Source organism: Mercenaria mercenaria, chromosome 5, assembly GCF_021730395.1.
Source record: "Mercenaria mercenaria strain notata chromosome 5, MADL_Memer_1, whole genome shotgun sequence".
NCBI classification, from domain to species: Eukaryota; Metazoa; Mollusca; class Bivalvia; order Venerida; family Veneridae; genus Mercenaria; species Mercenaria mercenaria.
The window spans coordinates 37,993,125-38,065,213 of NC_069365.1; the positions used below are offsets into that span (position 1 = coordinate 37,993,125).

The window sequence follows — 72,089 nt, forward strand, 5'->3', positions numbered from 1 at the left end:
ACTAACTAGTCAATTCTTCCCCACCCCATCGTCAATTTTCCTGGCTAGTCAATTAATTCCCCTGTTAGTAAATTGGAACTGGTTATTCTTGGTTATTCTTAACAAGCCTGTTTTTTTTCCGATAGTCGGTTTTCATTTAAATTTCATATAAAATAAGAAATATGTTTCATATTTTGTGTAAATTAAAGCAATGTTTTTAAATGAACTATTTTTTAATTTCTGTTATTTTTTTTTAATTGATGGTCTTTTCCCTGTTTCAATTTCTTCTAAGGTAAGGAAATTGCTGCTGTTCAGTTCTTTTCACACTTAGCCAGTACTTGACCAGTAAGGTGGGGGAAGAAAATTGACCGGTCAATTTCTTCCCCCCTAGCCAGTACTTGCTCTGTTAGGTAGGGGAAGAAATTGACCGGTCAGTTCTTTCCCCCCTAGCCAGTACTTGACCTGTCGGGTAGGGAGAAGAAATAATTGACTAGCATATACTTGACCTATTAGGTGGGGGAAGAAACTGACCAGTCAGTTCTCTCCCCCCCCCCCAGCATATACTTGACATGTCGGGTGGGGAGAAGTTCTTTCCCCCTAGCCAGTACTTGCTCTGTTAGGTGGGGGAAAAATTGACTGGTCAGTTCTTTCCCCCTAGCCAGTACTTGACCTGTCAGGTGGGGGAAGAAATGGACCAGTCACTTCTTTCCCCCCTAGCATATACTTGACCTGTCAGGTGGGGGAAGAAATTGACCGGTCAGTTCTTTCTCCCCTAGCCAGTACTTGACCTGTCAGGTGGGGGAAGAAATTGACCGGTCAGTTCGTTCTTTCCCCCCTAGCCTATACTTGCTCTATAAGGTGGGGTGAAGAAATTGACCAGTCAGTTCTTTCCCCCCTAGCCAGTACTTGCTCTGTTAGGTGGGGGAAGAAATTGAACGGTCAGTTCTTTCCCCCCTAGCCAGTACTTGACCTGTCGGGTAGGGAGAAGAAATAATTGACTGGTCGGTTTTGATCCCCCCTAGCATATACTTGACCTATTAGGTGGGGGAAGAAACTGACCAGTCAGTTCTTCGCCCCCCCCCCCAGCATATACTTGACATGTCGGGTGGGGAGAAGAAATTGACCGGTCAGTTCTTTCCCCCCCTAGCCAGTACTTGCTCTGTCAGGTGGGGGAAAAAATTGAGTAGTCTTCCCTAGAGTACTTGACTGTCGGTGGAGATGACCGTCTTCTCCCCTAGCCAGTACTTGACCTGTCAGGTGGGGGAAGAAATTGACCGTCATTCTTTTCCACAGTACTCCTGTAGTGGGAGAATGACGTCATTTGTTCTTCCCCTAGCCTGTACTTGCTCTGTTAGGTGGGGTGAAGAAATTGACCAGTCAGTTCTTTCCCCCTAGCCAGTACTTGCTCTGTTAGGTTGTGGGAAGAAATTGACCAGTCAGTCCTTTCCCCCCCTAGCCTGTACTTGCTCTGTTAGGTGGGGGGAAATTGACCGGTCAGTTCTTTCCCCCCTAGCCAGTACTTGACCTGTCGGGTGGGGAGAAGAAATTGACCGGTCAGTTCTTTACCCCCTAGCCAGTACTTGACATGTCAGGTGGAGGGAAGAAATTGATCGGTCAGTTCTTTACCCCCCAGTCAGTACTTGACCTATCAGGAGGGGGAAGAAATTGGCCGGTCAATTCTTTCCCCCCTAACCAGTACTTGACCTGTCAATTTCTTCCCCCACCTGACAGTTCAAGTATATGCTAGGATGGAAAGGACTTACCGGTCAATTTCTCCCCCCACCTGACAGGTCAAGTATATGCTAGGGGGGAAATAACTGACCGGCAAATTTCATCCCCCACCTAAAAGGTCAAGTATATGCTAGGGGGGAAGAACTGACTGGGAAAGAACTGACCGGTCAATTTCTTCTCCCCGCCAGACAGGTCAAGTACTGGCTGGGGAGGAGGGGAAAGAACAGACTGGTCAATGTCTTCCCCCACCTGACGGTTCAAGTACTGGCTTGGGGGGAAAGAACTGACTGGTCAATTTCTTCCTCCACCTGAATGGTAAAGTATATGCAAGGGGGAAAGAACTGACCAGTCAATTTCTTCTCCCACTTAACAGATCAGGAAAAAGGTCAAGTCCGTGCTAGAGCGAAAAGAACAGACCGGTCAATTTCTTCCCCGCACCTGACAGATATTAAATAGTAATGGCAATCAAACAAAGTTAAAAAAATTGATTTGACAATAAAAAAACATTGATTAAAGTTACAAAAAAAGAAACATATAGGTTTATTCAAATGAAAAACGATACCTATTTCATCTGAAATAGAAAATGAATAGACACTTGTATCCCTAATAACAATACCAAAAGAAATCAGTACTTGAAGGGAAAACTTGACCAGAGGGAAAGAACTAGTCAGTTTCCTCCCCTATCAGAAAACTAATTCCTAGGGGGCGGGGAGGGGGAACTGACTCTGTGTGTGTGGTGGGGGGGGGGGGGGCAAGAAACTGACTAGTCAGTTTTTTCCCCGGGGGAGAATGGACTAGTCAGTTTTTTCCCGGGGAAAGAACTGACTGGGGGAAAAACTGGGCTGTTACAGGGGTTACTTAGTTTAAATAAACTCGTATAAAGAAAACCTTTCAAAAATCCTGTCTTAAATCATAAGACTCAGAGCCTAGATGTATGTGGCATAATGTAGTGGTTCTTTACCTAGATTGTTCAAATCATGACCCTGGGGTCAATATATGCCACGCCCGGGATTCCTTGTTTTATATTGTCTTATATAGGAAAAATCTTTAAAAAATCTTCTTGTCCTGAACCATAAGGCCCAGATCTTAGATATTTGGTTTTGTATTGTCTGGTAACTAACAAAGTTTGTTCATATCATGACCTTGGTGTCAAAATTGACAGAGCCCCGGAGCCAACAGATTTTACATTGGCTTATATAGGGAATTTTTTTTTAAAATATTCTTTTATAAAACCATAAATCTCACAGCTTAGATGTTTCTGCTCTGATGGTTCTCTACCAAGATTGTTCAAATCATGACCTTGGGGTCAATATGGTCACGTGTGGTCCCTTGTTTTACATAGACGTACTGGTTTTTGAAGGAATGGCAACCAAATTTGGACCACAAGTATAATGCATGATACAGATTTCAATACTCATGTTGAACAGTTTTAATCATGAGCTACTTACTTTCTCATTTTTCTAGATACAATATACAAATTTGACCCACGTGTATAGCTTTTGATACAAATTTCAATACTGATCTTTAAAATCCTTAACCCCGACCTACTTTCATGTTTTTGAAGCAAGCTACAGCAAAGAGATTTTGACACCTTTATACTTTTTATACAGATTTCAATGCTCATCTTGACATCGTGAATAGTCTAACTCGTGACCCTCCTACCTACTTTCTTGTTTTTGAAGTTACAGCATAGAAATTTGGACCACATGTATATTTCTACAGATTTCAATACTAATCTTGAATAGTCTTTATCTTGACCTGCTGACCTGCTTTCTTGATTTTTAAGTTGCAGCAAAGAAATTTGGATCATGTTTAATTTTTGTTACAGATTTCAATACTCACCTTGAATAGTCTTAATCTTCACCTACTGAGTTATTTTCTTATTTTAAAAGGTAAAACGTATTTGAACCACGTGTGTAACTTTGATACAAATTTCAATATTGATCTTTTATATTCTTAACCCTGGCCTATTGACCAACTTCCTTGTTTTTGAATCTACAGCAAAGAGATTTGGAACACCTGTATAATTTTTCATATAGATATCAGTAGTTAATTTGAATAATCTTTACCATGACCTACTCACCTTCATTTTTGTTTTTTAAGCTTTAGCAAAGAAATTTGAGCCACATGTTAAATTTGTCATATATATTTCAATACTTATTTCGAATAACTTGGTTAGAATTACACCAAACTTGATCAGAAGCATCCTGGCATGGTTCTTTATCGAGCTTGTTCAAATGACTTAGCTTTGTCGCATCTATTTAGTAGACACATTTAACTGTTCACACAAACAACTGACCTCAGGTGAGCGATATAAGGCTATCATTGCTGTCTTTAGTTTAAGTTGTTATAGGTTGCTGACTTAAAAATATTTGCCCATCACCGCAGTAGGCTCTGAAAATTTTGTTGTGGAATTGTTTCATAAGAGGAAGCAATTTAGCTGTTTTTCAGAATGAAAGTGGTTCTACTTAGTCACCCGCATTTACCTTAAACATTATCCGTGTAGGTACTTTGGACATTCTTCATTCACAAAAGTGTTAAAAGGTCACCATAAGACATATTTAAAATGTATAAATTGTCGTAAAGCTAGACAAAAAAGAACAACAATTGGAAGAATATGTGGGCCAAAGTTTATCACAGTTGATTCAGGTACATTAATAAAATGAGGAACAGATATGAAAAATAGTTCTATGTAACCTTTTTTACTTCTTCACGAGTTTGACCATAACCGATGTTGTAGAGAAATGTAAGGTAAATGTATATCAATTTCAAACCACATTTTAATGTATTAGGAGATGACTAGAAAAGTAGGGAAAGACATACAGGCAAGCGAGCGGACATAACACTTTTTGGTTTAAGATTCGGATTAAACAACATAAAATAAATATTACGCTTTTACAAAGACTTATTATAACAAACAATTCAAAGAATTAGCTTAATAAGTGAATGCTCCTTATGTTGCTATCATGTATTTACCGTAATTGACATTAAAAATCCTATGGTTATATATAAACTATCTAAATATAAATCCACTTAGGTATATAAATTCGTTTGTTACACCGAGTCTCAACGTAAGCGTTGACCGGTGGCATAATTACGTGCGAGCAGGGCGCTTTTTGCGGTAGTTTTCACCAGTCAAGGTAATGTTTTCCTTCGCAGTTTGTTCATTATTAAAGCTTTGTTATTGGGAACTGCCCGAGATTGACCTACAATGAACACGCTTTTATGGGGATGTATCGAAATTTTCATATCATTTGTAGTTTTTTCTAACATTCAGGAAATATTCACTGAAAAACACGTATTTGCCTACCGCCCCTTTATTTTCTCGTTGTAAATGGATAAATTAGTGTTAAAATGTCTCGTATTTTCGTCATACAGGTATGATATACTCAATTTAACAGATCGGTCACCGTTGTATGGAGTTTCAAAAATACTTAGTCCGGCAAAACCCGGCCGTCGTCGAAAGTTTTGTCTTACGTCCGAGTCGGTGGTTCACAAAAATAAAAATGCGTAAGTACGAGCAGGTGGAATTAATGAAAAACGAGTTTTCAGGATCCGACAGGGGACAAAAGTCATTTTTATCAATATGTAGACTAACATTTAATGTTTCTTCATTGTGCACAGTCACTTTAAAATATTTAGGTTTCATACTTGATGCCTATTCTATGAATTACAATAGGGGCGCAGTAGCTGTACTATGAATTAATTGTAGGCTTTTATGTATACATTATGGCATTAATACATTGTCACACTATGATACGTCATTTTGGTAACGACGCTAACATCTTAAAGCAATATTATTGATAGAGATATCTGAATTAAATTTATCTATGTGTGAATTTCAGTCATTTGCCATGTATCTAAGTAAAACCATCAAACTGAACGTGGCTGTGTCGTCCATACCGGTCGACATGGAAGGCGTATTCGGCACAAGATGTAAAACATGTACATTTTGAATGCAATTATATCTACCCAAGACTGGGGAGGTGGCAGGAGCCCCATCCACTAGGATGTCAAAATTACAGAATTACAGGTTTTTTTTTAATGTCTGATAGACAGCGAACATTCGTACAAGCATGGACACCGCCCACTGGAATCTGACAGTCCAGGGCCCTTCTAGAAAATTGTTCTGGGTATTTAGAGTAGGCCCTAGATGTTCATATATTAGTGACTGTTGGATTCTAAAGACCGTTTTGATGTAAAATAGAATCTTAGTCGGTGTTTTTGAGCATAGGCATTTATCAGTGTTCAAAGTGTCTTTATCGTTTTTAATTGATACAAAATATTCGATCTATAGATCGATGAATATGCCATATACAGTGTTTGAATAATATTTTAAAAGAAAAATGAAACAGTCATGCCCGCAGAGAGCGTACTTGACTATTGTCAGTGCTTGATATAAATTATCTTGACTGAAAAGTTTAAATCGAAACAAAGTCATTTTGATGATTCATTACGTGGTTTCTCTAAGTCGAAGAAGGACCATAATTCTAAATAGCACTGCATGCTGGTGCTGGACACTCAAATTTTTTTTGTACTTGGTAAATGGACCTTAGTATAAGTATTTATGGTAAATTCAATAACATTCTTAGCCAAAAAATGTGACGTTATCATATTAGTGGCGTTCTTTCTAATGAAATAACATTTAATACATGTATGTAAATCAAACTTTGATAACATTATAAACATTAATATAGGTCCCCCTTTTTCGGACACCTTCAATAAAACATAGTTGAAATCATTTTACAACAATAAAAGAAATTTAAATTGCACAAGGAAATAGTAGTCAGGATGGTCGACAAAGTCTGTAAATAAGACTACGTATGTATATACTTAAACTGCACACACTTCTCAGATGTAGGACTTCAGTGTATTTATTTAATTTTGGGTCGTATTATAGTACTTCATTTACTTTTCTCCTAAACGTTGTATTCTTTTCAATCTTAGACTTGGGGCGTCATATTATTTTAGACATCAGAGATCAGATATCAGATTCAATAAAACTGAGTCTTCAAACTAGCGTTGGTGAGAACGTTACTTGATTCTCTGTAAATCTTCGACTGAAGATACTTAGTTTTTTTGTCATTTATTTCAAAATATCTACATTACACTTCTTATACACAAACATTTCATATAATTCTATCCAAAGGAAATAATTAGACGAGCTCTTATAAAAGATTTGAATAAAATGACTGTGCACAATGAAGAAACATTAAATTTTAGTCTATATATTGATAAAAATGACTTTTGTCCACTATCGGATCATGAAAAGTCGTGAAAATACCATTTTCCTTAATTCCACCTGCTCGTACTTACGCATATTTTTTTTTTGTGAACCACCGACTCGGACGTAAGACAAAACCTTCGCCGACGGCCGTGTTTTGCCGGGCTAAGTATTTTTGAAACTCCATACAACGGTGACCGATCTGTTAAATTGAGTATATCATACCTGTATGACGAAAATACGAGACATTTTAACACTAATATATCCATTTACAACGAGAAAATTAAGGGGCGGTAGTCAAATACGTGTTTTTTAGTGAATATTTCCTGAATATTAGAAAAAACTACAAATGATATGAAAATTTCGATACATCCCCATAAAAGCGTGTTCATTGTAGGTCATCCTCGGCCAATTCCCAATAATAAAGCTTTAGTAATGAAAAAACTGCGAAGGAAAACATTAACTTGACTGGTGAAAACCACTGCAAAAAGCGCCCTGCTCGCACGTAATTATGCCACCGGTCAACGCTTACGTTGAGATTCGGTGTTAACTACTGAGGTATTTGAGCCAATTTATTCTTGTGGTATCAGTACTATACATCATAATGATTAAATTAGAACTTTTAGAATTTGACAATGCAATTTATGTCCTCAATGAATTTTAACTAATAGTGATATAGAGATATACATGTATTTTAAGCAGTTAATGCTATTCCAATTATCTCCGGAATAAAAATATTTATTTTTGATTGACACATTTTAACACCAAGCGTAATCACTGACAGGTTAGAATAATAGACACTTTTTTCATTATCATCACAATATAAATAAAAATGCTTGCAATTTTTGCAATTTAAACATCACTCTATTTCAAACAATCCTTTCGGCAATAAAACTTCTGGATAGGGCCAAATATTCATCCAAGATTTAGGCATTAAAGATAATTTCCTTCGAATAAAATTCAACTTGTAAACAAATTCGGACGTTTTCATGTTTTCCATATTGTTTAATGGGTTTGATGGAAAATCATGCATTTTATTCAGGATGTGGTAATGACGAGTTTAGATGCGCGGAAAGAGGCTGTATTAACAGCAGGCTTATATGCGACGGACAGATAGACTGTCCAGATGGATCTGATGAATGGGACTGCTGTGAGTTATTAAACATCTTAAAAAGGATTGAATATACTAAACGAATACATACCTCACATACAGTCTCGAAGGTGTGGGTGTGGGTGTAATAATATGAATTATATTAGATCCGGCTTATTAGCAATATAGAAAAAATGATCAAATTCGTATATTGGAAAATTTTTGTCCGTAAAACTTAAAAAAGCTATTTTAGTGTTTATATTGAGGCAACAATTTGAAAGGCGAAAATGAAATCTAAATATGTCTTGCATTAGATTTGATTGTGTTTTTGCTTTGGAGAAAATACTGAGATGCTTTAAAACTAATTTTGTGTTTTCTTGAAAGCAAGCATTTGCGATACTGACAAGTTTCAATGTGACAACGGGCGGTGTCTACATAAACTTTATGTTTGTAACGGTTACAACTCATGTGGAGATAATTCTGATGAAACGAATTGTCCAGGTTTGTTTATTTACATTAACTTTGTCAGTGAAAAGAACCAACCTACATCAGATACTGTTTACATCTTAGATATACATGAAAATATTAATGTTGAGATAAGCGACGTTTTCCAATGCACATTGCGTAATGATATGGAATTTTTTCCAGATACAAACAGATAAAGCAACTTTCAGACTCCTTCGTATGTATTGTTTTATCAAATTAGAATTTCTAGAAGCTCTAGTTAAAAGACGGACTTCGAATAGAAACACTGTAAAGCAGTAACAGAACAATTACGACTGATGGAATTTGCTGATCATGCTTAGATGTTGCCACCGCTTTGATTAGACGTAATTTTTTTTCACTTTGACACAGCATGTGAGGAAGAGGAGGTTGGGTGTGAATTGATATTCAGAACTTTACGAACAGAATACGGACTTTTTACTTAACCGTAGTAGACAATAACAACTTTTTATTTCATATATTAAACAAATCTTATACTCGGACGACTTCAACTGGCAAATAGTTATTTCAGTAGATGTATTTCCCATATATATCTAACAAAGGTGCTTTCTTTATTCATGGAAACTGAAACTGATAATTCGCAGGCAAAACTATAATTACTCTATTACTTATAGTACCAATGATATAAAGTATTCCGTAAATCACTGTCCGTCATATCTATTGAAATAGATAGAAAATCTATTATCCAATAATGCCACTGGACAGTCTACTGATGCACTTTGAAATGTAAATGTTTTAAATTATACAACCCCTATATATTAATTAAGTTAAAAATCCCGGTTGTTTTACAGCAAGACTTGTCTGTAAAGAATGAGTGTGTTCGTTACAAGGTCACGTAAGTTTAAAAACAATGTCACTACGTCAAATAATAGGGAAATAAGAGACCATATTTTCTTCCAAATGCTATAAAACACTTTGTGAGAATGATTGTCTCTATCAGTGTAGCATAAGTTAGATAACCTAAGGTCTTAGCCTGGGTCGGCAGGTCAATCTGCAGAAAAAAAACTTATTAACTCTTAAGACGCCCCAATTTTATTTGATCGTCATATATTTTTGGCAGAATGTCCGTCTTTATTATGCTATTTCACACACAAAACTGGGACACCTCAGGTTAAACACTATGTCACCAAGTCAAATTATAGAAAAACCTTATTGAAGCTCTAGATGTCTCTATGAAGTCTAAAGAAGAAAATTGGATTATCAGAGTTAAAGAATAGGCCACTAGAATAAATCACTGTAAAAACTTGTTAATATTTGAGGCAACATTTTCTACTGCAGTTTTCCACTTTTTCTATTCTATGAAATCTAGTCGGAGTTCAAAACTGAGGTACCTGAGGTCACAAAAATTGCCAATATTGGAATCATAGAAAGGCCTATTTTAACACAGGCAACATTATCGTCTTCATCTTTATACAAATTAATCAGAAAGTTTGTACCTAGAAGATCATGTTTGAAACTCTACTATGTAGGTCTGTCACTAGTTTTCCTTGAGTTCACCCTGGGGCTAGTTTCCCTAATATTGATAAATTGAAAACATTGACAATCTTCTACTCTGAATCTTGGTGATCCCTACCAAATTCTCTCAAGTGAGATTTTCTCTATATTGCTTTAACAGTAAAAGTTGCCACAATTTTCTTCATAGAAACTGCTGGCTCATTTTGAAATAATTTTACAGAAAAGTTTCTTAGGTGACCATCTATCAAAACTTTCACTCCCGTTGTGGAACTGTGGCGAGCTATCTATAGCAAACATGTCTCTTTAATTTTCGAATAACATATTAAACCAGAAGTTTCGCTGTATCTATACAATACAAACTTATATTAAAACGAGCAAAAATATCTAGCGGAAACAAATATCAGAAATTGCTGGCATGATTCACGAAATATCAAATACATGGCTTAATATTTGTATATGGCAGATACATTGAAATCCTTGCCGGGATTTTCCGTGTGGCAGCTGTAACAAGTCTCTCCGGCCTTGGACTAAATAATATTATTTACTACGGTTCCTTTGGATCACTGATTATTCAGTTTTGCTTTAACTGAGTTCCACGTTAAGCCGGTGCTACGGGGCATAAAATCGTTGCACATTTCATTAGCTTTCATGAACAGACTCGATCAAACCGAGTCTGCTGTTATTTGTTTTTGGTTTTGTTCTGTCCTTTCAAAGGATCCTTTCATAGATCGTATTTACTATCACAACAGCATACTTTAAGTGCCGTGTGGAGGCTGTAAAATCACTTCCCGTACTTGGAATCAGTTAACGTATTTACTGGTCCCTGGGGATCATGGTGTACATTCATTTTTAGTACAATAGATTTCCGCTTTAAGCCGGTGATAGAGGGTGTGAGGTGTGTTGCACATTTCATTGCCTCTCATGAAAAAACTCAATCAAACCGAGTCTGCCATTAAATTGTTTGGTTTTGTTTTATGCTTCCAAAGGATCTTTTCACAGATTTTATTAACTATCACAGCAGCAGTCCGTAAGTGCCATGTGACGGCTATAAAATGTCTCCATGTACTTGCATTCAGTGTTGTTATATTTTCTAGTCTTTTGGAGTCACAGAGTGCGTTCATTTTTAGCAAAATAGATTTCCGCTTTAAGCCGGTGATAAGGGATTGAGCGGTGTTGCTCATTTCTTACCTCTCATAAACTGACTCAATCAATCAAACCGAGTCTGCTATTGTGTTGTTTGGTTTGTTCTATGCTTCGAAAAGATCTTTACACAGATTTGATCTTATTTTGAAATATTTTGACACTAATTAATCAAATCTATCATCAAGAGGCCCATGATGCCCCAAGCTCTTCGCAACACAAAAATATTTCAATGAGGCTAAGGTTTTTAACAAATTAAAAGAAGCTAAAAGGTAAGGGTCACAGATCACCCAAAACACAGCCATAGAGCCATGCATCGCAAAGTAGGCCCACAACTAGACTAGCCACTAGACTGATAATTAAGATATTTCTATGCTTTTTATGCCCACGAAGGGAGGCATATAGTTTTTGAACCGTCTGTCAGTCTGTCATTCTGTCAGTCTGTCGGTCTGTCCGCAATTTTCGTGTCCGGTCCATATCTTTGTTATCGATGGATGGATTTTCAAATAACTTGGCATGAATGTGTATCACAGTAAGACGACGTGTCGCGCGCAAGACCCAGGTCCGTAGCTCAAAGGTCAAGGTCACACTTAGACGTTAAATGTCATTTTTCATGATAGTGCATTCGTGTCCGGTCCATATCTTTGTCATCGATGGATGGATTTTCAAATAACTTGGCATGAATGTGTACCACAGTAAGACGACGTGTCGCGCGCAAGACCCAGGTCCGTAGCTCAAAGGTCAAGATCACACTTTGACGTTAAATGTCATTTTTCATGATAGTGCATTCGTGTCCGGTCCATATCTTTGTCATCGATGGATGGATTTTCAAATAACTTGGCATGAATGTGTACCACAGTAAGACGACGTGTCGCGCGCAAGACCCAGGTCCGTAGCTCAAAGGTCAAGGTCACACTTAGATGTTAAATGTCATATTTGAGCCGTGCCATGGGAAAACCAACATAGTGGGTGTGCGACCAGCATGGATCCAGACCAGCCTGCGCATCTGCGCAGTCTGGTCAGGATCCATGCTGTTCGCTAACAGTTTCTCCAATTCCAATAGGCTTTAAAAGCGAACAGCATGGAGCCTGACCAGACTGCGCGGATGCGCAGGCTGGTCTGGATCCATGCTGGTCGCACACCCACTATGTTGGTTTTCCCATGGCACGGCTCATTTCATGATAGTGCATTGATGGGCGTGTCCGGTCCATATTTTTGTCATTCATGCATGGATTTTAAAATTATTCGGCATGAATGTGTACCACAGTAAGACGACGTGTCGCGAGTAAGACCCAGGTCCGTAGGTCAAAGGTCCTAAACTCTAACATCGGCCATAACTATTCATTCAAAGTGCCATCGGGGGCATGTGTCATCCTATGGAGACAGCTCTTGTTTTCTTTTTTATCTTCATAGAGACAAAAGCCAGTCTATTCTAGAGATTTTCTAAGAGGACTGATGTTAAAATTATAGACTAGCCACTAGACTGATAATTAAGATATTTCTATGATTTTTTTCTTTTTTATATTCATAGAGACAAAAGCCAGTCTATTCTAGAGATTTTCTAAGAGGACTGATGTTAAAATTATCGGATTGTACTAGACTATGATATTGGACATAGGATATAGACTGGCTCAGTTCACTGCATGAAATCATAAAAATGTAAAAAAATATATCATAGTCTAGGAGCTAGTCTAGCCCACAACTAAAGCTGTAACGAAAAAATTAAGAACAAAAGTAGTGCCGTAGATACAAACAAATAGTTCCGTGCCATACATTAATTTAATCGTCAAAATTTAATTATTTTGCAATGAAGGTATTTTCAGCTGTCGAACATCAATTTTAACGTATTTTTCAGTCAGTATGATATACATTTCTGTTGTTTTTGTTCTGACTGCAGTAACATATTTATGCGCGAAAACTAGGCCGCTAAGACATAAATAGATTTATTGGCTTATATATTTACGACTGTTTAAGATTCTGGCTAATGCATTTATGATTATAGTAACATAACATAGCGAGACATGGGAAAGTTGTGAGTTGTAAATATTTGCGAATGAGAAAAATGTGTTCGATTTTATCTGGAACAACTGGTATGTATTAGACCTTCCAGATTTTATGGATGTTTTTCTTTTTGTTTTGTTTTTTAATTGTTCATTCCGTCAGTAGCGTTTAGATACAAATACACCTGTATTCCGTCAAAATGTTGATACAGTAAGAAATGACGGCGCTAGGAACATTACACATTATTCTCAAATCGAAGGTTCATTTTGAACAGCATGAAACACTTTACTATTTATTATTCTCCGCGCCTAATTCATCGATGTGTCACTCAGTTTGCATGCATATATCGGATTGACAGCAGTCGGAATATTGGCGGGTAGGCGCTATGATACCCAGTATAAAAATATGACCAACACCTTTTTTCCTAACGATTAGGCATAGTGTTATGTGTGTGAGACATGATTAAAATCTCCTCAGTCAGTACCTAACCATTCATCTATGTTAAATACATCAAAAAACAACAAAGGTCAAGTATTGAAAGGCAACTTAATAAATGTAAGCTGTTTGGCAAGCCGATTTCATCGTTGATGGTTTTTTTTGTCAATAACGGTGAAGTGTGTAAAAGACGGAGTATCCCCAGTGACGGATAGACGGTATCAAGTTCAGTCAAACGGTCGAAAGTATTCATGAATGCAATTACGGGCTAATACTGTTGGTTATGGTTCTATCTGTCACGCAAAATATCGCAAAGGGCTCTGTCTTAACTTACTTACAGTATTTTAATTCATATGTACACAGAGTATAGCTTACGGATAACAGATCAGAAGCTAATAAATTATATGTTTCGAGAAATAATTGACGAGGACGGTATGTATTAAATAGTCATATTTTTACATGCGGAGAAGGCAGTGGCTAGGTAGCCGGTTCCGTCAATGTCAGTAGCTAATGTTAGGGTATTGGGCCCCTAATAGTAATGTTTAAATATGGCATTTGCTTGGTATATTCTTAAAGTTGACCGTGTTTCGACATGCCATGTCTATACTACCACTTTAGATTCCCTGCAGTTTGTTAACACAGCGCCAGGTTATAGTGATTAGTACAGCCAGTCTACCTAACCCTCTGACCCGTGACATTCCGTGCAAAGCATAGTTGTAAATACATGTACACTACTGAATAATGCACAAATTAAGCCCACTAGAGCTTATGCGTCTTAATATATTATGTTATTATTTAGTTATTAAGTATATATCTTTTTCGCGAATTTTAACTTAAGGATAACATGGGATAATCGCCATATTTATCTTTTAACTGGATGGTAATATTTAAATGAAATTAAGTCACTTTAAAGACATTCAAAATAAAAAACGTTTCACCGAGAGATTTTTCAAATTTTATCATTTTATTGGGAGATACTCTGTATTGAAGTTAACATTGATGCCTATGCGAAATATATAATTTCTTTGATTATAAAAACCTGAACTTGAGCTTCGAGAAAATTTTGCGGTAGAAAGCTGCATTATATGATTCTGATACAAATATCAAAAAGAAATCTAAATTTCCCCGTAGGGAAAAGGAAAAAATATTTTTTTCTAGTTTTCAGCGGAGATAACTCATGAAAAACTAATTTACACTACAGTAAGTTCTTTGATTTTTATGCCCCCGAAGGTGCACATATTAAAATCGCATCGTCCGTCCGTCCGACCGTAACTTTGTAAATTCTTGTCCGGGCTGTAACTCTGCCACCCATGAATGGATTTTGAAATAGCTTGGCATAAATATTTACATTAATGAGACGACGTTTCTTGCATAAGACACAGAACCCTAGCAGGTCAGATTAAGGTCCCAATTAGAATTCAAACGTTTCGTGTCCGGTATATAACTCTGTCATCCTCGAAGGAATTTTGAAACAACTTGGCCTAAATGTTTACCATAATGAGACAATGTGTCACGCACAAGACCCAGACCCCTAGCTCCAAGACCAAGGTCACACTTAGAAGTCAAGTCAAAGGTTAATAGGGTATGTTTCGTGTACGGTTCGTAACTCTGCCATCATCAAGGGATCCCGAAATTACTTGGCATAAATATTCACGATATTCGAGAAAACGTGTCATGCACAAGATCCGAACCCCTAGCTCTAAGGTCTAGGTCACATTTGGAAGTTAAAGGTTAACATGGTCTGTTTATTGTCTGTTCCATAACTCTTCCATCGGTAAATAGATTTTAAAATTACTTTGCATAGACGTTCCCTATATTAAGATGACGTATCAGACGCAAGAACAAGACCCCTGGCTTCAAGGTCAAGGTCACACAAGTTAAAGGTTGACATAGTATGTTTCTTGTCCGGTCAATAAATCTGCCATTCATCAAGGAATGTTAAAATTTATTGTCTCAATTGTTCCATATAATGAGTTGGTGTGTCATGCTCAAGACCCTAGCTTCAAGGTCAAGGTTACCTTTGGAAACTTTTTTTAGTCGAGAGGTAAATTGAAGAAATTGTTTCAAAATCAAGCTAGAATAAGATAATATAAACCACATAAGAAACAAATGTCTGTTATCTTATATTCACGGAAAACATACGCCCTCCCGGGGATCGAACTCACGACCCCGCGATTCGTAGATCTGCGCTGAGCCTCATAACTAAACTATTCTGGCATATTTTGCGTAGATAAGTGTAGCAATCTTGAGCACACTTCGGGGGTGTTTGTCACTAATAGTGACAGCTCTTGCTTGAGGTTCAATTTTAGATACTTAATATGTATTATGATAATTATATATACTTGCTTTGCATGGAGAAAATGAGAAATAACAAGTATCTAGTTACAAATTGACAGTGACATATATAAGGCTAAGGCAATGTGTTTAATGTCTAAATATATTATCAAATTAATATAGTAATATGCACAGTACTTCGTGTATTAAGTGAGCTTAGACCACACTTTGTTTCTACAGTGTAAGATAATTATCATTCTATGTTTATAAAACTATACCGAGAAGAGAGTGACTGAATAAGTTTGCAGATGAAGCTGTGAAAACACATTAAATTGTCCGCCAGCTGTATTATACCAGTATTATCAGAATAAATTGCACCAAGTTCATTTGGAACGAAAATGTAGGTCACTAGGTCGTGGTGGGTCTTTAACACTTCAAGTAATTTCTTGAATACCGATGGTTAAAAATAAATACTATAACCTACTTATTAACGGTTAATGCGAATGCGATAATGTTACACACTGATAGTCACACCAGAACTACATGCAGATATAGACTTGACATAGTGCACTACTGCGGGAAATAAAAAAAAATGGTAGTATTGGACTGAGAATTCATGGCATGACAGTGTTGCAATTTTTTTAACAACATTTACCGTGCCGTTTTTTTTATAAATTTGTATAATTCACGGTATTTCCTCAAGCTCAAGTAGAGACAAATTTTAAAATGATGGCCACTATCCAAAACGCTTGCAGTTAATTCATTTTAACAATAATTTTGATAAAAGAAACATCAAACTATCGGTAAACAATTATAAAACACAAAATAAAACTATCAATATTTTTTTTTTCAAGGGTGCCTCAAGTAAACGGATTTAATGAGACAGAGTTCTTACTCCCAACATTGAAAAATTAAGGTTGAATCCTGCGAGTGTCTGTTTTGAATTTTGCTCACTTCGTCAAAAAAAAAGAAAACCTTGCGGCAAAAGTAAAATCTACCTACATTTCTTCCACAATACCGGAATGTAATCTAAAGAGTGAAGGCAAAATAGAGAACTTTTACTGCATGTAACTCAAGTATATTTAAAGATGTGTAACTCTACCCCTTCTGTTTCATAGGCAATCTCTTTGAACAGTAAGAAATCGCTTATCAAATGATTTTTTTTCTCCACTTTTGTACAATAAAGTAATAATAAGTGTTGAATGAAGTAAAAACTTACTAAAAAGATGGAAAATAAGGAAAAAACATTGATCCCAGTGGGGCTTGAACCTATGCCCCTCTGAAATTGGAGTCAGAGTAGGTTTATGGTAGGAATTGAATACTCTTCAAAAAGGACGTACTCTATTACCGATTTAATACCTGAATTGATAGATGATAAATGCTAATCGTCAAAATCGTGTACAATCTGTGTTGTTGAAAGACAATCGATCCTCCAGCACTTTCAGTCCTTTGATTATAGGATCTAGGAGAAGAGCATCAAGGGGTCTTACACTTAAGTAGTCATCGTAACGTTAAATAGGAAAGCGTAGCAATAACTGTAGAGAGGTCAAACACCAAACATGCACTCTGCTTAACGATTTTAGTATTGGATCCTCTGAATACTTTTTGACACATTTTACAAATATTTGATTAAAATAAGCATTTTGTTTAATTCTTAAAATTTCATAAATAACATCTTCAGTATACCGGGTGGGTATGATCAAGTTTTAAAAGTGTTTTAAGGTTTGTGTTACATTTCTTTGACGATCTGTAGTAAAATTAAGCGAAAGCCTTCCATAGTTTATGATATCGGTAACCCTGTCGTAGTAATATTGTGGTGATATGTAGATTTCTACCATTAAAATTCTTTAACTTTGAGCAGGCTGTTGTATTGCAAATAAGTTGCGAAATATAGAAACCGTATGATGTCGATCGAGGGACGTCTCCATCAAGGTGGGGGAAGCTGACAATTTCCAGATTGAAATCTTCTCTTTTATCATATATTTTAGTTTCATTTTCATATTCACAATTTTTAAATTTGATTTAACTATTTCTTTTCAAAAGAGAGCAGTTCTTACATTTCTGCAATGATTCAGTATAAAAAAGAAGTTCCTATATGAACCCTTCGTATATAAATATGAGATTACCTAATTCACTTTGGCGTGTGTATTCTATGTCAATAGATTCTTGATAAATGTTAACGGTGCAATTTTCCGAATTATGTAAATGCATTCACATCTAGTCATTTCAGACAAGACTTTCAAACATACAGAGGTTTCTAAGTGCTGTCAAGGAAAACTATTTATATTTTTGGGAAAGGCCCATCATGTAATGTTTCTGATCAAGTAAAATTTTCCAATTATTTACTTTGGCTCTCAAGCTGAACAATTTTAGCAAACTTATAAAATACGGCAAGCTATTTTTCCTGAGAATACAAGCTTTAAATAGTCACTGGAAATATTATCTTCAAAGAAACAATTAAAACCTGTTGGCCTTTTTAATTTATCTGTAGTATTCAATTAAGTGGATCTTTTTAATACCACAGTCACACATACGGCGCAGATAGCTACGTCTAGCCACGGATAGAAACGTAGTAATCCGTATCGATCCGTACCTGAGCCGTACGGATTGGTACGGACTGATACGGATTACTACTTTAAAGTACGGCTGAGGTACGGATCGATACGAATTACTACGTTTCTATCCGTGGCTAGACGTAGCTATCCGCGCCGTATGTGTGACTGGGGCATTACGCAGAAAACTACACTATACGGATGTGTAATTATTAACTTACTAAAATACCTACGTAATATTTTGAAATACTTTAAACCACACGTCACCAAATAGTAAATGTTTTACAAAAGCGATACAACACACTTTTTTATTGGAGCTACTATTTCGGAATGAAAACATTTGGATATGCCGGTTTATTTCAGTACATTTCAGTATATCCAACGCTACACTGGCTACAAGGCAAGGTAGACGGCCACTGAATAAGAAATCAGGTTGCCGAATATACTACATATCCTGTACAATAATCATGATAATGCAGTGGGCAGTCGCGAAACCCCACAACCCAACTAAAGTATTGCAGTTTATGGTGACGCTACAAATTATTTTAAAAACCTAAAACTTTCTTTGGCAGAAATCACCTACTTCAAAACTTATAAGAATAACTTTATTCTAAACCACAAATTGTAAACAAATACAATATAATTTTTAAACCAAATGTAGATACTCGATATCAAAATGTAAGAAAATGATCGTCACTTGTGTCTTTGTTTCAGCCGCCTCCTTCCATTTAAAAAAAGGGGAAATTGCACACTGAATAAAATTGCGATAGCGATAGAATGATATAATTATATAAATATATAATGTATTTGGACACAGTAAATTATAGTGATTAAGCGTGATTTTGAATAGACATTGATGATTATTATTAAGTAAATATAATTCAATGTGTTATATCTTATCATTTTGCAGAGAAGGGTAACGACTGTTAATAATAAAATATTAAATACGTAAATGAGTTCCCTTAATAATACAATAATATTCATAAAGATAATAAAAAAAACAACAACAAAAGAAGTGTTCGAATTCAAAGTTATTTGGTGCAAATTTGAAAAAGAAGTAAAAATATTAACATCGGTTCGAAATTTACCCGATTTATATCAGTTATATCATTTTCTATGTAAAACGGCGCAACAGCGGTCCGAAATATATCTACATCTATTTCTCTGCTGTTTTTTTTTTTAATTCTTTTATTTAATATGTTCTTATTAATTTTGCCTTTTTGATATTTATAGATAATTTTCATTCCATACATACATATCCTGTAATGATACCTTGCATAATTTTTCTAATTGTCCCCTGTGTAGGCTTTTGGAATATTTCTTATATTTCAGATCGTGGATTTTGTTCTGAAGACGAATTTTCTTGTAGGAATGGCAAGTGTATTCTTTTAGAGGACCGATGCAATGATCGACAAGAGTGCAATGATGGAATTGATGAAACGGAATGTTGTAAGTTGAAAACAATATACTTAAATTGAACAGAATTATGACTATTGCAATTGAAAATGATAACAAAATGCATACCAAAGTCATTCATTTGGGAATGTTTTCCTGTTATAATTGTCTTGTCACAAAGGAGAAAATATCTCCAGAAACAACGTAAATGGTATATTAAAAAGAAAAATTGACATTGTTGCTGATAATTGAAAATAAAAGACAGAAAACAGCGTGAAAATATTTGAAGCTTAAAATAGAGATAATATTTCATACATGCATAGGTACCGATAGTCTCCGATCTAAATTCAGGTGAGTCGTTAGTACTAAGGTTAAATACGTTTTTCGAAGAAATGGTCGTATTGTTTTGGGGAAATATTTGGAGCATAAACTTAAAACTGTCTTTAAACTGTCTTTTCCAGAACATATACTTTTGCAAGTACTCATGGTAATATATATTATAAGAATACAGTTTCCCTATTCATAACAAAAAGAAATACCTACTTTTCAATCTACTGTTTAAGCGATCGGATGTAATGACGGACAGTTTAGCTGTGCCAGTGGGCGATGCATTTCAAAAAGTCTTGTTTGTGACGGCACAAAATCCTGCGGAGATTTTTCAGATGAACTTTCATGTCCAGGTATTTCCGTTTAAACTTTAACACACCTACAATACGAGCGCTATCCAAAACTGTTTGAATATGTAACTATTTGACTTTTTCGTTCGTCACCTTTTATGAACAGAGAAATAAGTCCCGGTTGTCCTACACTTCGTTTCAAATCCGTAGCTGTACCATACATCTAGAAATCTTGACATTACTTTGAACATTTTGTACAAATATTAGTTTGACATGTGCAATGCCGGAAAATATTATGGGTGTAAAAGGCACAAAAGTACTACTTATTATGTCCAAATGATAAAACACAGTTCCAGATTATCTTCTTTATTTTTCTTCAGTGGAAAACCACACAGTTTAAAATCAACAATCAACAGTTTTCACACGGATATCCGTAGAGTATAACAATTAGAAAAACAAAAATAATTAAGTATCAAAATATTTCTAGTATTCTAGTGAAAAACCACAATCTTCTACTTTAAAATCCAAATTTTTCTCTTAGAAACCTGCTCAATATGAATTAAAACATACGAAAACTCATCAGTTATCGACACAAGATGAGATTAATACTGTCTTGAAAATATATTCGCTCTCAACATATAATAAATGACCAATTTAAATTACCCTTATTGTGACTGTAATTGACAGTATACACCAATCAAATTCAAGTTAAAATCCTACATGAAAAAGTACAATAAGACATTTTAGAAACATTCAAATGGAACTAGATTTTTCTTGACTAATTAACTGAGTGTAAAACAAATCTGTGAGAAACTAGGGCAATTATAACATGTGTTATAACATACAACTTGAAGTTCTGCCCATTGTTTTCTCGTTAAGGGCAAACCCATTATTTTATCTGGAGACAAAACGCCGCTTTTCATGGAATTACACGCTTATGTATCACTGAAGGTTCCATATGCACCGCCGTATGAACACATCTGTGGATGTCTCTAAATTGTTTTTTGTACTTTTAGCATGTGTAAATGTTCTGCTCAACCCGGGGCTAGAGGGCGTGGACGGTAGCATGCATTTTCACTGCCGTCCATGAACAGGCTCAATCAAACCGAACCTGCAACATTTTCGTTTTTGTCGTTTTGAGTGACCTGTGGAGTTTCCACTTTTTCTATTTTACCTAGTAATATTAAAAAAGGAATACGACATTTCTAAATACAAATAAACAATGTATTTATTAACATACAGGACAGGGTAACATACCGATAGATAATAAACAGAATAGCGAAGGAAATAAACATTGAAAGCTAGGCAAAGCGGGACAGAAAAATGTACAGGTATAGCTCGTCCCGTTCCATGTGTTAACCAAACTTCGGAAATTACTGACTTGGCCTTTCCATGGAAGTGAATAGCACTAAAATGCCATTACTTGTAGTCCTTAGGCTAGTTTTAACAACTGTATTTGACATTTAACTGCTTTTATTTATTAAAGCTAGGCTATATATCGAACTTAGATTACTTTTAAGGATGGTACAACAGATATGTTCAATAATTCAAAATTTGTAGATGTGTAACCACAACAAATGAAATGAAGAATGCTTTCGTTTATCATCTATTTTAGTGCTATTATCGAATAAGCAAACTAGACATTATAATGTAATAATTTATTATTTTATTATTATTTATTTTTCCTTACTTACATAATCTTTTTAACACGTTGGATAAATGTCGACTGAAAATTAGCCTAAAGTCTGTAATGATAGAATGTAGAAATTTAACTTTCTAGTAACATATTTTATCAAAACAACCCGAAGTAAAAGAAATATTTGAATCAAATGATATTGCATGAAATTTACCTGGGTAAGATTTCACCTTATTAATCAAAGGTGGACGGATAGCTCAGTGGTTTGCATACTGGCCTTCCAATCCTGAGGTCGGGGGTTCGATCCCGGCAGCTTCTCGGGAATTTTCAGAAACGCTTTTCAGTGTTTCCCACCCAACTAGAGGTGTACTGGTCTGGAACCCAGGCAATCCTTACGTGTATCAGTGCTATACACTGGGCACGTTAAAGAACCAGGCTGTCTGTTCGCAACGAGCTAGGCTAGGTTAGCATGACAAGCCTGTATCTGATTTCTGATCTCTCTGTCGTGGGGGCTTTGTCTCACTCTGTCCCTCTGGTCAGATCGCTCTGTGTCTGTACTAGTAGAGGTTGAATTATGCGCCCTGTGTGGCTGCATTTGAACTATGTAAAGCGCCTTTGGACGTGAAATTCATCATGAAAAGGACGCTATATAAATCTGGTATAATAATAATAATAATAATAATAATAAAGGCATGTTACCATTGTTCAGCATAATTATAAAAGTAGTGTGTTTGAACAAAGTGAAAAGGGTAATTAATTAATCAAGATGTTACAAATGACAGGCACTAAGATAAATCCCTCGGCATGCTACTATATAAATTTAGAAGCAGACTATGATGGTCTTTTAACATGATATTGCATCGCTAAATTCAGACCATATTCGATACGGAAATAAATCGGACAGTCACCTGTTACATGTTAAACAGCTGACTGAAACTGAAATTATGCTGTTTGACATTATTGTACACATTATAACATACAGCACTGTTTCAAGGATATTTTCAATATTTAAGAGATATCTTTGAAATATTTTGTTGTTCTGAATCAACACAAGGCAGTTAAATGTAGTTAAGTTTTGTAACCGTTACGGTGGTATTTGTTTTCAAAATATGCAATATATTTATTGAGTACAATTTAACATAGAAAGAAGTCAATTTTCAACCATATTTTGATGCATTTATAAAGAACGCGGTTCTGTCTATCACTGTCATTTACGATCATTCTGCACGTTTGATTAACCGGAAGTAATGACGTAAAGTCATTTATCCATATAAAGTAGAACAAAGCCTGGACCAAGCATAAGGAAATGGATTATATTTTATTTGCCGAATATACTTAGTAAAGATTTAAAATATCAAGATTTCATCGATTCTACATAGTAGACAAACTTTTGATCCAAACGTTTTTTTCAGTTCTAACCTTAACAACCAGTTTCATTTTCTACATAATATCCGACCTAAGTTTATTTTTCAAATAACAGTATTAATTTTAAACTCAAATACTTGTAACTAAACAAACTGCTCTTATTTAGGTACAAATTTTATAGATGCAGACTAATGCATGTTACATGTATATAGATTCGTAACCGATACTGTTCTTAAGCATTGACAAAATTGCACTATTAAATTAACTGTTAGAAATTGTAGGCTTTAATATATTTCATCCATTCGAATAGTTTACGTTGCTTAAAAAAATCAGTTCGTTTTAAGAGGTAAGGCTATTATTCTGAAGGATCAAAATGTAACTATTACGCCACATAGCCCTAGAATAGTTTGTTGAAACTAAAGCATTGTTTTTTGCTTCTTACGTTAGATTCCTAGACATGTAACATGTACTTTTTATAAACTAGATATTGAAAAACGAAGAAATTGTAGACTAGATGAGTATTCCTGTGAGGATGGAACGTGTGTAAATATCTGGAGGAAATGTGATGGCGTAAAAGACTGTCGCAATGGTTTAGACGAAGGATGCTGTAAGGCAAAACATTTCATGTACATCTATGTCCTTTTGTTTACGTTTGATTGCTTTCTTTGTTTGTCTTGTTTATCTTTGTTTTGTTTTGGCCGCAGACTTGCCCCTCATCAATGTGGGTTCGAGCCTCACTGGGGACGTTAAATTCTTTAAGTTAGGAAGTCATCCAGCTGGCTTACGGAAGGTCGGTGGTTCTACCAAGGTGCCCGCTCGTGATGAAATAATGCACGGAGGACCACCTGGGGTCTTCCTCCACCATCAAAGCTGGGAAGTCGTCATATGACCTATAATAGTGTCGGTGCGACGTTACATCAAATAAATTAAAAAATAAATATTGTTTTGTTTTTTTTGAAAAAGGTAGAAAATGCCACATTTGCAGAACGCACATTTTCAATCTAAGTTTGAAGTCACACAGTTCGTTTCCTTATTTTATAGTCAAGTAATAAGTGCCGCCCCCATACATTATCTTGGACAGGAGCATATACCTGATTATCGACCTTCTGCGGCCAGCAAAATATCTTTTTCAAATGTCAGAACTCAAAAAGCTTTGAACTTTAGATCTAAAACGATTAGCCAAACAAAGCTCGAACTTACAAAGGTTAGTGAAAGTGAACCTTAACTACCCGGGTACATGGGACACCGATCCTTTGCGTTGTATTTGTCTAGTATTTTTAATATAACAGGACAAGATGCTTCAAGCGCTAACTTGATTTTTTCCATTTCAAAATATTCTTCCTTTTAGATGATATGGAAAACCTTTTGACCAACCAAAACTGTAACCCTAATTACGCTCAACATCATGATTTGATAAAGTATTGTAAAAATGAAACTCACTCTGTCCCTATGGTCAGATCGCTCTGTGCCTGTACTAGCAGAGGATGAAGTGGCTGCGTTTGCTATATGTAAAGCGTCTTGTAACGTGTTTATCATGAAAAGGGCACTGTATAAATCAGGTAAATAATAATAATAATAATAATTATTATTATTATTATCACTTAGGTCGCGAAATTAATCCTCTACTAGTACAGACACATAGCGATCTGACCAGAGGGACAGAGTGAGATAAAGCCCCCAGCACAGATCGAGAGAACAGATTTAGATACAGGCCTGTCCAGCTAACTTAGCCTAGCTCTTTGCGAATAGACAGTCTGGTTCTTTAACGTGCCCGGTGTATAGCACCGATACACGCGAAGCCGTCTTTCCTGGGAAGAACCAGTACATGCCTCCTAGTTAGGTGGGAGACACTCAAGAACACTGCTATTATTATTTTATTTTATATTATATAGAAAAAGTCTTTGTTTGCGTAAGAAATCTAATTATTACTGTTAAAAGTTAGTTACCTAATCAAATATTTACATGTAGATGTACGCTTCAGTTTAACACAAGAACTTGAACTAATACTAAGAATAGTAATCAGACAATGTGAATAGTCATGTTAATACGGTTGAAATGATTAAAATGATCATATTTATAAAGTATCTAATGAAATTGAATATTAGCATAGTAAAAGAAAACTTCATTATTTGTTACTTTGGCATTTATTTAAATCAAAATGTGTTTATGCTCCTTACGCATATAATCGATGCACTTTTTATACTACACATATTTACAAAACGATCAATTATTGCTATAAAATACACCTAATAACAAAATATAATATTTACAAATACAATTCTTTCCTGTGTTCAGCTGATTATTTATTCTTTATTCTTTTGCGTTTATATGAATTTACACTATTGGTATTTATGCAGATTTTCCTCTTACTATTTTGCATGTTTTATTTTTCGAACTTTTTATCAAATTATACAGCAGCATATTAACTGTTATTATCAAAGATAATCGCAATAGCTTAAAAGCGGCGGAAAACACTTTTCGTCGGAACAAAATTACGTTTGATAGAAAATAAAATTCCATTGGTCTGTAACGTAGAGGATCGGGTATGATGGGTTTTCCGCTTGAGCTGATCTGTCAAGTAGTTTAATACCTGAGACAACAGTGCTACCGTTATCATAAATACTAAATTTTACTATCGTAATGCAGGTTTGGTTTTAAAATACGACAGCAGTTTAAAGACACTTCTGTGAGAAGGTATTTCTAAACTCGTTTTTATGGGGATGTGGTATACTACTTCGTAAGATATTTGGTCATGGCAATTTTCAAGTTTGTATTTAGTAAAGTCATTAAACGTTTTATTAAAAGACGTATGACCCAACTGTTTTGAGACACACCATATGTTTAGTGTTCTGCCCTTTTGGAGAGTTGGACGTTACGCGTTCCCCTTTGATTGTGTCTGACGGTGGAAACCTCTATGATAGGTAGTTCGTAAATCCCACTAGAATTGGGCTATTTTGATTTCTTGTCTTCTGACCTGTTTCATCGAGCCCGTAGGGGTGTTTCCCCTTTGCTCTGTCTTCTGCAAAGGCACTGAGTACGTGCATTTTATGTTCTTAAGGATTGCTTTGATATATATGTTGCCTTTGCTTATGTTAGGGTTTCACCTGGCGGGGATTACTTTTATTTACACTGGCCTGTGACTTTGGAACATGATAGGATAAGAGTAAGGTTAGATGAACCATAAACCGGTTTAAACTCCCCAGTGGTGGTTTTGCCACTGACCGTTCCAAGGCCGTGCCCCACTGTGTTCCTTTATTTGTTTGTTTTATCATTGTGTGTGTGTGTGTGCGTGTGTGTGTGTGTGTGTGTGTGTGTGTCTGTCTGTGTGTGTGTATGTGTGTGTGTGTGTGTGTGTGTGTATGTGTGTGTGTGTGCACGTGTGCGTGTGTTTGTGTGTTTGTGCATCTGCGTACTGGGTTTACGTTTGGGGAGGCTGCGTTGAAGAACGTGGCTTTCCCAGTTGGTTTTTATCCTTGATTTTTGTATTATGTCTTTAGGACAGATTTATTTATAGTTGATAATTACATATTTTACTCATTAGTAATTACTTCTAAAGCTATTGACGAACTGATAAATGAAAATTTGGACCAGACCGTTTAAAATTGTGATATTAATTTGAAGCCTGAATATTCTGTTGTTTTTATTTCGTGGACAATATGATTTAAAGTTGAAAAGCTAAATGTGAAATGATTTTTTATTCGTATTTAATCATAAAATGTAATTTACATGCTAACGAAGTGTGCCGTAAACTATACATTTAAGGTACAGTATTCATCATGTATTATATGTACATCGTTTAAGTGCTATTAAAACAAAACATTAATATAAGTTGACCCGTATTACATGTAACAGTTAATTTCCGTTCCATTAAGTATTCTCTGTACGTAAATTCTGTATTCACTGGTAAGGAGAACCGTGTACTCTTAGCAGCAGCGTCATACTGAAATATCATATAATTGTACGACAAAGGTCGATTGTCATGGTCTAATAACTTACTTCGTGTTCTATTTACAGTGTGTGGTGCTGGCTATTTCCAGTGTAATGATGGGACATGCATTTCGAGCTCATGGACATGTGACGGCGATGATGATTGTAGTGATATGTCAGATGAAGTTCCATGTGAAAGTTTGTTTCTTTTATTCTCTTAGCTGAAGCTTTTTTAGTCAAAACCGCGGAAGTTTAGGTTATGTGACACTTTTCTATTTTTGATGATACTCCTGTTGATAATGTTTGAACAAGCATTGGAATGTATTTCAGTAAAACAAAATACATTCTATAAGCCAGGTGTACGGAGCTTCATCTGGTTGACATAGACACTTACAACGGTTATGGGCAACTGCTTTGAAGTCAGTCAGCTATTACAATTGCTCATATTGATAAGATTGACATTGAAGTTAGTAAAACTTGTAACCCAGAACTATTACCTGCATGACATGTCATTGTCACATAATACTGAATAAAATAGATATGATAAGTGATAAGTTTGTCTAGCAGAAGAAAGTGGATGCTAAATTTATCGCCTTCCTATATAATTAGTACTTTAAAAGAATAACCGTATGCATTTAATTCTTCTAGAGCTTATTTGCTACATGTATTTTAAAACTCGTTTTCATGGACTCTAATTTGTAATAGTGAAATGGCAGATGATCCTTCATACCGTGATACTTCTGCATACAGGCATAAAACACTAAATAACTGATCTTCCTTATTCTGTATTATCAATGAAATTTCAAAGTCGTTGGTTAACAAATATACGTTTGAACACATAACAAGTATACGTTTGAACACATAAAAGCAAAACTAATTTTGTCTTTTAAATGTGTAGAGCTATGTTTGAATCAAAAATGTATTATATATTTCTTGACTAACAAACAAACAAACTTTAATTAGAAAACAAAAAATGAGTTCCGAAATGATCTATTTTGTAATCAGGTCTAAAGTGGACTCAATTATTTCTGTATGTGGCAATTATTTATAACGAAAATGGTATCGCAGACGTAGAAATGTGACTTCATAGAATACAGGAATAGTGTTATGTTTGAGAAAAACTACAAGCTAAATTCCTCTGTTTTCATTAGGAAATACACGGGATTGCTCAGTCACATTATTAAAGGAGTATGACCTCAATTCAAAAAATAAGAAATAAAATAAAAATCAAAAAAGAAATCAAAACTTTCAAAACAGACAGCATTTGTTACTGGATATCGAAACCGATTAACCAGTTTTGCTTAAAAAGATATTTGAATTTCAATTTGATGAGCTTTTGAGTGAGAATATTCGACATATTTCGTCGATAAAACAGTTTTATTTAAGACATAAAAGTTCTTTGAATCCACATTAAGATTTCATTCTGTTGAAATACTAGATTAACAAAGCCTTTCCTAAATTAAATTTAATAAGATGAATATGGATATCGTGTTTCCATTTTGATGACAGACAAGATTCTTATATATTAACGCACATTTGTTTGAACGTTAAACATTTGTTGAGATCTCAATACAGATAACCCCATTTATTTCATGCAAGGAATGCCAGTTGGAAATCAAGGGTAATTAGAACGAGACATTAAGATGAATTGAAACGAATGTGTAAATAATAAATTCAATGATTTTTGACACAGTAGTTAATTAAGCGAAGTTTCATTTTGTTGCCTAACTTTAGTGTATATAATGTACAGAACATGGTGAAACTATTATAATTCTACACGATATGACTCTGTATTCGATATGCCATTAACTCAATGTATTTCAGCAACTTTCATTTCTTATAATTAGTGTTGCGCCATATAAATGTGTAATACTTCTTAAAAACATGATATTTGAAATAAATATAAAACATTTAAGTGAAATATTAGGCGCTCTTTATGAGTAACTTTAAATTATTTCATTAAAAATCTGATTAAATACTTCAATTTTGTATTTTTTTTATATCTATTTATTTAATGTATACTTTTTCATAATATCCAAACGATATTTCTTTCCTTTTTAACTTTCAGTTGAGAGGAAGAACAGCTTATCACGTGAGTATTATTGTTAAACATTCTTAGAAATAAAAAAAATATATCCACAATAGAAAACAGAAATTTCATTAAATGTCTCGAGTTAAAACTATGCAAATCTTTTGTATTTTATTTTAATCTTATATACATATACCTAACAAAAGTATAGAGGTTAAAATAGTACGTATGTAGCTGTACTACCACTAAAACATCTGTTGCAACATAACCCGCAACTGTGACAGGAGCTCTGTATAACCAGTTAGAGATATTTAAAATTATTCTATCAGCATGAATATGCTTTTAAACATTACTATCTAATGAAGCAATATTTTAATAAAAAAGCGCAGCATAATGTGCATTTTAAGTTTATTTTACAGGAAGTAAGAGGGATCAAATCAAATGTATATAACATTTACTAAAGATCCATCTGGCTATAAATTGTTCTTAGCACTTGAATTTTACTTACTGCCTCCTCGAAATTTTCCTGAAACCTCCGAATTATTAAAAGTTCTGCACTCAATAAATATTTCGCATTTACAGATGGCAAATTGGAATCAGAGTTTTTGCTGACCAAAGGGATCCTCGAAAATCAAGGTAATTGTAAATGATGGGATAACCCTAGAACAAGTAAAACTCGTCCATGCTCTTTATGATCAGGACCGGTTTCGCTCTGGAGCAGAGGAAAGTTAGACACTGCAGATATCTTAAATTTATATGTATAATCGTAAGATAGATTTAAGACAAAAACATGTACACTTGCATTTACTTAAAACACCAATTTTGACTTAACCATCGTTTCATTAACGGAGTTGCGTGTGAAGGTTTGCACTGATATCAGGTTTTAGTCTTGTTTGTTTCGGACGTAACGGATAGATATAGTTTTCAAATCTATTTCTGAATACCTATTGAATTAGGATACACGTTAAATTTGATATATCATAGTCTAGAAGAACGCATGCATTTTCTTAATTGTTAGTCAAAGAATTTTACGTTGTAATTTTAACAGTGAATCTATATTTATATGGTTGTTTAAATTTACAGACACGATATTTCAATTCCTCATATCAACAGGAGCACTGATTAAATCAGGTACGATTTAATGTTTATCAAAGTAATCATTTAGAGATAACTATCAATTTAACTGTTACAATTCACTCATATGATTAAGGACACTACAAAACGATTAGATCAGTACAAATCCACATCCACACCTGTTAATCTGTTGCGATTGAACACATTCGTGACTGAGAACGTAATTCTTCAGTTTGGGTTGTTAATATTGACTCAATAAACTGAAGCAAAATGATTTAAGAGCCTTACGGTTAAAGAACCTTTACGGTAAAAATTCCTTTTGGTAAAATAACCTTGATGCAAGCGCTACAAGTGATGTGATTTGAACTTACGGTGACGTATAACGCTTTTATGACATTTGCCATCTTTTTTGTTTTATTTAAAAATAAGAATAAACATATATGGTTTCGTTATTTAGTGGTGTCTCTTAGCAGGGAAAACAATCAAGAACCGTATTAGTCATGGTCTCATCCCTCCGAAGCAATTGTTATCATTTTCAGTATCGTAAAGTTAAAATTATTTCTTTTCAAATGTGTCAAATACATTTAATACAGGAAAGCGGTTCAAAAAGGCTGCGCTTCACATCAATGCCCTAAATCTCTACAATTTAAGCAGTTTGAAATAAATCACTTCATCGTTTCATCACTACAACTTGATGTCTCGAAAAAATGAAAATTGATGGAGGGAGAATATTCAGATGAAGGCATCCTAGAAAAATTTATCTCCCTCTGAATGACTGAATTTTAAAAATAACGCTACTTATTTAAGAATAATTTTTCTTAAAAGAGTTATTTGAATCAAAAATTATAATAAAAAGATCTTGGGTAAAACATTTAAGAATAAATGAGACAACTCTGCTGAAACCTTATTGTAGTTTTAGATGTCTATGTACTTTTCATCTCCTTCGCAGCAGAGCCTTGAATTTGTCAATGATCGGAGATTTGGATATCTAATCAAGACCTCCCCGGAGAAATTTTGATATTTTGTATTGAAATTTATAAACAAACACATGACTTTCTTTAAAAATATATATATAAACCAACAGACTTTTACGCGTTTAAATATGTTTATAAAGCAACTAATGCAAATAGAACAATGTCTGATGACTTACATATATATAGCGGAAAAAAGATTGAAGGAAATACCTTTTTGGTATTTAGTTTGTAGTAAAACTTAAAAATGTCAACCGGTTTCACCATTAACATGAGATCTTTGGGAGAATGTTAATGACGTCGCTTATTTAAATAATAAAATTGTAAAATTGTCGTTTGCATCATTGGAAAAAAATGGAATAATGCATAAATTCCGTAATTGTAGAAATATTGATACAAGTAGTAATTATTATTTAGCATTCAGAGACGGTTGAAATAGTTTGATGAAATATGTATTTTTTTCGACCATATCGTGTTTGAAGGTCTGTAACTAGTTGAATATTGTGTTTGCCATTCAAAATTTGGACGCTATGTAAAGAAAACAACATATTTAAAGGTGACGCATACAGAGTCGTTATAAAAATATATTGCGTACAATATTGATTTTTGCAGGTTTTCGATGAACTGTCACTTTTATACACGCCATATAGTATTACACATCAATTCCAAATGGATATCACCTATCCATTTTATTTAGAAAAGAATGTACATACAATAATTTGTACCAACTGATCGTAGGATTCAAAATACACGCCTATTCAATAGCCAGCATAAATACGGGAGAACCGTTCTCCATCACGAACTAATTTCATGGATATATTTTTTAAGAATAGAGAATGATTTTGACTTGCATGGCCAACATTCGAAAATACAGTATATTATTCTGCAAGACGAACTTATATTTCGCTTGTCTTACATTAATAATATTTCAGAATTAAGTGTCCATATTACTTCTTATAACCTGTGTGCATAGAGAAACGAAGGTTTTTTTTCCGTTGTTTTTGTTGCTGCGTTAACATTCAGTAACATTTCAAATTGAATCATACGGAGATGTTTAAGCTTTAAATAGTGGGTAGGATGCATAAATACAAACAAATTGATTCATGACATAACAAAAGCAATTTATTTGTATTTTCTCTGATGTTTGATGTTAAAAGATCGGTATATCAAGAAATTGAATGAAACGTGTATTGCTAATGTTCTTGTTTTGTCATTTTATGTTTTCAGGAAAACGGGCATGCCCGCCTGGATGGATGTTGAAAGGCCATAAATGCTTTTATTTCAGTAGTGAGAAACTCCCTCACAGAGAAGCTCGTGTATGTATGCATTGCAAAAAGTAGTTGATAGTCTTATTTATAGTAAGAATTCCTCAGATGTCAATTCCTTTCCAGGAATTTACAAATTGATTCACAGCAATTGCAGCCACCATAAGTACTTTGAACGTTTCGATACTTGAAGGACTATTTGTGACTAATTACTTTCTTATTGTTAAGGGCATAGACATTTGCATATCAATCTGCCTGTCGGTTTGTGCGTCCATCTGTTTATTTAGAATTTTCGTTCTAAGAGGGGTCAAAGTCAATGTTACTAAATTTTCCTGTGTACATTCTGGCTATATCAACGTTCTACCGTAGAGAAGATATTATGGTCTCAGTGGTTGGTCTTCCGTCTGTGCATTCGTGTTTCCCTTCTGTTTTTCGCAAGCGTCTAAGTAAAGTGCGTGCCTATATCACATTTGATCTATAATAATTAACGAATTTGTTGTATATGCTGTTTAAACTGTGTCTTTACAATTAGCATATCTAAAGCCTGGTGTATCTGGTAATACCCTGAAATACAGGAAAATATGCCGAGATTTATTTTTAATTTTCATACACATTTGGTGGCTTTTTATCGAGATCGGCTTATTTTTGAGTCCGGCGAACTTTCGAGTACATATAACCGGTAACGGTTTAAAACCCGGCGTATTTTCGAGTATCAAAAAAGTAAATACTACAGATACGGATGTCATATTTTTTTTGTTTTTAGTAGAAACATCGGCATCAGTAAGTACTTTTGACATACCTGTTTTGTTACAATTTCTTAATAAAAATAATCTGATGCTAGCAGATAATTACCCATTAAAAAGTTTTGTCTGGCCTAACAAACAAATACACCTAAGCGGATATTAATAACTCACACAGTAACTGATAAATACCGCATTGTGTTATCAATTTAACTAAGTACTGAGCGTTTTATAGGCTTTCTTATAAGTACATATACACTGGTGTTTTACAAGGTGATACAAACAAGTGGAGGGCTTATTCTTGAGTGCGGCTAATTTATCAGCCCTTTTTGCCTGTAGTGAAATGGTGGCTTATTTTCGAGACTGGCTAATTTTCAAAACCGGCTTATTTTCGGGATTTCAGAGTATTATCTTTCGAAGATAACTTATTAAGTTTTTGTTTTCTTTAACGGTACGTCCGTGTCCGTTATACATACACCTAGATTTCCTTTTCTTTGAATTTATTTGGGCGAGGAGAGAATGGTATGTCATACCATCTCAGCTCCAATTATATCGTAACTTTCCGACTTTGATTATGGAGGGAGACCATGGTGTCCTTTCTGATATTTTTACTTGAATATAGAGGGACACATGAATACAACGGCCGCTTTTGTTCAAGTCAGAACAATAGTGTGTCAGTCATTACATAAATAGTGAGTATGTATAAAGGTTTCTTCTGAAAAAGCTTTAATTAAAAAGATAACTAAATATACGCCAGGTGTATGGTTCCAAATTTTATGTAACAAATAAGCCGTAAGAAAGAGTTAGAGAAAAACTGTGAACATTTCCTGTAAAACACCTCAAAGTACAGTCAACCTTTACACTTAATTTTGTAAAAGACTTGGTGACATTTCGTTTTTCAGTTAATGGAGCAGGGGCCGTATTCATAAAGCATCTTAAATATAAGTTTTGACTTAAGTTGAAGATTTCACTTAAGTTTGTGGTGATTTCAGCTTAAGTCTAAGTAAAAACTTAAGTCCTAGCCATAAAACAGCTTAAAGTTAAGATACGTAAGAAATGACTTAAGTCAGAAAATAAAATAGTGTGGAGAGTACGATTAAAGTGTTGTTTTTCAGATAAAAGCACTTTAAACATAATTGTGCATGTTGTATCTGTCTGAAATTAATGTTGTTTTTTTAATGTTTTCGTCCACAATAAAAAACAAGAATTACTTATTAAGTTGTTTTATGAATAACAAATATACTTAAGTAAAATAAATTTCTTACCTAAGTAATACTTAAGTAAATAATCAATTTCTTATACTTATACTTAAGATGCTTTATGAATACGACCCCAGGCCTTCATGTTGAAGTTTTGAACTGACTGAGTTGTAAATAATGATTATGTTCATTACCAGCTTGATTGACTGTTACAGGAAACTTGTGGAGTTCATGGGGAACTATATCCATTTTCTAAGGAAGATCGGTACTTTGTGGTGAGAAGACTGTTAAATTATGGTAATACTCTGTACTTTTTACAACAATTTACATGTTTACAACATTTACTTTCATCTTGTTACCGAGGCTTAAAACAATAAGTATTGAACGTTCTATCTTCAGTGTACAAATGTTGAATTAAGAAAATTTCTTCATCTTGAAACAATCAAGAATGTGAATATGGTTTTCGTTAATATCGTGTTGAGTGACCTGTGAAGTTTCCACTTTTCTCTTTTTTACGAATTAAATGAGAATTAAATGGGTTTTGCAGTGGAAATGTCGCGCGCCTTTAAACGTGCACTATTCTTCTGTAATGGAACGAATGCATATTGCTGGATACAAATCAAGTAAATTATAAATTTGCAGTTCTATTGTTTCGATGGTGTTTGTTCTTTCCTTTAAAACTGATGGTTAATGTAAAACCTCAAATGATCTATTTTTGTTTCGTATGCATTTGCACTTAGTTTTATCATATATGTATAAAGATTCAGATGTGTTCTTAAAATGTGCTGTGTAAAATTACAACAGTTGTTGAAAACCCATTTAACGTAACGACAAACATAGAAATGTTACAATTAATGGCATGCACCCTATATATTATTTCCAAGTCACTTTGGAAAACATATTGACGTTTGAGTTTCCATTACAACTTTAGAAATATGTATGAAATAACAAAATATATTTTTCAACTTTGCTTGTTATCACAAATGAATTTACAAGAAACGATGTTAATTTTTCGGACAACTTTGTTCGTAGTAACATTATCTGGCTAAACACATGACCTAGTACGATTTTAAACTGTTAACGGGAGAAAAGTGATCTGACAGCATTTGAAGTTGAGAATGAGTTGGGTTTTTTTACATAATATCAATACTTATAATTCACATCAGTATCACCTATAGACTTCCTTTGCCCTATTGTATTTCTTTTAAATTATATGCGTTATTGTAAGCAGTTGCTCAATAGAAAATATACACAAACATTCGACGTCACATATTGTTTTTGTTATATTAATATGTATGTAGAAAACTACAAACTTGACTGCAGATTGAAGGTGAATTTTATTATATGGATTACATAGAGCTAGTCCAGCCACAATAAACATGGGATTGCCCGGCTCTTTATTCCACCATTTTGAACCAAATCACAGACGTATGAAGACTACTCTCCAGATGGCCGCAAAGAGGCAAAACAGGCCCTACCATAAAGTCATGTTATGCATATTCTGAAATTCTCATTCTGTCAAATTGTACATGTACCTACTATTTCATTTCTCCTCTATTCAGTTATGCCATTTATTGCAGGTCGTTCACTAAAACTATCACTAATATTAACCTTCAAGCAAAGGAACTATTTTTCGCGTAACCACTTCCTTATTGTGGTCAGCCAAGGGCAAATAACTTTGATCTTGTGCCTATTAAGACCTATCTTTGTCTTCAAACTGAAAAAATATTTTACCGGTACAATCTATGATGTATAACAAATTAAATCTGAAAGTTTCATCTTTGTTGAATAATGCACTAAAATTTGATAGCTTTCAATCTTACACACGGTAGCTTTTGTCTGCTTGTTCGTTTTGGGTTTAACACCTTTTTTCCACAACATTTCAGTTATGTAACGGCGGACAGTTATCCTATCCAGTGTTCAACAATTCTGTACCAGCTCAAACCTGTTCTCTGCAAGTAACTGCCAACTTCCCCACACGAATCAGAGGTGGAGGACAATGTCTTTCATCAAATCGTCACGGAGAACATATCCGCCAAGGGAACAAACTCCCTACTGAGCTAAGCGGGCGGGGTACACAATAGCGGTAAAATCTGAGCGAGAAAAAAATCGCGTACTTTTCCGATGAAAATAAAACCCGCAAAATTCTAGAGCTTTTTTGTTTGTAGAGATTTTTGTCCGAAATAAAAGGCAGCATCTTTGCTTATAATATATCTATCTAAGTTAGAATCTACTTTGAATTTGATTACAAATTCAATGTTGAAATTTTATGAAAACTATTCATATTACAAAAAGCACGTCAAAACGCGTCATTTGCTCATGCGAATTAAGGGCTTAATTGTGACCTAAGAAAATTCCTGTAGCTGTCATTTGCACTTTGTAAACAGCCTATGATGTGGCAAATATGAGAATGAATAGCTTCTGTACATAAATGTGTCATGTACTTTATATGGCTATCCTAGTTAAAAATGAGCCGGACAGCTCTGAAAGTCCAATATGTGAGCTTACTAAAAAGCTTTTGAGTCTTTCTGGAATAAATATTTTACTCAAATCTTACAATTTATAGACATTTAGTGTACTCTGTACATGAAACATGCACGCCATGTTCATTTACACAGTACAAAAATTTAAATTGTGTATCACAGCTGAACTTTCTGACAAAAACAGCCCCTATTTATATAAAGAATGATTTTAATGTACATCACTGCCTGCTGAATGTTCTAAACTGGCTAAATTTCTGCAAATACCTTAATAAATATCAAGCTGAGAAACTACAACTGGTTCTCCCAATTTTTCCAGTGACTAGTGTCAAGTCCATATACCATCTGCGCCATTGATCCAGCCATTTGTGTGAGGCCGAAAAGCATGTTGCCCAACAACATCTGAAAAAAGATTCAAGCTAGTCATACTATCTCAGATTGAATACTTGAACAGTTTAAATGACTGCATGTTTGTGCAAAACGTGCCTCAATACAAGCTGATTGCAAACAAAATATATTTGCATGAACATTTATATCAAAATCTCGGATCCCCGCACTGAAACTGCCAAAATGTAATATAAAACCTCAAAACCAAGTCTTACATATGTAAACTGTGCCATAACATACCGATTGAAAAAGAAAACTATCAATCACAAAGCATCTTTGCCTTAATGACTTCTAGATCTCAAGAAATGTTTACTGTTATCAGGTAAAATTAGCTAAAATCTGAGCAGAATATTCTCACTGGGAATACAGCATACTGTACCAACTATAATGAACATAATCCTGTCAAATTTCATGGTAACTGATTATAAATATAATCTCATTTCCAGACTTGCTTCAGAAAGTAGTCATTATGGCGAAACTGGCTGAAATAATGTTATTCTAATATAATTCTAATTTCTAGCTTTTTTCACTTGCCGTTGCAATTAATCAAAGTCTATTAAATTTTACAATATCACAGAAAAACACCTGATTTTGATAAAAACATATACAAAGGAATTATTTACCCATTCACAACAGTGAACAATTGTCTTCGGTCAAATCGGATAAGTTGTAGACTTTTATATACAATGACGACCAATCCCCATCTATGCGTCAAATTTGTCATTATCGGAGCGCTCTCATTTCAGTTTTCGGATACTAAAAATGTAACAAACCAACGGAATAAGAAATAATACAATTCAGGACCTCAGATATGATGATTTATACTCAATTAAGGGTTAAGATAGTCAATGTGCAAGTCTAGTGTGTGAAAATCTGCCCGTTTTCCTTCAGAATCAGTTAGAATAATATTATGCCATTTTCAGGCCTTATCTGTTCAGTTTTCATTTCCTTGAACTGATTTTGTACACATATTATGATAATACATATTTCTGTATTCAGACAGTGTGTACTGTTTAAATTCAAGTAACCAAAAAGAGCAATTTCATTTAAACAAGAAGAGAAAAATACATATCCGACTCTAGGTCAGACTTTCTCGGGGGGCTTAAATTTTAAGAAAAATCAAGAAAATATCACATCGCGATATTTGTAATACACCATTTTGTTTTCTGCGTATAGTACTTATAAAAATGCATTTCATGCATGAAAACCTGCAAATTTAGAAACTTTTCCAGAAATATGTAAACAGAAAGTAGGATTTTTCACATTTTTCAAGTGCATGTATACTTTTTATCCAAACTGAAAAAATTTCAGCAAATGTAATGATAATTCCAAATATTTACCAGATTACTATGCTTACCGCCCATTCACTGTCAAAATTACAGCCATGTAGAATGAAGAATGAAAAATAACAAAAATATTGACAATTGACTTTCTTTGATATTTCAGTAGATCAGGCATAAGACCACAGTTATTTTTACTATATGTTTTATACAGACACTGGACACTATTGCAATTTTGCATGCATTCCAAACCCCCTGAAAATACCTGAACTCAAATTGATTTTTCAAGAGAAAAAAATCCAGCCACAATAAACATGGGGTTGACCGGCTGTATTTTCCTCCATTTTGAACCAAATCACATGCATATGAAGAATACACTCTAGATGGCCGCAAAGAGGAAAACTATGACTTATCAAAAAGTCATGTTATGCATAGTATGACATTCTCATCCTGTCAAATTGTACGTGTACCTACTATTTCATTTCTCCTCTATTCAGTTATGTCATTTATTGCAGGTCTTTCACACAAAATCTCACCAATATTCACCATCAAACAGAGGAACTATTTTCCGCGTAACCACTTCCTTATTGTGGTCAAACTGACCTTAACGTCGGGTCACATATTGTTTGTTTTCTCCAGCGATGTTCGATATCTTTTAGCTATTGTTTGCCGCCTATGCTTAGTATTACCTCGAAACTATTAATTTTCAGAAAAGTACTGGTTAGGTTTTCATGATGGCAAGGTGTGTATGACATTTATTAAAGGCGGGAAATTCGTAGAGGATTGCAATTTTTCTTTCGGATTTGTTTGCCAAAGTAAGTACAAATCAATATTACATATTGTTTACTTATATATCAATATTACATATTGTTTACTTATATATCAATATTATATATTGTTTACCTATATACCTACGAATCTTCTGTCTAAAGTACAACCCTTATTTCATTAACAATACAAAACCCTCTATTCAGTCCCCATCGAATACGAAAAATGGTGGTACTACTGTCTTTAGTTTTCACGTCAAATATGATAAAAGAAATAACCTTAGGATGGTGTCTCAACGTTTAGTGATTTACAAACGTTCACCGTTTCGAATGAGTTTTAAATCGTTTTGGTCCAAAATTATAGTACATTTTGGCAAATATATAACCCAAGAAGTATGCATACAACGAAAGGATCATTGATGCAGTACCTTGGTGCATTCGGTTGTCATGCAAGCGTCTCGTATGTTCTTGGCCTGGTAAAATGTACTTGAGCCGATCACAACATTGCACATTAAGCTACTATCTCAATAGCACTATAATGATTTAAGTCATACCTTTTGGCGTCTAGCATCTATCCTTAGCATTAATTTCAGACCAAAAGTAAATGGACATTGCAAACGTAAGAGCGGACTGTTTAGTTTACAAATACGTTATGTTTTTGCTACAAACTAAACTTGTTTATTTAATTCACATCGCGCATTTATGTTGCATATACACATTTGTGTGTACACGTGTACTTAAGGTACATTCTATAGCCAAAATATCGACATTTTAGTGCTTGTCTTTACTACCATATTGCGAGTTTTTACTGAAGAGTTACACAATTTGATGAATGAAACGCGTATTGAAAATGATTATGCTCTCTTTTGAAGAATATATCTTGAAAAATAAATGCCAACTTTTACCTGAAAATCCGGACAGAAGACAGAAAAATATTTTTAGGCGGTGATGTTTTTTCAAAATCAACAGCTACTACACGCAAGCAGTATTCTGTCTCAAACTGTGACCAAAACTTAACTAGACAATATATCTACTTCCTGCGAGCAATCATTTTTAAAATAAATTTGATGAAAAGGCCTGTTAGAGTCGATCATTTCAGATAATTTTTATTTTCTCTTTTTTTTTTCATACAGACATCATTATTTCACTATTGATTTGAAATAAACATGTGTATTTATAATAAAAATCCATAATATCATTACAAGGCCAATACACATAAAAGCAAGATGTGTCAATTTTATTTTTAGAAACGATTGCGGTCACAAAGTAATTGACAGAGTAAAATGTAAATGTTAACATATATTTTCACACAAAAATGTGTTTGTGCGTAGAAATGTGATCAGGCTGAGCACATGGCCTTATGGATTACATATTTTTCGGCGCTTAACGTAAAAACAGTTTAAGGACAGGATTCACAAACATTCAATTTATGCTTAAATGTACATGCGATACATTATGCATATGAATATAGTTCACGGTAGTATCGCATATGGAAGTAACTGGAATAAATTTGGACTATTTCCTTCGGATGTTTACATGACTGTGCTGTCAAAAGGCCTCCCATGTGTTTACATATTTTGACAGGTCAAGTTGCTCTGGCAGGAACGACGGTAAGTGTAAGTTTATAAATTAATTATTTTGCAACGAGTTCAAAACAAGGTTGATAATCAGTCGTCTGTATTTCAAGACCTGGAAACGATTTGCCCAGTCATTTAAACGTATGTTCTGGCTGGAGAACATAGCATGTGCATGCGTGTATCACTGTCACCTGAGTTTATCATTAGATGCAGAAATAACGCATTGTTTCATACTCATAGATAGTTAATCGATCAGAATGGGTCATTGTCATAGCAAGTAAAACGTTTATGTACTTTTTGCATTCAAATTGACATACGACGTGAGGCTGAATCATCCGGTTAGCTATGACGTTTAATTACAGTGCATTTTATTCGTCTTGTGTTTGTTTCAGATGAATACCTGCACCATGGAAATATTGTAGATCTAATTTGTAAACTGTCTTGGAACCTGTGTTCGGCTCGCACATTTCCTATTCAACAGGAATTCATGATGGAGACCAACGGTACAGAAAGGTAAATGTCAATATTCTATATACAGTAATGTCTACAATATTCTTGTATGAAAAAGAAACGATGTCTGTAAGTAAGCAAAAGAAAGGATACCTCTGCATAGCTGAAAAGGTCAAGGGTCTGAATAAAGCATGGTCATGACTTAAATATTAACAAATTGATACATTTTGAATGTTAATAGCATATATTACACCAGATTAAGAAGTAGTATAATATTTATTTTTCATGGCATGGATGTATTGTCCAACTACATTTGTACATCATCTGTGCTGTACCAGTGTAGGAGGAGCTACATGAGTAGTTTCAAAATACATAAATTCACACTTGTCAAGATTCCATATAATGTTAATTTCTAATAACTATTTTTATATGGCATGCATAACTTGTACAACTACATTTGTACATAAACTGTGCTGTAGGCCTAATTAAAGAAGTGAAGCTACGAGGGGCGTTCAATATGTGATGTTATTCCGTATGTAGTTCCGTAACCGCTGGTTATTTTTAGGTGCGGTTTTCGGCACATTATAGAGCAATTTATTGGAAACACAATGCTATATAAATGATAAAAATCGGTAGATTCAAAGTAAAAAATATAACCATTTGAGTGAGGTTACTCAGATATACTGGACAATTTCATGTCCAAAATATTGAGGTTGTAATATGCAATTCCTTGTTTCTAATATTCAACAACTAAAACTATAGTTCAATTTTCAATTTAAACAGATAAAACAAATAATGATTTTCACAAAATCATTTGAAAACTAAAATAAAAAAGTTTATAACAGTATTAAATTGAGTGTGTATATTTTTACTCGAAAAATGGTAAGTTCAGTACAATAAGCCTCTGAAATTTTATCAGGCGTGATAATCATCGTTTAGAAAATTATTGTATTTTAAGTTCATGCTAATATCTTAATTCTCATTTGCGAAACTAGTTCTTTCAACTTTGATTAATCGCTCTCAAGACCCATTCCCGATGGAATCAACCTCGAGTTTAGATGTTTTAGCTGTGTTGTAAAATAAAAAACGTAATAAGTAGTTTTAAACAAACTCAAACACATCACAAATTGCTGTACCTCGTAGAAAAATGAGACCCAGGATGCCCAGGACAAACCTAAATTATAATTATTTTTGCTATGGTCCAGTGTACCCGAGTACACCTCACTCAAATGATTATATTTTTACTTTGACTCTACCGACTTTATCATTTATATAGCAATGTTTTTCCAATAAATTACTCTATAATGTGCCGAAAACCGCATGAGTAGTTTCAAAATACATAAATTCACACTTATCACGATTCTATATAATATTAATTTCCTTATACTCATAGTTTTGTTATACTGTACTTATTTCAGGTGAAGATGTCAACTGATCCAAAGAAACAATGGGACAATGGATGCTATAATTACTAAGAAGAAGACTGCATTTTTATACAGGTAGGTGTCAGTGTTTTGAAAATAAATGTGACACTTAGCATTTATTAAACTTTAAGAATTGATTTTAGATTTATGTATTTCTCAAAATTGATTATATAAAGTGTCAACAATTGAATTTTAAGGAGAAAGCACAGTTAATTGTGAAAGTAAAATTTATGTATATATAATGTTAATGTTGGTCTTTTATTGCAGTTACAGTATGATATGGTGAATAAAAACCCTCAATGCAGCCTAATGGAGCTTTGGCTAAACCATGAACAGTAGACATCAAAAAAGTACAGGATAGTTGCTTTTTTTATTGAATTCTTTCATGTATATACTAATTATCAGTTCATATGAAACTTGGTACACAACATCAGCATAAAGTGGACAGGGCTATCAAATTTGATTATGTGTTCCTTCAGTTAATATGCCATTTGTTTTTTTTTAAATTATTATATCGCAGCTACCTTGTGTATTTTAACTCATTCTGCAAATTCAATCAGATTCAAATGGATCATGGTATACATTATGTCCAGGCAGCAGACATACACATATTATAGCGAATTTTACATCTGGTGACCCATTTCTAAAGTTATGACCCTTTTTGGACTTTGAATTAAATGTTACAGTATGTACTTAGCTCCTCCCCCACTGTCTATCCAATACCCATATTTACCATAAATGTCAGGGCCTTTATCTGTTTTAGTGATGTAATGCCCCCCTTTTAAAATATTACAATTATATTTGTATTTAATGTACTCCTCTCCTCCTACAGTTTGCATACTGTGTCACAATGGAAATGTAAGTTGCAATGAAATTATCAACATGAAGTAGGCATGCACATATTGCCAGACTTCAATTTCTGGTTACTTTTTCTTGAGTTATGTCCTTTACTTTAAAATATCACAAATACACTTGTACATTATGTAGGCCTACTCACAGTTTCAAACAATTAAAAAAATAGTATACATTATCAGCATGAAGTGATCCTGTGCATTTTGTTAGTTGAAAATGAAGGTGTATGATGACATACAGACAAATATATTATCATCTGTTAAAATTCATAGGTTTTAGTCTTCATTACTTGTGTAGGGTACTGTTTTACCACTTCTTAATAAAGTAATGACATTCTCTTAATAATATCTGTCAGACTGATATTGTATTAATTCTAAGATATAACATTTTAGACTTTGTATTCTAAAACTTGTAGTTGTTATGAACAAATGAAACAAGTAGGATTTATACTAAGTGTAAAAATGACTAAATTTTCTCATTTCAGATGCTCATCTAAAGGGCCACAAGTGTTTGAAGCATTGGTCAACAAAAGAACTTAACTATCTGATGGATCATACAGAATGTACAATCATATTTCCAGAATCAGAGAAATAGAAATATCAAATATTGGGGAGATAGGAAAATATGCATCATGCAAGGAGAACCTGCCTTAGATTAATTTGCAAAATACATTGAAATCTCACAATTGCTAATGGAAGTTAAGAAAGGTGTACTCTTCTGGAAAATATGTGTCCAGACAATACTGCAACAACATTGTTTCTTTTTTTTTCAATTTTCTGAGCATAATTCTACATAATTGTACATAAAAAATGTAACATGGTTACATGAATAATACAAAATGTGTAATCATATTTCCAGACACAAATGCAAATTGGGAGAATTAGAGAAGAAATATCAAGAATTAGGGAAAAAGAAATATCTGTCATGCCTGAAGAACCTGCTTTATATTAATTTACAAAATACTTTGAAACCTCACCATTGTTAATGACATTATATATATGGAATATTAGAAACGCGCATTTTGATTAATCGTCTACTGGCACAATATATGTTTTCAATTCACTGAGCATAGTTCTACATAAACAATGCAACTTAATAATCTAGTCTTTGAAAAAGTATAAGTCTTTCGTACTTGTTTTATAGAAAACGTTTCATGATGTTTCAATGTAAATGTGCTGTTGATTTTTTATGGTGTGGAAAGTGAGCTTCAAATAATGTTTTTCTCATTGTCAGTAACTTTTCCATGATTGGGTGGATTTTCAAATTACTTGGCACGGTTATTAAATGTTATATTTCGATGTGACACATGCTAGATTCAAATGATAGTCAAGGTCACAATTAAGTAGTCAAAAACTAAACTTTTTCTGTCTGTAACTTTTTAGCTCACCTGAGCAAGAAGTGCTCAAAGGGGAGTTTTGTGATCCCCTCTGTCCGTCGTCCGGCCGTCGTCAACAATTTGACTTTTAACACTCTAGAGGTCACAATTTTGGCCCAATCCTAATGAAACTTGATCCGAATGTTACTCTCAATAAAATATTGAAAGAGTTCGATATTAGATTATCTGGGGTTAAAAACTAGGTCACCAGGTCAAATCAAAGGAAAAGCTTGTTAACAATCTAGAGGCCACATTTATGAATATATCTTCGTGCAACTTTGTCAGAATATTAATCTTGATGATCTTTAGGTCAATTTTGAATCTGGGTTAGGCGAGATCAAAAACTAGGTCACCAGGTCAAATCAAAGGAAAAGATTGTTAACACTCTAGAGGCCACATTTATGACTGTATCTTCATGAAACATGGTCAGAATGTTAACCTTGATTATCTTTAGGTCAAGTGTTAATTTAGGTCAAGTGGAGTCAGAAACTAGGTCACCAGGTCAAGTCAAAGGTAAGCTTGTTACACTCCAGAGGCCACATTTATGATCATACATTAATGAAACTTGGTCAGAATGTTAACCTTGACGATGTGTAGGTCAAGGTCAAATCTGGGTCAGGTGGGTCAATAACTAGGTCACCAGGTCAAATCAAAGGAAAAGCTAGTTAACACTTTAGAGGCCACATTTATGACCATACCATAATGAAACTTGGTCAGAATGTTAATCTTGATGATCTTTGGGTCAAGTTAAAATCTGGGTCAGGTGGGGTCAGAAACTAGGTCACCAGGTCAAATCAAAAGAAAAGCTTGTTAACACCCTAGAGGCCACATTTATGACTATCTTCATGGAACTTGGTCAGAATGTTAATCTTGATGATCTTTAGGTCAAGTTTGAATCTGGGTCATGTTGAATGTGACCTACTGACCTACTTTTTTGTTTTTTAAGATACAGCCTTGAAATTTGGATGACATGTACAGTTTTGCACACCGATCTTCAAACTGACTTCAGTGACCGTGACTGTGACCTACTGACCTACTTTCTTCAGGTGAGCGATACAGGGCCTTTAGGGCCCTCATGTTATGAATTGAATGTATTGCAGCTCACATAACGTGGCACAAATATTCATCATAACAAGGTGACATGTATGTAAAATTCATGACTCGGACTTCTAGCTCTAGGTCAGTGTTATATATAGAAGCTCCCTTTAAACTAAAATGAAACCAGCTTACTACGTTATGAAAACTTTTAAAGCATACTTATTCAAAGATAATTATATAATAAACTCCTTTTATGTCTCCAGTGCCAAAGAACTTAACCAATAGAGTTGCCATCAAATTCATATAAAACTCTGTTTACATCATCAACATGCAGGGGACATGAGCATTGCATCGGGACTTCTATGCCTATTATTTTTTCTGGAGTTTTTGCCCTTTTGGACCTCGAATTAATTCACCATATTATAAGTCATACAGTTTCCATCCAACTGAATTGAAATTCGCTATACATCAACGCCATGAAGTGGATATGTTCATGTTATCCTGACTTTTATGATCGATTATTTTGTCTGTAGTTGCGGCCCTTCTTTGACGACTAATGACAGTTGCATTGTAGTTTCCTACATTTCTGTTTATTTCAAATAAAACGTGTTAAGCATCATGGACATTATGTAGACATGTGCATTTGTTTTGTATTCAGTTGTTTTAGTTATGTTATTTTTAGTTAATAACATTATTGAGCCGTCGGTATACTACATTATTGAAGGAAACATTTTGTGTCGACACCATTCTAGTTCCCTTTGCAACCTCCGTGAAGCAATATTGTCAAACTGTATGGATAAGGGGAAGTAACACTAGTACTGTGTTGGAGCTTGGTTCCTTTTGTAGCACAACTTTCTATGCATAATTGTGTATTGATAATATATACTTTTATTTGTGTGGACATGCATGAATTTGTTTTGCTGCAAAATAAAATAGCCGTCATGAATTACTTAACTTGTTGTTCCTTTCACTCTTTTTATCATTTAAAAATAGCACAGTCATTCACAGAAGATGCTGTATACTAACACTTTTTGTTTGTGAATATGTTCTACCTAATTATTTAATATAAAAAGGTAATCTTGTTTCCGAGACCTTGTGTAAAACGAAATCCTACATCCCTGTGTCTATCATTAGTCTTGTACAGAAATGCAAGGCCGCCCGCTTAGCTCAGTAGGGAGAGCGTTGGTCTACGAATCGCAGGGTTGCGAGTTCGATCCCCGGGCGGGCGTATGTTCTCCGTGACGGTTTGATTAAAGACATAGTGTCTGAAATCATTCGTCCTCCACCTCTGATAATTCATGTGGGGAAGTTGGCAGTCACTTGCGGAGAACACGTTTGTACTGGTACAGAATCCAGGAACACTGGTTAGGTTAACTGCCTGCCGTTACATGACTGAAATACTGTTGAAAAACGCCGTTAAATCCAAAACAAACAAACAGAAATGTAAAGTATTACAAGTTCACAAAAAGGAACATAGCTAGGCAGTCAGGCAAAAAGTACTTTCAGTTTCAGTTGTCGGTAGTTTTCATAAATGTTGCGATTTCGTGACTTCTCGACAGTATTTATTTATGTATAGGAACAGCTAAACAATTTATGATATTGGTTTCACAGACTTATCCTGTCATTGATATGTTTATCAAAAATTTCTGAGATTAACCCGAAGGCCTTGAAAAATCGTCCAAAGTAATGCATTATGTTTTAACAGCGGAGTGCCCTATATTCATCAAAGTTGCACCCAACTATTTTGGCAATAATATTTTCTCAAAATTTAGACCAGAGGCCACCATTACATACCTATATTTCAAACTTTTGCCGGGGGAGAACACCCTGACACCTACTCCCGATCGGAGATATGCATCTCGCTGGTGACACATTCGTTCTAAACTGGAGCCTCACCCCATCAAATAAAGATATTTCTGGATCCGGACCTGCCCTTAGGCATGACTAAGGCCTTTTAGGTCGCTGTCTAGTGTCCGAATTGCTTCACCTAACCTCAAGTATCGGAAACGCTATTTGCAATGTAGAATATATTTCCTGTGAAGAAGCTATCCAATAGACTCGTGGAAATCGTAAGGTGCACTAAACTGTACGCAAAATATTCAGATAGGCACTCCTTCATATAATTTGGACGAGGGGTCCTAGCAAAGTTTTACAACATTTTAGCTTATCAACGACGTCAGTGGAAATCATAAAGTCGATCTGTTGTCAGGCTTAAGATGCAGGCGTGCTAAAACCCCTAAATGAAGGCCGTTATTGGCATAATTACATTTATTTGATATAATAGAGCTCCATCAGGTTTGAATAGTTTAAGTGGCTGCGATATGTATTTTGTACGGTAATTTTCTGCGTACAGACTGAAGGTTTAAATGACTAGTCTGGAAGTCAAATTTTCAAAAGACGTGATGGTTTTGAAAGTAAGAAATGTTTACAAAGTTTGGAACGATAAAGCTTTTATTAAATTAAACAGACAGTTTGGAAAAAAGTAAGATAGTTCAGTGAAGCAGATAATTTAGATTTCATTTGAGGCTGTAGAATATTTTGATAAAAAACAACAAAACAACTGTTAATTATTCTTGAAATATTTTTTGACTGTACTATTGGAATAGTGCTACTGGATCTTTAACATCTGTCTAGAATGTTTATCGGGATAAAGAACTCTCCCTTAAGGTAAATGTCGTGAAGAACTATCCTTTATTATATTTGGCTGGAATTGAACACGATTTCTCCGTGCAATTTTCATATTATAGCAACTAAAAAGTAGTCCGTCATGTCAACAAAGGACGATGAAAACAATCGTTTGAAGCATTCTAAAATATATTTTCAAACGTAAATAGTCAGCCTTTTAAAAACAAGTAGGGTAATTTAAAGGGTGGCAGGAACTAGATACATTTCTTGTCTGTCTATAAATACATTTTAAACGGACTCCGCACGTATTTTGAAGCAGCCCTTGATTTTGAAAAAACATGACTAGTTTTGTTATCAACTTATGAAGGAGCCGTAGTCGTAGTTTGACTATCTGGTCGTATACTTCGTTCCAAGACGAATCCTTAGGTATATACTTTTTATAACTTTCGTTCAGTAACAAACCCGCAAATATAAATTATCTAGACCCACTCTTTTTCCGATAGAATGAACCTTAAACGATGATTGACATTCATTTTCACAACAGCCAATCGGAATAGTTTTGAAATCTAGACCGGAACTTCATTAGGGCAGTTTATCCATGTTTTTCTGTAACGTTGATGAAACTATAAACTACGTGATGTTTTTCTCTGTGTGTGTGTGTGTGTGTGTGTTCTGGTTTAACGTCTTTTCCCACAATTTTTCAGTCATATAAACGATGGTGTATACTTGTAGCAGTGAGTACAATGCCCAACTTTATAGTGCTGCCTCACTGGAATATCACGCCGTAGACACGTGGCATGATACCCCACCCAGTCACATTATACTGACACCGGGCTGACCAGTCCTAGCACTATCCTTTTCATGCTGGGCGCCAAGCGAGGAAGCTGCTTGTACCATATTTTACGTCTTTGGTATGACGCGGCCGAGGATCAAACCCACGACCTCCCGCACACAAGAACATTGTGTCTGAAATCATTCGTCCTCCACCTCTGATAATCCATGTGGGGAAGTTGGCAGTCACTTGCGGAGAACAGATTTGTACTGCTACAGAATCCAGGAACACTGGTTAGGTTAACTGCCCGCCGTTACATGACTCAAATACTGTTGAAAAACGGCGTTAAACCCAAAACAAACAAACACGACCATGATTCTTATATCATACCTAGGGGTAGAGTATATCATGTACAGTGGTATTTTCATTCTGATCTGGTGCTAGTGACTAAACATAAATCTTCATTACTCACGTTGTCAAAAAATATCGCCATTTATACTACGACAATGTTGCACCAACTTCAGTTTGCAAGAGCATAGGCATTTTCTTGCTTGAACGTTCTGAACGTTAAGTGAAACAGAAGCCAGTGCGTAAAGTTATTTATTGGATGACATGAAATAAAGACTTATAATAAAATATACTCGACAAAAAATGTTTGGCAACAAAACATCTTGGTCATGCCTAGAACTGTTTTATTTAATGATATCAGAGTTTGTTTCTGTCAGCTACTGAATAATGAATGACATAGCTTGTTTCAGCTCGCCACTTAAATATATAATTATATAGCATGTTTCTGCACGCCATTTATTTAGTGTCTTGTTTCTTTCAGACTAATTTCGAAATGAGTTAGTATTTACTAAAACATAATGCCCTGATATTTCTAGATTAAAATCTTTCAGCTGAACACTTTGTTAAGCAGTTTAATTGCCTCTTTACTGTTCACGAATCAATAACATTTACTTATAAATATGATTTGTTTTATTTCACAGCGATTGAACATTGTTCCCCTAATCCTTGTTCAAATAATGGTATATGTATAGAAGCAGAGAATAGCTTCAGATGCACATGTGTTGAAGATTTTGCTGGTCCAACCTGTGAAGGTATACTATAAGATGCCAAATGACTTAAGTAAAACAAAATAAATTTATAAAGCGTTTACCATCTTGACTGTTCGGAAACTGCTCCATTTAAAAATTGACTCGTGAATTATAGTTAATTTGAGAAGAGACGTTTTTAAAAACTGTTATTGCAAGTTAAGTAAAGACAAAATAATTATTTTAGTTTCTGTAAAATCACTGTAAAGTATATTAGAAAGCGTAAGGCAACCAACAGAATATTGCGATATATATAGACAATATATTTACTGGATACGTGTTTGATATATTTTGTCATAAAAGCTTCTAACTGCTTTTGAAATTTTGTATCTTTTTATTTATATATCTGAAACATCTTAATATACTGACGAGATTAAGAACGCCACATCGAAAATTGACGTTTTTTTTGTAACATAGTTTAGATTTGTTTGGCAATGTCAGAAATGTACATGTACATGTACTCTTCCCGACAAGCACAGCTTACGAAACTCGGACGATTTTACTCAGACCATTGTTTAATTTTATATGTACCTCATATCCTCATGCAGCCCATGTGTGTCAACCTTGTGGTTTTAATGAGCGAAGTTTACATAAGTACCTGTATTAGTCGACATACGACCATATTTTCATTTTGACAATATGTGTCATTGCTAATGCTAGGGCTAAATTTCGAAGAGAGGGTTGGAGTTGTGGCCATGCTCAAATGTGGCCGAACGCAAGAACAAGTCGCACGACGTTTTAACGACCTCGTTCGACAATACAGTGTCTCGTTCGACGTGTCAGAAACACAGCAACGCTTGTCCATAGGCCTCGTTCGGGTAGACCGCGTGTAACGTCAGTACGACAGGACAATTACATATGTCAACGCCATGTGTATGACAGATTTGTGACGACTTCATGCTAGTCTCGTTTAGTGGCAGGTAAGCGTGGACGACACACACATATATAAGTGATGACTCATGTTTCAACGTGTGGAACGCCGACGAACGTATCCGTCCTTTTAGATGACAACGCGAACGCAACGCTCACAACTGCGTTCTGCAGAACACTCCTAACGGTTGGGACGGAGATATTGTCTCGGTAGCCATCAACATTAATTTTAAGTCCCAACTCGTCGTGTGCCAAGGTAATCTCACAGTCAGGCGTTACATCGACCGGATATTACGTCCTGTGGTTGTCTCATAATTCATCAACGTCAAGGCTTGTTCTTTCAGGATGACAACGCGCGACCTCACGTTGAACGTATGACTAGGAACTTTTTACATACTAGAAACATTGATGTTTTGCCTTGGTTGGCATTCTTACCAGACTACAATCTGATTGAACACGCCTGGGAATACCTTGGATGGCGGTTACGTGAACGTCAGCCGCAGCCTGCCAACGTCCAGGAACTAATAGCAGCGCTCCACTAGGAATGGGCCAGAATCCCACGGTATCTTCTACGTAGCTTGTGCGGGTCCGTAGGGCGACGTCTTGCTCCTGTGGTTGCCAGTAAAGGTGGCCACACGCGCTACTGATTGTGTCAGGGAAATTATTTTGATCAGTCAATTCAAGATTAGAAGCATAATGCGACCATGAAATGCTGTCTAATTAACCATCAATTCTTTTAAATCATCAGATTTGCGAATGGAATTGTTCTTTTCTAAGTTTGAATCACGGTTAAAAAATATTACAATGAGTTTGAATATGAGACATTCCTTTTTTTCGTCAATGTCGTGAGTTCTGACTACGTTGTAGGATTAATTTCAAGAATATAGATTATATTCTGGCGAAATCCTAGATAAGTTTAAAATTAATAATTACAAGGTATCTACAGTCAGTACATACGATTTTCTGTACATTGTATACCATTTTACCACATTATTTAATAAATGACAAACTAACTGCCCTTATTCAAAAGACTTTTGCCAGAGAGAATGCTACATTTCTCGCTTGCAATTTTGATAAAGCTTTTTACTAGCAATATTATTAAACATTATACAATGTGGACCTTTGACGAAGTTTGTAAAGCCCTTTCCTTTTTATTGAACAACATTTACATCAGATTTAGGAACGCAGTTTTTAGACAAGTAAGTGGTATTCCCATGGGAACAAATTGTGCACCCCTTGTCGCAGATTTGTTTTTATACCTGGAGGAGATTACTATTATTTACAATGTCCCGTGTTTTTCGAACATGGTGGGGGTAAGCGTGAGGTTGGGTGCGCACCATAAACCGGTTTAAGCTCCCCAGTGGTGGTTTTGCCACTGACCGTTCCAAGGCGGTGCCCCACTGTGTACATTTGCTTGTTCGTTTTGTCCTCTTGTGTTTGCTTTGTTTGCGAGTGTGTGTGTGCTATTTCAATTACAAATGCTGGAAATTTCTACTGCAGTTTTTACCGTTCATACAGTTTTTAGTTCAAAGAAGAAGACAGTTTGGTATCAGTTAGACTTTCATCGCATTATACCAGTGTATTTCTAAACCCGTTTTTTATGGGGATGTGGTTTACAAACTTCGTAAGATCTTGGGTCATGGTAATTTTCCAAATGTATTTGAAAAGATTATCAAACGTTTTATTAAAAGAGGTTACGACCCAACTGTTTTGAGACATACCGCATGTTTAGTGTTCAACCCGTTTACAGTTGGACACTACGATTCCCTCTTTGATTGCGTCTGACGGAAGAGGGGGAGGACTCTATGATGAGCAGTTTTTAAATCCTACCAGGACTGAACTGTTTTGATATTTGTCTTCTGGCCTGTTTCGTCGGGCCCTTAAGGGTGTTTCTCTTGTTGCTCTGTCTTCTGAAAAGGCATTGAGTACATACGTTTTTGGTTCTTAAGGTTTGCTTTTTATATATTTATACACGAGCATTTTTGTGTTTTACATGCCATGCCTTTTTGTTTCCATTACGTGTGTTAGAGATTCACCTGGAGGGGATTACTTTTATTTACACTGTCCCGTGTCTTTGGAACATGGTGGGGGTAAGAGTGAGGTTGGGTGCGCACCATAAACCGGTTTAAGCTCCCCAGTGGTGGTTTTGCCACTGACCGTTCCAAGGCGGTGCCCCACTGTGTTCCTTTGTTTGTTCGTTTTGTCCTTGTGTGTTGACTTTGTGTGCGCGCGTGTGTGTATGCTTATTGTTCGTCTTGTCCTTATGTGTTGGCTTTGAGTGTGTGTGTGTGTGTGTGTGTTGTTCGTTTTGTCCTGATGTGTAAGCTTTGAGTGTGTGTGTGTGTGTGTGTGGTGCACGCGTTTGCGTGCTGGGGGGTTCGTTTTGAGGAGGCTGCGCTTTTGGTGCGTGGCATTCCCTGTTTGATATTTTTCTTTGTTTTTCAACAATTGAGATTTTCATCAACACAACTTTAATGTGTATGACAGATTTGTGACGACTGCATGCTAGTCTCGTTTAGTGGCAGGTAAGCGTGGACGACACACACATATATAAGTGATGACTCATGTTTCAACGTGTGGAACGCCGACGAACGTATCCGTCCTTTTAGATGACAACGCGAACGCAACGCTCACAACTGCGTTCTGCAGAACACTCCTAACGGTTGGGACGGAGATATTGTCTCGGTAGCCATCAACATTAATTTTAAGTCCCAACTCGTCGTGTGCCAAGGTAATCTCACAGTCAGGCGTTACATCGACCGGATATTACGTCCTATGGTTGTCTCATAATTCATCAACGTCAAGGCTTGTTCTTTCAGGATGACAACGCGCGACCTCACGTTGAACGTATGACTAGGAACTTTTTACATACTAGAAACATTGATGTTTTGCCTTGGTTGGCATTCTTACCAGACTACATTCCGATTGAACACGCCTGGGAATACCTTGGATGGCGGTTACGTGAACGTCAGCCGCAGCCTGCCAACGTCCAGGAACTAATAGCAGCGCTCCACTAGGAATGGGCCAGAATCCCACGGTATCTTCTACGTAGCTTGTGCGGGTCCGTAGGGCGACGTCTTGCTCCTGTGGTTGCCAGTAAAGGTGGCCACACGCGCTACTGATTGTGTCAGGGAAATTATTTTGATCAGTCAATTCAAGATTAGAAGCATAATGCGACCATGAAATGCTGTCTAATTAACCATCAATTCTTTTAAATCATCAGATTTGCGAATGGAATTGTTCTTTTCTAAGTTTGAATCACGGTTAAAAAATATTACAATGAGTTTGAATATGAGACATTCCTTTTTTTCGTCAATGTCGTGAGTTCTGACTACGTTGTAGGATTAATTTCAAGAATATAGATTATATTCTGGCGAAATCCTAGATAAGTTTAAAATTAATAATTACAAGGTATCTACAGTCAGTACATACGATTTTCTGTACATTGTATACCATTTTACCACATTATTTAATAAATGACAAACTAACTGCCCTTATTCAAAAGACTTTTGCCAGAGAGAATGCTACATTTCTCGCTTGCAATTTTGATAAAGCTTTTTTACTAGCAATATTATTAAACATTATACAATGTGGACCTTTGACGAAGTTTGTAAAGCCCTTTCCTTTTTATTGAACAACATTTACATCGGATTTAGGAACGCAGTTTTTAGACAAGTAAGTGGTATTCCCATGGGAACAAATTGTGCACCCCTTGTCGCAGATTTGTTTTTATACCTGGAGGAGATTACTATTATTTACAATGTCCCGTGTTTTTCGAACATGGTGGGGGTAAGCGTGAGGTTGGGTGCGCACCATAAACCGGTTTAAGCTCCCCAGTGGTGGTTTTGCCACTGACCGTTCCAAGGCGGTGCCCCACTGTGTACATTTGCTTGTTCGTTTTGTCCTCTTGTGTTTGCTTTGTTTGCGAGTGTGTGTGTGCTATTTCAATTACAAATGCTGGAAATTTCTACTGCAGTTTTTACCGTTCATACAGTTTTTAGTTCAAAGAAGAAGACAGTTTGGTATCAGTTAGACTTTCATCGCATTATACCAGTGTCAAGAATTGAGATTTTCATCAACACAACTTTAAAGGTATAAAATAATAACAACCATCATAATAATATAATAATAATATAATAATAATGACAAAACATTTAGTATGTAACAACAAAAAACTTGTTTGTTCTTAATCCCTATAACTCTATGTGTTATTCGTCAATAAAGCCCTATTTGCATGTAGATACTGTTTGCTGCGGCTACAGTATTATAACATTTTGGAAGTTTTTCAAGCTTTTTTACTTTTGAAAGTTGCTATTTCCGAACCGTAATGATATAACAAATTAACTTATGTTTATACTAGTTTAGATTTTATTACGAATTTTAAAAATTACAGAAAGAATTCCACAAAAGCATGTACATTGGTTGTTTTTATGACGACGTGAAATGGAGCTTTTTATACCTCGAAGCAGCGATTTGTAATGAAGAAATAAGTCATATACTTACAAAGTTCACACTTCATATGAGGTAATGGTTTTTAGATGTTTTAGCTTACTGGCGGAGAGGTAAATTTGCCATCTTTTACTGCAGTAACAATGAAATGGACTACTGCACTAACAATGAAATGAACTACATTGCATTCCAAATCTATACTGAAGAAATTTTAGAATCGTGTGCAAGAAAAAATTCAAAGGTAATTAAAACCACTGATTCCGACCCATAACGCACACCAACAAAGAAATTAGAATCTTTAAAGAATTTTATCTGCCTAGAAACTATTTTGCAAATATACTCTAGAGAAACCTTTAAATGCTACCAAAGATCATAAAAATAAATTAATTTGGATGAAGTAATCTGTTCAGTGATAATTACGGAATCACACAGACCTTTGTTTGGACTTCTAACAGCTCAATAATTTGAGACAAGTCTGTAAGAATTTCTCAGAACATATCTTTGCATTTTGAATTGTGTCAAAAGGTTAAGAGGAAGAAGAATAATATGCACACACAAAAATCGTGTTGATAAATTCAATAAATACAAGTTGAATAAACAATTATATCTAATGCATCACATGTTTAACTTCTAACATTTCGATATTAAAAGGATCATCACTCAGTGTTAGAATATATTTTTCTTTTAGATAGTGGACCCGTAATGTCACTTGACTACTTCCATGTAATTGCGTAATTTCTATAGTCAGTTGAATTTTCTTCTGACCTAAATATATATTTCAATGCGTTCGTGGCTTCCGTAGAGAGTGCCGACATCTTATACGTATAAAAACGTATGCCAGTTGACACTAAGGGTCCCACTACGTGATACGGTGTGTTACAATCAAACAAAGTGTTATATTACATTGCAAGATAGTAAAGAAAATTCGATTTATAGCACGATGACTATAGGTTATAAACAGGTGAAACAATTCTCAAATATGTCAATCATATAGATGTTTTGGTTATAAAGGAAATTTTTCTATATGCCATATCAATTTCATAGATTAAAGTTATGGTCCGCTTGTTTAGGACTGTTGCATATTCATGTACTTGCATTAGCTTTGAAAAAGATTTCATCTATTTCTTAGAAATGTACAAACCCGATTTTTAACACTGCTGTTTGACGAAACGAACGAATATGAGGCAATACAATCGAAAGACTTCGTTGCAGTATTTTCATCTGAATTGCGTAAGAAAATATACCTGTTTTAAAATGTTCTCATCACGAAACCATCATTGTAAGATATCGACAGGTAGAATGAAAACAAACAATTAAAGAATTTGACTATTTCTATTAAACTATTTAGAAATACCTGAGTCACGTATTTTTCTTTTAGTAAAACTTTGTTATTTTAAAATTTAGTCATACATTATTGTATGCATTAATTATGATATGACCATGAATCGTTAGAAGTCTTAATATAATCTTGTGAATTACGATAGAATGGACGGTGGACACTTGGATGATCAATTTTTCAAGAAGACCATCTCACCGTAACTTGATTATATTTTGTGCGATAGGAAAATAAAACCATAATGGTGATAAGGTCTGTCTTATTATACAGTTATTTTGCTCTGGTAATATAGATTTGACTTTCTCTTTTTTGTCCGCCGGAGAAAATTCATGTTACACATATCGCCAAAAGAACTGACCGACCGTCATTTACCTTTACTGAAATATTCTTCGTCATAAGAAGTTATACATCTGAGACAAACTGGTCAATGTGAGCTAGTCTGATTGCCCTGTGTCCTTCGTCCAGCATCGTCGTCCGATGTAAACAATTTCACTTTGAAAACTGCAAAGATCACAATTCTGGTCCAATCGTATTACGACTTTCTTTAAAAACGTTGGGATATCAAAAGACTAGGTCAAAAGTAGACCACTAGGTTTCTAGATGATGAATAAAGATTTTCTGTTATTTGACATAGTCACTGAGTTTTTAATAACAGATAACACAATATTTAAATTGTTCTGGACTTCACAAAGACAAATATTATGACTAAATTGCATACAAATCATGTAATAGATATTGCCTCTATATGTTAGGTATTTCCTTATAAATTAAGCTAGTGGACTAAATAATGTCGCAAGATAATCAACGTTTAAACTTTAAACAGTTTTCATATAAAGGCAAACTTCCTGACCAATTTATATATAGATCTGGACCCAGTTGTTCGAAACTTCAGCAGGCAATTAAGCTTACTGTTGATTAATTTTTAGGATTATATTTGGCCATTTTAGAAGACTTAGAGAAACAAATGATCCAGTTAAGGATTATAAACACTAGAAAGACTTGAAGAAAAATCAACACATCAAACTAATGTGTTCCTGCAAGACTAATAGTTTCAATAAAAATTTACTCTGCGGTTAGTATTACAGCCGGTTAAAGATTCAACTGGGCCCAGGTAAAAAATAGGCCTCAAGAGAGTTAAGAATGCTTCTATGATTTTATATGGTGACCTAAACTTATATCACATTTAACGCTGACTAATTTCATCGTAGAAAATATGGTTAAGAATGTTATTCTATGATTTAAGTTACTGACCTACCTTTTAACGCCAGATGACCAAGTTTCAAATTTAACCTAGATGCGATTAGCACAAATATCTTGACCATTTTTGCATACATATCAGCTAAAATAAAGTGTTTATAAACCTTTTCTATTATTTGGCTTATTGACCTGTTTCGAAGGTAACCTGCATTTGGTGTAGATTTTATAAAGAAAAGCATTCTGACTTTTAGAAAAATGTGCAGCCAGACCGGGAATCGAACTCGGGACCTCAGACTACCGTTCCGATGATCTACCGATTAAGCTACCCGGCCGCCTACACACTCTCTCCCAGTTTTAATATTCAAGTCCTATATCATGACGTACTCCCCCGTTATATGAAATTCGAACTCGAATTTCTGATGGGACAGACAACAAGGTAAACATGATCTCGGACATTACTGTCCCATGTTGGGCGCCAAATGTCACAGGGTGAGAAAAATGTGCACCCAGACCGGGACTCGAACACGGGGCCTCGTAATATCGTTCCGATGCTCTACCGCCTGAGCTACCCGGCCGCCTACACACTTTCTACCCGTTTAAATATTCAAATCCTATACCGTGACTGGTGTTTCCGCTCTAATATAGATCCAGTAGAAAACAAAACATTGAATCTAAAGTGTCAACAACGTTTTTATTCCCTGTGAAATGACCAAGTCATCTAGTGACTGAGCCAAGATGACCCTGTTTTAAAATCTGCCTATAATTTCTTACGTCAATCAAAGAAAGTTGCATTACGATCGGGGTAACATTGTAACCTCTAAAGTGTTAAGAGAGAAATTGTGAACGATTGACGGACGAACAGACAAAGCAAAATCTATATCCCCACCACACAGTGGTGACATAATAAGACAGACCTTATCACCATTAAACGAATTATTTCCTACCACATATAATGTAATACAATTTTGTTGGGATAAGCCACACTCCACATCGTGTCTAATAGATTATCACTAACTGGTAAAGACAGACGTTTTAAGGCGATTTTATTGTTATAATCATTATCTTCTTGTATCATTACATACTGTCAGTTTTTAAAATTACCATATTATACGATAAATACTGATAGTGGCTGCTAGTATTTAAAACAAAAAATATTATTATTTTTTTGTTTCGGCTTATTGCGCCCGATATACCGATCTGACTGAATAGTGTGTGCTGTAAAATGTCCAGTTGTGGCACTTATTTGTTATCATTTGCTGACGGCAACCATTTTAAGGCAAGCTGTTGTTTATATCCATGTACCTGTTGGTGGATAGTGGTCGAAAATTTAAAAACCATTATCATTTTATCATATTTTTTCACTTTCACTTGATATCATCAGACACCTTTTATTTAACAAATAAGTTCCTGATTTCGCGATAAATATCAGACAATATAGTTATTATAGAAACTAAAAGAACTTTAGAAATTTTTAAAATGTCTTGCCTTTTAAATTGTTACTAACGATCGCCATATTTTCTTATATAGCGAGCTGCAGTAAATGTTTATTTTTATTTAAAGTTGAAATTTTATGGGTCTTAGCATTGTAAAACATTCAACTACACATTTTGTTAAATGTGTATGAAATTGGACTTTTTGTTGTGTTACAGCTGACAAGCGCTTATGTAACCAGGACCTTGGAATGAAGGATAGAATCATAAGAGATTCACAAATAACAGCATCATCATGGATTTGGCCACACATTCCATCAGCAGCTCGACCTTTAGGTTATAGCTGGTGCCCAGATTCAAGTGACAATAATCCTTGGATTATGGTTTGTATCGTGCTTGCAATGAACAGTTGACTTTTGTTTTGTGAATGAGACGGTTTTGCATCTTATCTGCTGTGAGTTTCTTAACAGGATTATGTTTGTTATATTTACTAGAAATAAATGGCTTTCTTACTGTGGATTAGGTTGTTAGTCAAAACTTCCTTCAATCCTGAAATAGTGTAAGGCAATGTTTTCACAGTAAGATATGTTGTTTTATTTCGATACTGTAAATGTGATAAAAACATCTGATAAGGCTAAGAACTTGAACGTTATGGCACATGAAAATGAAACACGTTGCATAAAAAACGGAACTGTAATCTGTTTGTTTTTGATTTGGGTTGACCGCCATTTTTCAATAGTATTTCGTTATGTAACAGCGGACATTTAACCTAAGCAGTGTTCATGATTCTGAACCAGAACCAACCTCTTCTCCGCAAGTGACTGACAACTTTCCCACATGAATCTGAGGTGGGGGGCATATGATTTCATACACAATGTCTTTTATCAAATCGTCATAGAGAACATACGGCTCGCCCGGGGATCAAACTCACGACCCCGCAACAGAAGATCTGCGCTCACCCTATTGAGCTAAGCGGGCGAGCTAGACCTCAAATTTAGATTTATCATCGTAGCCACTTTATCTAGTTTTAGGGTACCATCTTATACTACCATTTAAGAGTTTGTTCCCAAGTGTCGTCAAATCGACTTTTGACTTGTCTATTCATAATTTTGTTCAACAGGAATGACTGCATGTGATTTAACAAAATCTAAACCTAAAGTGAAATATAACATTTTGTTCTTAGGTGGATTTATGGATTGTTACAACGGTTGAAGGTGTGAGCATTTGGAACGCAAAAAATCGAGGATTCTCCTCTTTTTCTGTTTTCCATGGAAGAACCAAACGATACATGACCAAAAACATGGTAACTGTTTATTCATTATGTATCAAATATGAAGGTTTACTTTTTCATTATCAAAAGTTTTCAAGGCTTCTTTATGCTTTTTGTTAAGTTATTAAGGCTTTTTCCGAATTACAATAGCATATTAGAATGAAGGAGATTAAGATAACGGGATAGCCATTTATTCTTTAACTGGATGTAAATTAAATGAAATTTTGTCACTTTAAAGACATTCAAAATTAAAAACTTTTCACGAGAGATTTCAAAATGTATCATGTTTGGGAATTAATCGGTATTGAAGAACATGATGCTTATGGGAAATATATAATTCTTGGTTATGAGAATCTGAACTTTAGTTTCGAGGAACATTTTCGGTAGAAAGCTGCATTATATGATTCTGATACAAAATCAAAAAGAAATCTAAAATTCCCCGTAGGGAAAAGGAGAAAATCATTTTTTTTCTATTTTTCAGGGGACATAACTCACGAAAAACCAAAATTATCAGGGGAGGTAATCTAAAGGAAATTTTTGAGAACTGTCACTATATTACTTGTCAATATGGACCTTATTTCTATCGTTTGACATTTTTAAAGCTTAAATTATCAAGTTGTGTGTACGCTTTTTGTGAAATTGAGGCCTGTTACACCATGTTATCCTTAAGCGTGATTTTGAGATATTGAAGAAGGTTTTATGAAAATAGAGAAAGTAAGTAAGCCACAAGTTAGACTCTGTTTGATTGAGTATGCTACTGTGCTGTGTGTTTATAAAATGTGCAACACCTCTCTTTATGATGATACAAAGCATAGATAAATGCTGTATGATATAAACTGTAAACTGAAGTTATCCCTAAAGACAAAGCTTTTATTGTGGAAATACATTATGTGACTTCAGAATTTCGACATTGACCCTACAAAACCTTTGGAGGAAGTACAAACTTTTATGCTACCAGTGCCAGTTGAAGCTCGATTCGTCAAATTTCAGATTCGTGAATATCTCAGTAGCGATAACGGATGTCTAAGGTTTGAACTTCATGGATGTAAGATAAAAGGTATTTTAAGCAAAATGATATTTTAAACTTTTGTTAAAACCAAAATTTACTTTTAACACGTGATAAAATAAAAATTGACTGACCCGTAGGTTACTTGAGCGACATGAGTGTTTTAAATATAAATACATGAAAAATCATCTAATATCGTTAAGCTATGTAATCAAATCGACGAAAATGGTTCAATATACACTAATACTTACATTTCCATGGCACTGATGAAGTCGGACAGGGAACTTAAAAGCCTAGACCTTTAATTTTCAGAACGCGGCTCGACTTGGCCATCTTCCGATACTCTCCTGTCCACTTTTAAACCAAGGTGTAGCAGTTATTGTCTTTTCCTTTATTTTGAATTAAAAAAAGTACACTCATTTTCAAGTGATGACCAAAAAAGTTTGCCAAAAAAATGCACCGATGCTATATTTATTATTTAACGTTATGAAAGTAAACCTGCCTTTGGAAGAAGTGTTTTCAAAACAAGGAAAGTGAAAAGAAATGCATTATCCAATACGAGATAGGAAAGAGATAGACGAGATAGACAAATTTAGGCCTGATGACACCGCATGACCGTGTCCTGGGAATAAAAATTTACCTGTGTTTGGTCCGAAGATGAAATGATTTTAGAAATTGATTTAAAAATTCAATCATGTACGTCATCTAATACTTTTATCTATTGGTGACATGTTAAGAAATGAGAACATGTGTCTGGGTATTTATTGAACAACATTCGAAGCCTAAATGACATAACATTTATTAATGTAAAAATGGTCAAGTCTGATCATGATTAACACATGAATAATTTTACAAAAATCACTAGATTTAATTAGATTCAACAAACTATTCACAAATTAATAGGACAGTAATATAATTATCTGAACTGAATATTAAAAAAGCTGTGTGTTATTAGGTTTGTATCATTTATAACTATAATGTAATGAAAGGAATCATGATGGGAAATAAATATCTGTATGAAGATCCTTTAGAAACATATAATGCTTCCATGCATAATAATAGCAGACTCGGTTTCATTGAGACTGTTCATGAGAGGTAATGAAACTTGCAACACCTCTCACGTTCTCAAGCATTGGCTTATGAGGAATTCTATTGTCCATAAATATTAATGGACTCAGACACTATAACAACAACGCGTCCAAGTACTGGGAGACATTTTACAGCCGCCACAGGGCACTTAAAGACCGCTGTTGAGATAGTTAATAAATCTTTAAGAAGATTTCTTTGGAACTCAACCAAGCAACATCATACACAAATAAGACAAATTTCATAATTTGTAGTAAGATGACTAGGTCAAACTTAATACAACAATGGAACCTAATCAAATTAAAGTATTCAGAATATGCCAAACAGAAATACGAAAAGCAATGGCAAGTGAAGAACTGACTGCGCAGTCAGTAAAAATAAACTTGGGTGGGAATTTCATTTAGGATCTCATGTTTGCGTAACACAACGGTATTAGATTTCAACAAAAAATCACTACTTTCTACCTTTTCAAAACATTTTTCAAGCATAAGACAATTTCATATATAAAAGGTGTAATTAATGAATATAATTGGAACGAATTACAAATTATTATATTTACATCGACAGGAATACAGATGCTGCCAAGTTATATTTATAGTAATAGTCGGAATAGAACTTTAGCAGTCAATGTTGATCTACATGTCGATGACGTCATAATATCTGTTGGATACTCGAGTCTATTTGTGACCGGACCTGAGCAAATTAATTGGCTGATACAGTTTCCTGTCTCTCGTTTTATCAAATTCATCTTTACAAATATTTCACTGAACTACACGGATGAGGTAATTATGTGTTGAAACTTCACAGAACTACATGAATATAATGAAAAAGTGTTAACACATCACACATAGCTTCAAGGATGAGGTTATTCTATTTACAGAGATGTTCGAAACGATTATTTTACAGATTAGGTTTCAAAGTTCATAACCTATCCGCCACTATTTTTATCTCTGAAATTTCAGATTAATTCTATAAAGCAGTTTGTTTGCTTTTAAAATGATCTTAATTTCGATAATTTGAAATGAACTTGCCTAAAAAAGAATGATGTCATTTATTTAAAATAACAATTGCAAGTTTTCTCCTGTTTACTTCAATGACATTGCCATGTCTTAATAGAACCAACTTATTTATATGTAATAGGGCGAAAGTAATTCGAAACTACATTTTTATGGAAATGAAAGATTTTTATCTGTTAATTGTAATTTGATTCCAACATTCTTCTTAATGTTTGTGTATGCAGCAATGTTCCGACAGGCTACTCATCAGTGCACATGTGATAAGAGATGGAACAGAGAGGGATATAAATCATCTTTACAAGGATAATTTTGTTATTGAAACAAAAGAGTCCGTTTTATTCCTGACCTTTACCTCGTGTTTTACCCAGGCGCCGGTAGCGAGTAGATCATTCCGGGCGGTAGTAGTAGGAGAAGGTAATATTTTAGTATGAAAACCAAACCCAGGGCCAAATATCCTAGAAAAATAGCCAAGGTCTACGAACGTATATACCTAAATAATGACTCTTGTTACGGAGTGTTCCCGGATGTGTTGACAATTATTTTATAGACAAATTCAAAAAATGTATTGGCGATGTCAAACAAAATGAGAACAAAGACAAAACAGATGCATAAATGAAAACAGTGGAGCATTGGCATATATAATATAATATAGGGTTAACACACATTTGTTTCGTGCATTATCATCTACAGAAGCACAAGGACTGTGTAGAAGCCCGAACCTGCAGGAAGAGAGATTCAGCACAGTTCGAGGGCATAGAAATGCCGGTGTTCATGTACGAAAACATGTGTATTATCGTAATTCTTGCATAAAAAATAACGAATTATATTCAATTTGCCATTTTCATATATTTCATCCATACGCTTCTCAGCTCCCGGATAAATGTAAGACTACGTATTCATTCAGTGGCCTCTACAACCCAAAAACTATAAGGATCCACAAATTTATGTCCATTCACAAGAGATTTCATAACCATTTGCTTTTACCCCAATGAAATTTAAAAAAGTTTGCAAAATATTCACATTTAAAAAAAAGATCAAATAGAGATAGACTCAAAACTTTCAAATCATGAAAATTAATAAAACAAGAAATATCTGTAAAAAAAAGATATTCGGCATAGGTGGGGATTTAATGTGTTGAAAATGTTCGATTGCAGTATGTATAACGAAGTGTCCTGCGCATTGTTAATATAAGAAATACATTAATTCTTTACAAAACTATATAAGGTTTAGAGAATTCCTCGGCAATTTTGAATTAATACTGCATTTCTGACATGTCTCAGCAGATATACCAGCAAACTGTTATATAATGTTGGAGTTTTAAGACTCGTGTAATAAAAACAAATTATCATTTAAGTAAAACTCAAACGTTACGTAAATAAATTTCTTACAACTTTTTTTTTTCCATAGGTCAGAAGTTAGCTTAGACAGTTGAAGTACAAGTGCTAGAAATGTTTACCATGCATCCCCTAGACTTTTTTAATAGGCACCAAACTGTTTGGCAAGACCAACGCTTTTAAAATAAAAACTATTCCCATGAAAAGACTCTTTTGAACTTTATTTGAATTCCCTGTTTTGATAGCAACCGTATCATTTTGAAGGACAACCATGATGATAATCAGTCATATCTTGGTCAGTTTTGATGATAAAATATAAAAATGACCTTTTAGTAGCAGTTGGATGTGTTATTTAACTAATTTGCATATTCCTAGATATTAATAAGAATGTTACAAAATGACGAAATATTGTAAAAAATTACATTTCTAAGTTAAAATCAATTGAAACGCACCAAACAGTTTTGATCTGGTCTTAAGGTCCCCCAGTGATTTCTAAAAGTATTTTGTTACTCTTATGGTAATTGTTTTACTCCAAACTAGTAATGCTTAGCTAATTTGCGTAAAATGAACCAGTGCCACAACCAACGATTCAAAACAACTGATTCCACTAAAACTGAATAAAATGATATAATTAATTTTTATCAATGAAATAACAATTATCTGAGCTATATTGTTTCAAGACATAGATCAAACAGCTAACTAAAGTAGGAATTAGTGTATAACATACTTTACACATGTTACGTTACCATTTGAACACCATTGTTTTATTGCATGAATTATTTAGAAATTATTCTAGAAACATAACTAATATTAGTTATTTTATACTCAAATAATACAATATGCTTATTAACTTGTCAGGAATTGAGATTTTATTCCGTAACACACTTTAAACTACGTTAACACTACAGTTGTGCTTTTTTTTAAAAAGATATATTAAAGGAAATTGAAGCCATAATTATCAGTATACAGATTTATTAAAACTGTTTGGAGTAAATTTTAAGATATTTCGATTCTTTTAACTCAGAAATGGTCAAACTATATAATACACATTCTATGTTATTATCATTTCAGATGAAATTTCAGTAATAAACAAAATACTAATTACTATCAATCTGTTAATTCATATGATCATAAAGCTTAAATTGGCAGTGTGAGTGAAAAGCATTTTTACATGCTCAATCGGGAGAACACAGATTTATTAATCACAGAGTCTTGAGTGAGATATCCGGATGAGGCATTTGTTCTCCAAGACGATTTCATAAAAGACATTGTGTCTGAAGTAACTTGACCTCAACCTATGTTAAATATGAAGAACTTAGCACTTACTTGTAGAGAAGTGATTAATACTGCTACAGAATGAAGAAACGCTGAATGCTTAGCAAACCAATATATAAGAAATATATTTAACTTGATAGAATATTATTGTAGTTATTTTGAAATATATAGATACATAAAGGAATATACAAAATATTTTGTAAAAATATTTACTTTTGATATTTCGAATTGCACAGGCAAAGACTTAATTGTATCATGTAGATATGAGCCGCACCATGAGGAAACCAACATAGTACATTTTTGATCAGCATGGATCCAGACCAGCCTGCACATCCGCGCAGTCTGGTCAGGATTCATGCTGTTCGCTTTCAAAACCTATTGCAATTAGAGAAACCGTTTTCGAACAGCATGTATCCTGACCTGACTGCGTGGATGCGCAGGCTGGTCTGGATCCATGCTGGTCTCAAACAAACTACTTTTGTTTTTCATGATGCGGCTCATATATATATATATATATATATATATATATATATATATATATATATATGTGAACACTTAGAAACGCCATGAAGCAATCAACGTAAAATAAAGATTGAATTTCAGTCGATTAAGATATTAAAGGCTATGAAGAAGGCATGACATCTCTTTGTCAACAATCCAAACTGTAGCAAGAGACTTGGTGCATTTATAATAAAATGATACAAATTGTTACAGAAACAAAGTGTAATAAAATGCCATTCATAAAAAATAAAGTAATTCTTTGATAGCCTATGATCTTATTTTGTCACCACTTGCTTTCCATTTTACAAATAAAAAGTTATAAAACAACACCTTATTCATTACAGAAAACAATCAAGAGAGTTAATATGCTGTAGCAGGTAACATTAGGAAAATATCGTAAGTAACATGTTAATAAAAACATGCAGAATGTGATGTTTGTAATATTGCTGTCTCAAGTTGTTTGAAGTTTATATTTTTTTCAGAAATTTTGTCATGGTTTTAGATTCAGATTTGAAACATCTTTCAACAATCAATTCAATTTTACTTTAGTAGAACACTGTTTAAGTCAGTGCGAGGGGTGTGAGTGCAGTTTCACATTTCTTTAACACTAATGAACAGCCTCAGTCAAACCAAGTTAGCTGTCAGTTTGCTTGGTTGTGTTGTATTCTTCCAAAGTATCATCAACTTTCAAAACAACAGTCTTTAAGTACCATGTGACGGTTGTAATAAGAGTCCCATGTACTCGGATTCAGTGTTGTCAGATTTTCTGGTCCTTTTGGATCATGGTGTCCATTCAAATTTCCAATAGTTGAATTCCACTTAAGCTGGTGCTAGGGGGCGTAAGGGGTGTTTCACATTTCATTACTTCGCATTAACAGACTCGATAAAACCGAGGCTTGGTTGCGTTCTATGCTTCCAAATCTTCCTAATCTTTACCCTGCTAAATTTCTAAAATGGACTGGTCTATCATTTAGTTTTGGAAGTACCATTTATATTTTGAAGGGGCATTTGCTGTAAATTTACTGACTGAATTTCAAACAGTGCAGACCATGATCAGCCTGCGCGGATGTAAAGGCAGAATTACTTGCCGCCAGCAGTCTAAATGTTAAAGATGTTATGAACATTTTTATGCCTAAATGATTTCAGCAACTCACAGTGTCGTTCAGAATGCACTCATTATCTTCCTAGAAGTTTTGAATTGTAGTATTTAACATTTTGGAATTTGGTAAAATCAATATATCAGATATAATACTAGATTAAATAATAAGATATTATTGTGGTACTAATCAAAATTTATTCAGTAGTTTTGACACATACATGTAATGTCTCCGTACAATATTTAATTTTAATATTAATATTCAATGCTGGTCTTCAACAGTGAATACTTTATAAATGAGCGCATAAATATCTCAATATAATGCATTTGTTTTCGAAAATCAAGAACAAAAATGTTTTTTTTTTCTCACGTAAATGACTGCATAGATACACTTTACGATCACACAGAACAAGAATAAATATCCATTAGGAAAACACATGTTCCATGAAGGCAGCCCCTAGTCGTATTCCTATATTAGTGTACGGGTATGCGCAGAGATGTTTACATAATTAATGTATATAGAATATATACATAAAAATATATAGTCGGTGTAAAACCCAGTTATTGACAACAATGATGAAACCATCAAATATAAGAATAACATTAAGAAACTGATAGTAGCATACCTAAACTGATAGAAACATTAATTTAAATTTTTAAAAAAAGGAACATTGAATGTGTACTGAATGATTATCAGGTAATTATTTGGTTGACAAATGAAAAGAAAAAAAATGTTAATTTGAACACTTTAAAGTATAAACAAATCAATAATATTATTATTTTGACAACAATGATTTCAATTTCATCCTACATATTTCTAAATACAAAAAAAATAAAGTGGTAACGTATTTTAAAGCGCCGTTTCGGAAAAATCTCACTACTTGAGAAGCATGCAACTATACTGTTTTGAAAGAGTGTTTAATAACTTGTTAATAGACTATTTCTGTACTATTTTCTAAGAACATAACGATATAATAAAACAATATTATTGAAATGGTAACGTAACATGTGTAAAGTATGCTATATACAGATTCCTCCTTCAAATATGTGTTTATACTATATTTTTATATGATGAAGCTTAAAGACTTACCCGTTTATTGATCACAGTTTATTTTATCATGTTATTTAGTTTCAGACATATCTTGTTTCCAGAGATGTTTGTTTTAGCTTTGGTTCATTTTATATAAACTAACTAAAATACTTAATGTGGAGTAAATAATTTACGTTGGAAGTAATAAAATACTATTTTAGAAAACACTGAGACACTTGAAGACACGAATAAAACTGTCTGGAATATATGTTCTAAATATTTGAAGCAATACAACAAGGTTGTTGAAATGGTAACGCAACATCTGTAAAATATGTTACATATTGATTAAGTCTTTATTTTTTGTCTTGTTGAGCCACCAATGGAGTTTCCATTATTTCTATTTTATACTATACTTCCAAACTATACAGCTCATATAATCGTTAGATTATTGATCACAATTAATTTTGCTTTCTGAGACATTGACTGTGGTTGTTTTCTGAGACTTTGACTGTACCACTGGCTCATCTTATGCATATTAGCTAAACATACATATTTTGGAGTAAAGCAAATATCATCAGAGTTACAGAACTCATATTCAAGAAAACAATGAGCGACTTTATGACCACTTCAAAACAGTTTGGTACATCTAGATTGGTTTAAAACTTTGAAAATGTTTTGGTTTTGATACCATATATATGATTATCATCTATAAGATTGTTCTTTCCAAAAATGAACGGTTGCCATGGAAACTATAAAATAGTTAAAAAGGGCTGTTTTCATGGAAACATTATTAATTTTGAAAGAGTTGGTCCTACCAAAAAATTTGGTACCTAAGAAAAAATCTAGGGTAATGCATGGTAAACATTTCTGATCCCCCACCTACTACGCTTGATATATAAAATTCAAGAACGAGTATAATACTTAAGTCTTAATTTGATAATTTTGAAGCATGTTGTTTAAGAGTTGCAAAACCTTCTTAATAAATTTCCATGTAGCCTATCTTGCAGATAGTTCTACCTATCAAGCCATTGATAAATAAATATTTAATCAATTTTTTCAACTGGATCTTTGTGGGAAAAACTTATATCAGTGCCATAAAATGTCCAATACATGTAAATTGTATGACACTCAGAAACTATTTTAAGTCTAATAAGATAACTTCATTTTCACTCATCAGTTTAACCATGAAAATTTACATTAAAATAAAATAACTTATCACTAAGTTTTTAACTAAATAGTTACTTCATTGTTATCCCCCGACAAAGCCGGAGGGATATAGTTTTGGCGTTGTCCGTCCGGAGCCATATCTAGAAAGTGGTTGGGAATATATAAATAAAACTTCATATACATATTTACCACTATGCGGTTATGCGGCCTGTCAAGTTTCAGTCAGATTGCCCGAGTAACATTATAGTTATGGCCATTAGAAGTTTCTAGTGTTTACTATATAGGGTACTATAAATATGGCAAGTTCTAGTTCATAACTTGTGATATATTTGACCTAGAACTATGAAACTTAAAGTAAATTTAGATCACAATAATGTGCTTGTGCACACAGTTTCGTCAGGATTTCTTTAGTAACTTCAGAGTTATTGCCCTTTAATTGTTTAAAAATCCACATATTTGTACATAACAAACTTACCATTTGGTAGAATTTCATTAAACGTCATTCATTCTTTTCCATAAACATTTATTATAAACATGTGAAGTTGTGTACCCTTACCTGGTCACCCCCTTGCCTTGGTCACATCCCCCTCCCAACTCCCTCCACCCCCAACCCCCCAAAAAATATTCATTCATTATTTTAGATTTTTTCAAACCTTCCATGAACATTTATCAACCTGCAAAGTTGTACCATTCCCCAACCTCGCTCCTCCACCCAGTCGTGCCCACCATCCCGATCATGCATCTTTCCCCCCCCCCCCCCCCCCCCCCCCCCCGCAAACTTTTTTTTTTCATTTTTAATTTTCCATCAATATTTATAATCAACATGTGAAGTTTTGTACCCTCACCCGTTCACCTCCCAACCCCCAATTATATACATATATATATAATTTTATTTTCTTTCCATTCCTTTCCTTTTAAACATGTTCAAACCTTCAACATGTAATGTTGTAACCACACCCAATCCGCCGCCAGGCCATGTTCAAGATATCTTACTTGATTGTGCTCTCTTAAGGACATCTGTTCTTTTAAGTTCAAATGTAAATGTTAAACAGCAACACTTGGTGCCAAACTACTCGAAGACAATATTTCGTTCTAGTTACACTTCAAGCTCACATTTCAAATAACTACATTTAATTCTTATTACAGTAAACATATTCCATTCAAAATAATTTCTTTAGTCAAGATCAACATAACATACATTTATTATGTACACTTTAAACATTCGTTTTCTATTAAATTGATTTTGACTAATGAAATTATTTGCTTCTTAGTATCATCCATAACTTTTTGCCGCATATATTT

General features: G+C 34.4%; 1 protein-coding gene across 1 annotated transcript; it reads left to right on the forward strand.

Annotated features, from left to right (window-relative positions):
* The first annotated feature begins 13,093 nt into the window (after window positions 1–13,093).
* Window positions 13,094–27,546, forward strand: LOC123558325 (low-density lipoprotein receptor-like). Its single transcript, XM_053544544.1, has 5 exons — window positions 13,094–13,213; window positions 19,718–19,834; window positions 20,344–20,460; window positions 23,883–24,005; window positions 27,413–27,546. The coding sequence occupies exons 1-5, from the start codon at window positions 13,177–13,179 to the stop codon at window positions 27,544–27,546; spliced, it is 528 nt and encodes a 175-aa protein (XP_053400519.1). The 5' UTR covers window positions 13,094–13,176.
* The last annotated feature ends 44,543 nt before the right edge of the window (window positions 27,547–72,089 follow it).

Bases quoted from the DNA above. Each gene is read 5' to 3' on its own strand.
- LOC123558325 (XM_053544544.1), top strand. From the start codon at position 13,177: ATGAGAAAAATGTGTTCGATTTTATCTGGAACAACTG. The intron at 13,214-19,717 runs GTATGTATTAGA...CTTATATTTCAG, and splicing joins GATTTTATCTGGAACAACTG to ATCGTGGATTTTGTTCTGAA. The intron at 20,461-23,882 runs GTATTTCCGTTT...TTTATAAACTAG, and splicing joins AGATGAACTTTCATGTCCAG to ATATTGAAAAACGAAGAAAT.